This window comes from Bos taurus, chromosome 29 (genome assembly GCF_002263795.3).
Source record: "Bos taurus isolate L1 Dominette 01449 registration number 42190680 breed Hereford chromosome 29, ARS-UCD2.0, whole genome shotgun sequence".
Lineage (NCBI taxonomy): Eukaryota > Metazoa > Chordata > Mammalia > Artiodactyla > Bovidae > Bos > Bos taurus.
In genome coordinates, this window is record NC_037356.1 from 26,682,820 (window position 1) to 26,754,908 (window position 72,089).

The 72,089-nt window shown below is 38.5% G+C and overlaps 2 protein-coding genes and 3 pseudogenes across 2 annotated transcripts; 4 read left to right on the forward strand and 1 right to left on the reverse strand.

Moving 5' to 3' along the window:
- Nucleotides 1,847-2,779, reverse strand: OR10G4P (olfactory receptor family 10 subfamily G member 4, pseudogene; annotated as a pseudogene).
- On the forward strand, nucleotides 22,625-23,572 carry LOC781804 (olfactory receptor 10G4). Its single transcript, XM_059883077.1, is given in 3 exon segments — nucleotides 22,625-23,041; nucleotides 23,043-23,169; nucleotides 23,172-23,572. Coding segments are annotated over 3 exon segments (945 nt in total).
- A 10,890-nt stretch (nucleotides 23,573-34,462) lies between these two features.
- Nucleotides 34,463-35,398, forward strand: OR10G9E (olfactory receptor family 10 subfamily G member 9E). The gene has a single exon (NM_001390077.1). It carries the CDS (start codon nucleotides 34,463-34,465, stop codon nucleotides 35,396-35,398), a length of 936 nt encoding a protein of 311 aa, NP_001377006.1.
- On the forward strand, nucleotides 45,860-46,836 carry OR10N12P (olfactory receptor family 10 subfamily N member 12, pseudogene; annotated as a pseudogene).
- On the forward strand, nucleotides 56,628-57,555 carry OR10D13P (olfactory receptor family 10 subfamily D member 13, pseudogene; annotated as a pseudogene).

The following is a 72,089-nucleotide window of genomic DNA, read 5'->3' on the forward strand; positions in this document are numbered from 1 at the left end:
AGAATAATTTAATTCCATGTAATTTTAATGTTTCATGAACTTTATTGCAGTTAAATTACTTGAAAACTAGTAAATACAGAATATCAAATTTATTAAAACATTTGGAATAAATGCATTGTCAATAATGGTGTTAATCATGATACTAATTTATTATCAGTGATTTAAAGAAAACTACTTACATGCATCTTCACAAATACAGTATTTCTGAAGATGCATGAATCACTAGTCAATCACGAAAATAGTTCGTAAAAGCATTGAACTGAGAATCAGGCTATCTAGCTGGTGGTCCCAGGTTTGAATTTTAAAACTTTAATTAAGAAGCTATTGCATATTGGTACTGCTACTGTCCACAGAGTCACAAAAAGTCAGATGAGACTGAATGACCAATACTTTCACTTCTCAAAGCACTTTTACTTCTACTAACTCATTGAATCCTCCAAATAGTATTGCTAGAGAAGGTCTTTCACAGCTGAAAAACAGAGATACAAAGCATGACTATTTCTAACCTTATTTGAACCAATATTTGCTTTTGTTTACATGCAGTTATAGCACTTCACCCATTGCACGTAGAAGTCCACTTGTATGAGCTGTGTAGCTATGCACTGGGGGGTTTCTAAGGGTGTTTTGTCTTTACTAGGCCTGATTTTTCTAACTTGTGAAAGAAATATGTTGAAATCTCATGATGCCAAGTGATTTAATTACACATTAATTTTTCGACTTTCTTCTAAATAGGAAGCACCCTTGGCTCCAGCCTACAATGTAGGGTGTCCTTGTCCTAGAGCAGGTTGAGGTTTGGTGAATCTGAATTTCCAAGACTCTGAACTATTGAGAGAAGTTGAGAGAAATATTGAAGTATTGAGAGAAATATTGAGAGAACAGCATGACCTTCATCACCATCCACAGTGAAATGACCCAGCATAGGATGGTTGTGCTGAATATGAGCATCTGGTCCATTAATACAGGAATTTAAGGTCAGATTATGTGATGGAGACTGGAGGTGTCTGATGGTAGCTTCCTCCTGATCGCACTGACAAAACCTGAGAAACCTCAGGGCTCTATGAAGGTGGTGATGGTTCCAGTCTCTGAAAGGAGCCTCTCAGATCCATATCTTGGCCTGGCAGACCTACCTGGAGAGACAACAATCCTCTCAGATGTGTGGGACTCTTTCAGTGTGGGAGCACTGACCAGGGTCAAGAGGTCCTGGGAAGTGTGGGGTAGTTACCTTGGGACCTTCATGCAAACACACACACAGGTGTGCACACATGCACACACAGACACAGACACACAGACAGACAGACACACACACACACAGCCACACACACACACACAAACCTGAGGAGACAGGTGCACAGCTGTATTGATCAGTCAGTGACTCTGATAATTGTTGTTGTTCTTGAGCAGTATCCTCAATTTGTGTGCATAAGACATAAACAAAAAAGTATATTATCAACTTAGGTATATATAAATAGCTCACTATTCTGCATCCAAGATCCAAATTGAATATTCACTCTTTAAAAAGGTAAAAATCATGTTATATGTCAATTATATATGAATACAATTAGAGGACAAGGTAAAATAAACATGTTGCAGAGAAATTACTTCATAGATCAAAATTTAACATGTTTATCATAAATAAAAATTTTGTAATTTTTTCAATTTAAAAAATATCCTTGAAACAAATTTTCCTAAGAAGTTTGGATAAAGTTTAATACTGAGAACTATATACATAAAATATTTCACACTGATAAAATCATATATTGTACTATACTATATTGTATTTCTATGTTTCATTGTACTATTCTATTACTATATTTGTTAAGTGAGCGAGTGTACATTACAGAGATTATTAGCTCTGCAAATACACTATTTTGTCTTTAAGCTTCAACAGAGCTTTCTTCACGTCCTTGTTCCTCAGGGTCTAGACCACAGGGTTCAGAAGGGGTGTCATCACAGTGTAGAAAACAGCCACAATGCTGTCCATAGCCTCCTTGGAGCCTGGTCTCAGGTAAATGAAAACACAGGGAACAAAGAAGCAAAGAACCACAGTGCAGTGGGAGGCACAGGTCTGGAAGGCTCTCCATCTTCCCTCTGAGGTGCGGATCTTCAGGATGGAATGGACGATGGATACGTAGGACAGCACTATCAGGAGAAAGCAGCCTGAGGCCACCACCCCAGTGTTGACGAAGATCACCATCTCCACGGTGGACGTGTCTGCACAGGCCAGTTTGAGGATGGGGGGTGCATCACAGAAGTAATGCTGGATCTGGTTGGGTCCACAGAAGGGCTAACGGAACGTCAGTGTGGTCTGGACAGCAGAGTGAAGAGAGCCACTGAGCCACGTGGTTGTGGCCAGGATGGCGCAAGTCCTCCCACTCATCATGCTGGCATACCTGAGCGGGTAACTGATGGCCAGGAAGCGGTCATAGGACATGACGGTGTACAGGAAGCACTCGGTGCTGCCCAGGAAGTGGAAACAGTAGAGCTGGGCCACACAGCCAGGAAAGGAGACAGGACTGCCTTCTGGGGACACCAGGGTCATCAGCATTTTGGGCACAGTGACTGTGGAAAACCACATGTCAATGAAGGACAGGTTGGTTAGGAAGTAGTACATGGGGGTGTGCAGGTGGGGATCCACTGTGATCACCAGAAGGATGAGAAGGTTCCCCACCACAGTGAGGACATAGATCACCAGGAAGATTCCAAAGAGAAATGTGTCCAGCTCTGGTGCATGGGGAAGGCCCGTGAGGATGAACGTTGTCACTAGGCTCATATTTGTCATTTCTCCAGGCTTTTGATCTCTCTTCTCTCTATGGGAATATCAAGAGCATCCAACATTTAATTGAGAACTGAGAACCTATTCTCTATATAGAAATTGCATTATACATGGTAGATAATTCTAAAATTATACTCCACTTTATTACAAAACTTCTTTGTTTTTTCTTTTTTTTAAAATATAAATTTATTTATTTTAATTGGAGGGTAATTACTTTACAATAATTTTATTTTTAATTGGGTGTTAATTACAATGTTGTGATCGTTTCTGCATGAAATACCTGCATTATCATCCTCTGTGTCTCTCTCTCTTTCTCGCTCACACACACACAAATTGAGATATATATATACATATATATATATACATATGCAGATGAAAGTACAAGAAATCCATTGCATGTATTTATTAATGCATCATTGTTATTGTTGTTCAGTCACTAAGTCATGTCTGACTCTTTGTGACCCCATGAACTGCAGCACACGAAGCTTCCCTGTCCTTCACCATCTCCCAGAGTGTGCTCAAACTCATGCCCATTGAGTCAATGATGCTGTCCAACCATCTCATCTTCTGTCATCCCCTTCTCCTCCTGCCCTCAATCTTTGTCAGCATCAGGGTCTCTTCCAATGAGTTAGCTCTTTGCATCAGGTGGCCAAAGTATTGAGGCTTCAATTTCAGCATCACTCCTTCTAGTAAATATCACAAATTTAGTAGCATGCTGCTGCTGCTGCTGCTAAGTCGCTTCAGTTGTGTCCAACTCTGTGCAACCCCATAGACAGTAGCCCACCAGGCTCCCCCATCCCTGGGATTCCCCAGGCAAGAACACTGGAGTGGGTTGCCATTTCTTTCTCCAATGCATGAAAGTGAGAAGTGAAAGTGAAGTCACTCAGTCGTGTCCAACTCTTAGTGACCCCATGGACTGCAGCCTACCAGGCTCCTCTGTCCATGGGATTTTCCAGGCAAGAGTACTGGAGTGGGGTGCCATTGCCTTCTCCGTTTAGTAGCATAAAACAATTCAAATTTACTGTCTTACAGTTTTTTGAGTAAGTTCAGAGCAGGTTAAGAATCTAAACTCCATCCAGAATCCCTACAACCTCCCATATGACCCAGAAAATGGCAACACTCACAACACTGCTGGCCTCATGCTTGTCTTCTTTTAGATAGTTTTTCATGAGGCCCTGAGAACATAAACTTCATATGCGTTATCCCAACCACAGTCCCTGGGTAGGGACTGGTTTCTAATATAATGATACATATTACTATCTTAAATATATATGTATTCTTTAATGTTGGCTTTGTTAGCGATGACATTTCCCAGCACCGCCCCCATCTTCCACTCATCATAAATCCAGGTGATACTCCCAGAAGAGAAGATAATTCTGTTAAGTATTTGATTCTTATTTAAAGTTACTACCTGTTACAAGAAAGAGAGAGCCAACATAAGAGAAAAGAGCATATGCCAGCTTAAAGTCAAGAAAAGTTGGAATTGTGTACAATGGAAAGTGAGGCAGAAATGATGTTTGTAACAATGCAATACTGTTGAGGTCAGGGTATTATGAATTATTTTTTGAGGGAAGACTCACCAAGATAGGAGAATTGGGGATATCTACTCTTAGCAAAGCCTATACAAAATGGATCTGATCTGCAGACAATGTGATTTAAGCTACATTAAAGCTATATTTTTCATATAAGAGAATAAATAATGGAGTCACAGTTAACCCTATATATGTATAGACAGATATCAGAACTCAAAAAATGGAACAAATGTATCTCTAAAGTTTCTCCTGTACCAGGGGGATCCCATCATCAGGATAAATCACAATCAGGTTAGATAACGTATGAAAATTTTCATCAGGTGAATTGCAAGGTAGCCTGAGACCTGAGGCAGGAATATCATTGAGAGGTATGTGTTTGACTTGTCTGTCCATGCAATAGCAACTTAGTTGCTATTCATAGGTCCTTATTACTATTTCATACATACATCTATGTATTTATGTTGTGAACAATGCAGGGCTTAGTGGCACCAACTTCTCACTCAGCCCCTGCACAGTCAAAAATCCATATAAAACTTTGACTTCCCAGAAACTTAATGACCAATAATCTACCACTAACCTTCCCTTACTGATGGCATAGCAATAAATTAACAAATATTTTGTATGTTATATGTACCATATGCTATACTTGTATAATAAACTAAAGAAAAGAAAATGCTATAAAGAAAATTATAAGAAAATACCCTTATTGTACTGTATTTATGGATATTGCAAGTTTATGTCAACTGTTTACAAAGGGAATCACCTGTTTTAGCACTATTTTAATGTTGTCATTTAGGATGGAAGACACTGTAGGTGTTACTCATATCACTAATATTAGACATCAAAATGAAAAGATAAGTGAAAAAGAAATTCACATTTATTTACAGCTATAACAATTCATGCATTGATAATGAAGATGTAGTTAAATGATTGCCTTCAAGGTAGCCTAGTTCATACACTAATGAATGAATTGTTAGAAAACTCCTATGCGATACAGTATTACAGCTATATTCATTGTACAATATTAACAACATTGTTACTTAAAAAAAAACCATGTATCTGTGATGATAGGCTAATGTAGTTTCTTCCATTATGATGAAGAGAGGCATTCTGTATGGGAATGTAACTCTTTGAAAGTAAAGTTGTAAAATGGCACAAAAGCTAACACAATATTAGTTTTATGTTAAATGTCACTCATCTTTGCCTCTTTAAGGATATACTAGTATCTCCATATGTTTTACGTATTCATGACATACCTAACAGTTTCTTAATTTTTTTGATATTTCTAGGCTATGATTTCTAGGTGATTTTTTTCAAATTGTTGCAATCTCTAAGAACTTTCCAATATATTTATTCAAAAACTCTGTAAATGGATGAGTGTTCAAACTTGTTTTATTCAAGGTTCAACCATATGTGTGTGTGTGTGTGTATACATATATGAGAGAGACTTGATGACTACATTTAGATGGAAGTCTAACAATCCCCAAGTAACTTAACTCTGAATAAGTTTAAGAAGGGAAACAAGAGGAAATAAGAGAAATACACCTTTCTAAGAACTCACCTTCTAGTATGTGATTCATTTCAGTATAAAACTGATCTGTGCTTTTGGTTGTTGTTGTTTATACCAAAATCTTACTTCCTACATGCTATGTTGAGATACTTGTTTGCAGGTTACAACTAAAGGAACACACGCTCCTGCGATTGCTCAGTGAGAAAGAGTGCTTGATTTCTGTTCAAGAACCCCACTAGTTTAAATGCAGAGAATGGGAACTAACACAGCTGGATGGGTAGGAGATTATCTTGATTTAGTGTCTCAAGGGATAGGATTACTCTTGAGTCTTCAGGTTCCCTTGATAAGCAGAGGAACAACAGAAAGATTAATAAAAGGTTTTTAATAATCATGCATATTTCTCCTATGTGCTGGTTACTTGAATCATCTTGAGAAGAGTTCATGTCTTTCAGAAACTAATATTTATACCTAAGAAGAAAGAAGGATCCAGTTACCCCATCCCCTCAAAGGGGATGCAGGTAGACTTGTAACTGCTTTCTCTGAACTTAAAATGGTCCAGAAATTATAACTCTCATCACCTGCTGCCACTCTTCATCTCACTGTCTCTCTTCCACCATCTTCTTCAGGTGGCTTAAAACATCTACATTTCCAAAGATTTTTTATTATTTAAAATTTTAGAGAGACTTTTCCTATAGAAATACCTAAAGATAATTATTTCCAAGTTGATAACAATAATAAGATTCTATTGCTGACACATGTTTTATGGTGGCATGACAACTAAAAGCCAACAGAATATCCCTAAGGAGGAATGGGTGAACAAAATATGCTACATTATAAAATATCAAGCAGCTATATAAAAGATTGTAACAACAGCAGTTAACTTTGTAGGGTTTTCATGAGATATTTTCATGGGGGCATATATGATGCACATAGTGTAGATAACATTGTGCCATTTTTGTAAAGAAAACAATGACAGTTTATATATTATAAAAGTATTGATAAAGGAGCAGAAAATATAATTATTAAACTAATCTGGGGTTGAGGGGTGGGAGTGAAGGAAAACTAAAAAAAAATGCAAAAATAATAATATAGCATATATGATATAATGTAATTGTATTTAAATTATATACATTATCATATGCATAAGGAAACCAGAAAATATAAGAATTAGATATTGATTTACTGATTGAAGAGTGGCCCATAATATAATTTTTAAGTGAAAGAAAGAAGGGTAAACAAAATTTTATGTGTCAGCTAAAGCATACCATTATACTTTCTCATATACACTCACACGTAACAACCCAGAAAAGCCAAAGAACCAAACTTGTAAAAGGAATAGGAAACTGGTAGAATTATTACAAAATCATGCCAATGAATATCTGGTGAGGGTCCACTGCTATCTCCATGCAGTTTAGCCCCACAGAGGGTCACCACAAATGTAAACCTCCTAAAGCATGGCTGGCATGAAGTCAGTCCTGCTTTTCAAAACCAGATGTTGCCAGTGCTATCACTGCATCATCCAAATTCATTCTCCCTTATATGTGCTTGTTATTGTTGCTTGCTTCTGATCCAAAGTCAAGGTTGATAAATTCTGTTGTTCAAGGCTAGATCCCATACCCATGTTCTGTATTTGCTATGAAAGTGAAAGTCACTCAGTCATGTCCGACTCTTTGCTACCCTATGGACTATACAGCCCATGGAATTCTCCAGGCCAGAACACTTGAGTGGGTAGCCAGTCCATTCTCCAGGGGATCTTCCCAGCCCAGGGATCGAATCCAGGTCTCCCACATTGCAGGCAGATTCTTTACCAGCTGAGCAACCAGGGAAGCCCAGGAATACTGGAGTGGGGAGCCATTCCCTTCTACAGGGGATCTTCCCAACCCAGGAATCAAACCGGGGTCTCCTGCACTGCAGGCGGATTCTTTACCAGCTGAGCTACATGAATGGGAAACTATCTGGTATTTTGGCTTCTATAGCAGAAAGCAGTGCCACATACACAGAGAGTATAGAAGATACACAGCTAAAATATATGAATAAGCAAATACATCAATAACAGTCCATGACAGTTCACCACAAAGATCACATACAAGTTGTAAACATACTAACCCTTGGATTTATACACACACAATATCAGCACCTAAAACAATGCAAGTTAATTCCTCATGTCACTCCTCTCAGAGAAAATGTCATGCTAATATATCACCGTTTATTTCATACAGATCAAATCTGGAGTCTCAAAAAATGTATAGATGCATTTTGTCCATAAATCACAAAACGTGACACATGGATAAAATAATAAAGTTATCATGAACCTGTCTTATATGTGACAATGGAGTGAATGGAGGGGAGAAAATTAAAACACAAAAATAAATATACACTGAAACAATGCAGAAAACACATGGAGAAGGTTGGATACTGATTTCCCAAATGGTTAGGAGGTAACAGCTAATATTCATGACACTCTCTTCTTCAACATTTTATTATCAGGAAATTCAACATGCCAGTGTTGCCAAAAAGATGAATCAAACCATTATTTCTGCAACACACAAACATGTTTGAGCTCACTAAATTAGGTTACAGTCATTTGCTATTAATTTTTCCTTCTGGATATACTCAAATGCAGAGGCATCCCATGGAGTTACCTAGATTCACTGTCTGGATTGGGCTTCCCCAGTGGCTTAGTGGTAAAGAATTCCCCTCCATGCAGGAGATGCAGGAGATACAGGTTCAATCCCTAGGCCAGGAAGATCCCTTGGCAGAGGAATGGAAACCCATTCCAGTATGCTTGCCTGGAGAATTCTATGGACAGAAGTGCCTGGTGGGCTACAGTCCATAGGGTCGCAAAGAGTTGGAAATGACTGAAGCAACTGAGCACAGCACTGCACTGTCTGAGTAAGGAAGAGGGCAAAGTACAAAATTACTGCCTATGCATTAATACAGTATCAGCATGTTGTTCAGTAGAGGGATAAAAGCCAGTCATTCTACAATTTTGTGTTCATATGACAGGCCAGATAAGTCTTATTATACATTATGCCAAGAAAGTCTCTCCATATGAAAATAGGGAAGGCATGTTTTCCCTTCTATGTCAGGACCCCATTGAGATTATTTGAACTATTTATTTAGTGCTTCAAGAATAAAATGAAATAAAAGAAACTTGAGGATAAATAAGAAGTTTGTAGTTAACGTAAACACCCTGCTATATATAAAATAGATAAATAACAAGGGCATATTTTATAGAACAGTAACTATATTCAATATCTTATAATAACCTATAATGGAAAAGAATTTTAATCTATATATATGCATATATACATATATATGAGTACACATATATGTATATATGTAACTAAATCACATTTGTACACCTGAAACTACCAAAACATTGTGAATTAACTATACTTCAGTACAAAGTGGTTAACAAAAAGAAACAAGTAAATAATAAGAATAAACAAAACAAGTAAAAATAAATGAAAAATAAGATGAAAAATTCTGGCCTATCCTGACCTAGTTCCCCACAAATGTGGCCACAACCACCGATATTCAGCCCCAAAACCACTAATTTTTTTTTTTTTGGAGCATAATTACTTTTATTTTATTTTTTAATATAAATTTATTTATTTTAATTGGAGGCTAATTACTTTACAATATTGTATTGGTTTTGCCACACATCACAACCACGGGTGTACACGTGTTCCTCATCCTGAAGCCCCCTACCTCCTCCCTCCCCATACCATCCCTCTGGGTCATCCCAGTGCACCAGCCCTGAGCATCCTATATCATGCATTGAACCTGGACTGGAGATTCATTTCATATATAATAGTATACATGTTTCAATGCCATTCTCCCAAATCATCCCACCCCTTTGCCTCTCCCACAGAGTCCAAAGGACTGTTCTATACATTTGTGTCTCTTTTGCTGTCTTGCATACAGGGTTATCGTTACCATCTTTCTAAATTCCATATAATGCATTAGTATACTGTATTGGTGTTTTTCTTTCTGGCTTACTTCACTGTGTATAACAGGCTCCAGTTTCATTCACCTCATTAGAACTGATTCAAATGTATTCTTTTTAATGGCTGAGTAATACTCCATTGTGCGTATGTACCACAGCTTTCTTATCCATTCGTCTGCTGACATACATCTAGGTTGCTTCCATGTCCTGGCTATTATAAACAGTGCTGTGATGAACATTGGGGTACATGTGTCTCTTTCAAATCTGATTTCCTCAGTGTGTATGCCCAGCAGTGGGATTGCTGGGTCGTATGGCAGTTCTATTTCCAGTTTTTTTAAGGAATCTCCACACTGTTCTCCATAGTGGCTGGACTAGTTTGCATTCCCACCAACAGTGTAAGAGGGTTCCCTTTTCTCCACATCCTCTCCAGCATTTATTGCTTGTAGACTTTTGGATAGCAGCCATTCTGACTGGCATGAAATGGTACCTCATTGTGGGTTTGATTTGCATTTCTCTGGTAATGAGTGATGTTGAACATTTTTCATGTGTTTGTTAGCCATCTGTATGTCTTCTTTGGAGAAATGTCTATTTAGTTCTTTGGCCCATTTTTTGATTGGGTTGTTTATTTTTCTGGAATTGAGCTGCAGGAGTTGCTTGTATATGTTTGAGATTAGTTGTTTGTCAGTTGCTTCATTTGCTATTACTTTCTCCCATTCTGAAGGCTGTCTTTTCACCTTGCTTATAGTTTCCTTTGTTGTGCATAAGCTTTTAATTTTAATTAGGTCCCATTTGTTTATTTTTGCTTTTATTTCCAATATTCTGGGAGGTGGGTCATAGAGGTTCCTGCTGTGATGTATGCCGGAGAGTGTTTTGCCTATGTTCTGCTCTAGGAGTTTTATAGTTTCTGGTCTTATGTTTAGATCTTTAATCCATTTCGAGTTTATTTTTGGAATGGAGAAGGAAATGGCAACCCACTCCAGTACTATTGCCTGGAAAATTCCATGGATGGAGGAGCCTGGTAGGCTACAGTCCATGGGGTTGCAATGAGTTGGACACAACTGAGCGACTTCATTTTCTTTCTTTCTATAGTTCGTTTTGGAGAAGGAAATGGCAACCCACTGCAGTGTTCTTGCCTGGAGAATCCCATGGACAGAGGGCTGGTGGGCTACAGTCTATGGGCTTGCAAATAGTCGGACAGGACTAAGCAACTAACACACACACATGGTATTAGAAAGTGTTCTAGTTTCATTCTTTTACAAGTGGTTGACCAGTTTTCCCAGCACCACTTGTTAAAGAGATTGTCTTTAATCTATTGTATATTCTTGCCTCCTTTGTCAAAGATAAGGTGTCCATAGGTGCGTGGATTTATCTCTGGGCTTTCTATTTTGTTCCATTGATCTATATTTCTGTCTTTGTGCCAGTACCATACTGTCTTGATGACTGTGGCTTTGTAGTAGAGCCTGAAGTCAGGCAGGTTGATTCCTCCAGTTCCATTCTTCTTTCTCAAGATCGCTTTGGCTATTTGAGGGTTTTTGTATTTCCATACAAATTGTGAAATTATTTGTTCTAGCTCTGTGAAGAATACCGTTGGTAGCTTGATAGGGATTGCATTGAATCTGTAGATTGTTTTGGGTAGTATACTCATTTTCACTATATTGATTCTTCTGATCCATGAACATGGTATATTTCTCCATCTATTAGTGTCCTCTTTGATTTCTTTCACCAGTGTTTTATAGTTTTCTATATACAGGTCTTTAGTTTCTTTAGGTAGATATATTCCTAAGTATTTTATTCTTTCCGTTGCAATGGTGAATGAAATTGTTTCCTTAATTTCTCTTTCTATTTCCTCATTATTAGTGTATAGGAATGCAAGGGATTTCTGTGTGTTAATTTTATATCCTGCAACATTACTATATTCATTGATTAGCTCTAGCAATTTTCTTTAGGGTTTTCTATGTAGAGGATCATGTCATCTGCAAACAGTGAGCATTTTACTTCTTATTTTCCAATTTGGATTCCTTTTATTTCTTTTTCTGCTCTGATTGCTGTGGCCAAAACTTCCAAAACTATGTTGAGTAGTAGTGGTGAAAGTGGGCACCCTTGTCTTGTTCCTGACTTTAGGGAAAATGCTTTCAATTTTCCACCATTGAGGATAATGTTTGCTGAGGGTTTGTCATATATAGCTTTTATTATGTTGAGGTATGTTCCTTCTATTTCTGCTTTCTGGATAATTTTTATCATAAATGGATGTTGAATCTTGTCAAAGGCTTTCTGTGCATCTGTTGATATAATCATATGGCTTTTATTTTTCAATTTGTTAATGTGGTGTATTACACTGATTGATTTGCAGATATTGAAGAATCCTTGCATCCCTGGGATAAAGCCCACTTGGTCATGCTGTATGATCTTTTTAATGTGTTGTTGGATTCTGATTGCTAGAATTTTTTTTAAAGGATTTTTGCATCTATGTTCATCAGTGATATTGGCCTGTAGTTTTCTTTTTTTTTGTGTGGCATCTTTGTCAGGTGTTGGTATTAGGGTGATGGTGGCCTCATAGAATGAATTTGGAAGTTTACCTTCCTCTGTAATTTTCTGGAAGAGTTTGAGCAGGATAGGTGTTAGCTCTTCTCTAAATTTTTGGTAGAATTCAGCTGTGAAGCCATCTGGACCTGAGCTTCTGTTTGCTGGAAGATTTCTGATTACAATTTCAATTTCTGTGCTTGTGATGGGTCTGTTAAGATTTTCTATTTATCCTGGTTCAGTTTTGGAAAGTTGTACTTTTCTAAGAATTTGTCCATTTCTTCCAAGTTGTCCACTTTATTGACATATAATTGCTGATAGTAGTCTCTTGTGATCCTTTGTATTTCTGTGTTGTCTGTTGTGATCTCTCCATTTTCATTTCTAACTTTATTGATTTGATTTTTCTCCCTTTGTTTCTTGATGAGTCTGGCTAATGGTTTGTCAATTTTATTTATCCTCTCAAAGAACTAGCTTTTGCCTTTGTTGATTTTTGGTATAGTCTCTTTTGTTTCTTTTGCATTTATTTCTGCCCTAATTTTTAAGATTTCTTTCCTTCTACTAACCCTGGGGTTCTTCATTTCTTCCTTTTCTAGTTGCTTTAGGTGTAGAGTTAGGTTATTTATTTGACTTTTTTCTTGTTTCTTGAGGTATGCCTGTATTGCTATGAACCTTCCCTTAGCACTGCTTTTACAGTGTTCCACAGGTTTTGGGTTGTTGTGTTTTCATTTTCTTTCATCTCTATGCATACTTTGATTTCTTTTTTGATTTCTTCTGTGATTTATTGGTTATTCAGCAGCGTGTTGTTCAGCCTCCATATGTTGGAATTTTTAATAGTTTTTCTCCTGTAATTGAGATCTAATCTTACTGCACTGTGGTCAGAAAAGATGCTTGGAATGATTTCAATTTTTTTGAATTTACCAAGGCTAGATTTATGGCCCAGGATGTGCTCTATCCTGGAGAAGGTTCCGTTGCACTGAGAAAAAAGTGAAATTCATTGTTTTGGGGTGAAATGTCCTATAGCTATCAATTAGGTCTAACTGGTCTATTGTATCGTTTAAAGTTTGTGTTTCCTTGTTAATTTTCTGTTTCGTTGATCTATCCATAGGTATGAGTGGGGTATTACCCCTACTATTATTGTGTTATTGTTAATTTCCCCTTTCATACTTGTTAGCATTTGTCTTACATATTGCAGCGCTTCCGTGTTGGGTGCATATATATTTATAATTGTTGCATCTTCTTCTTGGATTGATTCTTTGATCATTATGTAGTGTTCTTCTTTGTGTCTTTTCACAGCCTTTGTTTTAAAGTCTACTTTATCTGATATGAGTATTGCTATTCCTGCTTTCTTTTGATCTCTATTTGCATGGAATATCTTTTTCCAGCCATTCACTTTCAGTCATATGTGTCCCTTGTTTTGAGGTGGGTTTCTTGTAGACAACATATGTAGGGGTCTTGTTTTTGTATCCATTCAGCCAGTCTTTGTCTTTTGGTTGGGGCATTCAACCCATTTACTTTTAAGGTAATTATTGATAAGTATGATCCTGTTGCCATTTACTTTATTTTTTTGGGTTCAAGTTTATACACCCTTTGTGTGTTTCCTGTCTAGAGAAGATCCTTTAGCATTTGTTGGAGAGTTGGTTTGGTGGTGCTGACTTCTCTCAGCTTTTGCTTGTCTGTAAAGCTTTTGATTTCTCCTTCATATTTGAATGAGATCCTTGCTGGGTACAGTAATCTGGGCTGTAGGTTATTTTCTTTCATCACTTTAGGTATGTCCTGCCATTCCATTCTGGCCTGAAGAGTTTCTATTGAAAGATCAGCTGTTATCCTTATGGGAATCCCCTTGTGTGTTATTTGTTGTTTTTCCCTTGCTGCTCTTAATATTTGTTCTTTGTGTTTGATCTTTGTTAATTTGATTAATATGTGTCTTGGGGTGTTTTGCCTTGGGTTTATCCTGTTTGGGACTCTCTGGGTTTCTTGGACTTGGGTGATTATTTCCTTTCCCATTTTAGGGAAGTTTTCAACTATTATCTCCTCAAGTATTTTCTCATGGTCTTTCTTTTTGTCTTCTTCTTCTGGGACTCCTATGATTCACATGCTGGGGCATTTAACATGGTCCAGAAGTCTCTGAAATTGTCCTCATTTCTTTTAATTCGTTTATCTTTTTTCCTCTCTGATTCATTTATTTCTACCTTTCTATCTTCTACCTCACTTATCCTATCTTCTGCCTCCGTTATTCTACTGTTGGTTCCCTCCAGAGTGTTTTTGATCTCATTTATTGCATTATTCATTATATATTGACTCTTTTTCATTTCTTCTAGGTCCTTGTTAAACTTTTCTTGCATCTTCTCAATCCTTATCTCCAGGCTATTTATCTGTAACTCCATTTTGTTTTCAAGATTTTGGATCATTTTCATTATCATTATTCGGAATTATTTATCAGGTAGATTCCCTATCTCTTCCTCTTTTGTTTGGTTTGGTGGACATTTATCCTGTTCCTTTACCTACTGGGTATTCCCTTGTCTCTTCATCTTGTTTATATTGCTGAGTTTGGGGTGGCCTTTCCGTATTCTGGCAGTTTGTGGAGTTCTCTTTATTGTGGAGTTTCCTCACTGTGGGTGGGGTTGTACAGGTGGCTTGTCAAGGTTTCCTGGTTAGGGAAGCTTGTGTCAGTGTTAGGGTGGGTGGAGCTGGGTTTCTTCTCTCTGGAGTGCAATGAAGTGTCCAGTAATGAGTTATGAGATGTCAATGGGGGTGGAGTGACTTTGGGCAGCCTGTATATTGAAGCTCAGGGCTATGTTCCTGTGTTGTTGGAGAATTTGCGTGGTATGTCTTGCTCTGGAACTTGTTTGCCCTTGTGTGGTGCTTGGTTTCAGTGTAGGAATGGAGGTGTTTGATGAGCTCCTTTGATCAATGTTTCCTGGAGTCAGGAGTTCTCTGGTGTTGTCAGGATTTGGACTTAAGCCCCCTGTCTCTGGTTTCAGTCTTATTCTTACAGTAGCTTCAAGACTTCTCCATTTATACAGCACCGATGCTTCTCAAGATCTATAGGCCCCTTCCTATGTAGTCAGTGCTAACTACAGGGTTTTAATCTATTGCACCTGTCACTTCCAGGGCGGTTCTCTCTGTTTGTTTTAGCTTCTGTTTGCTGGTCTCTTTAGTGTCTAATTTCCATCCTGACACAATGGGGCGGTGGTGAACACTTTTTTAGGCTCAGTTGTTCAGTCGTGCTGTGGGGAGGGAGAAACACTGCAAACAAATAACACTGGCATGTGCTCGCAGTGTCTCAGCCACATTTGGTTTGCCCCCGCTCACAGCGTGTGTGCTTTCCCTGTCTACACTGCTTAGGCTCTAGGTTGCTCTGGTGGGAATTGTGTGAGGCTGGCCCTGGGTTGTATGCACTCCCCAGGTCTAAGCCGCTCAGGTTCAGGTACTTAGGTACTCCTCAGAGGTGCAGACTTGGTTGGGCCTGCGTCGTGTGCCCTTCCCAGGTCCAAGCAGCTCAGGTGACCAGGTGTTTGGCGAGTGCAGTCACTGTGACTTATCGTCTCCCCCGTCCCTGCCGCTCCGTTTTCTGGGTGTACAACCGGCGTACCTTCTCAGGCAGATGTCAACCGTCCAGAATCCCAAGAAATCTTAGTTAGCAACGAAGCCTGCTTGCAGTTTGGTAGATGATGCCTCTCTGGGGCTGTGATCTCCCCCTTCTGGCTCTGGCTGCTCTCACCTTCCTGTCTCTGGCAGGGGATGGGCCGGTCCGCAGCTGGCTAGCTCTAGTCAGTCCTCTGTTCTGTGAGCAGGCCTGGTGGTGTCTTAAGTTAGGGTTTTTGCAGGGTGGCTATCCCACAGTCTGGTTTGCTATCTCAAGTTAGTTCCCTCAGATTGCCCTTGGGGCATTCAGGCCAGGTCCTTACTCTAAGCAATGCAGCCCCCGCCTCCCTGCCCAGCCCCTGCTTGTTAGTGGCAGATGCAGGCATCTATGCTGCTTCTCCACTGGGAGTTACCGTTGGGCACATAATCTATGGGTTTAAATTATTTATTTATTTTTCCTCCTGGTTATGTTGCCCTCTGTGGTTCCAAGGCTCGCCACATACTCGCCAGTGAAAGTGTTTCCTGGTGTTTGGAAACTTCTCTCTTTTTTAAGACTCCGAGAGATCTCCATTCCTATCTCTTTTGTCTCTCTTTTTATCTTTTATATTTTTTCCTACCTCCTTTTGAAGACAGTGGGCTCTTTTTCTCGGTGCCTGATGTCCTCTGCCAGCATTCAGAAGTGGTTTTGTGGAATTTATTCAGAGTATAAATGTTCTTTTGATGAATTTGTGGGGGAGAAAGTGGTCCCCGATCCTATTCCTCCACCATCTTAGGACCACCCCCATGTCCAGTTCTAACTGTTGCTTCTTGACTTGCATACAGGTTTCTTAGGAATGATGAAAGCTGAGTGAAACTTTCAACACACTGTGCTGTATTTTGATGCATTCTCTTGACACTCTCCTTGAAATAACTGAAATAACTTCTGTGGAGCCCTGAACTTGTTCTCAGAGACATTATTATGGTGTTGTTCCTCTGTTAACCTGAATTTTAAAATATTGTTTGTAGTAACATGATGTGTATGATTGATTCCTTGAAGCTGTTTTCTCTGAGTTTATTAGGACTTGAAAAGGATCCTAAATTATAGAAGTAAATAGTTAAATTATGAGAAGTAAATAGTTAACATAGAATCTGGCTCAACTCCCTAATGAATAGGGATAACTGAGAGTGGAAAAGCTGGCTTAAAACTCAACATTCAAGACACTAAGATCATGGCATCTGGTCCCATCACTTCATGGCACATAAAAGGGGAAAAATTGAGATGACCATTTATGGGTTCTGGGCAATTTTATGTTTAGAATAAACAGTTGTGAGTTTATCTGTATCACTGATAAGGAAATAGGGTAACTGAGTCCTTCTCTCCTCTTAGGCATAAGTACTAGCTCCAGAAAGTCATGAACTCCTCTCAGGAGTGTTCAGATAACAAACACATAGGGAAATATGTAGGTAATTATTAAAAATCCTTCATTAGTCCCTTTCTGTTTTTTTTTTTTTTTTTTTTTCTGTTCATCTAGGGAGCTTGAACACCCAAGAGTAATCCTATTCCCCGAGAAAGCAAATCAGGTTACATTCCACCTTTCTAGCTGCATGAGTTTCCAATCTCTGCCCTTAAGTTAATTGGGTCCTTGAACAGAAATGAACCACTCTTTCTCAACAAGCAATCACAGATACACCAGCTCTTTGAGTAGTAACTTGCAAATTAGTGCCTTGACATAGCATGCTGAGTGTTCATTCTTCAGGGTGAAGGGTAAACACAAATGAATTTTATAAATTTATATAGTTATATTTTTATAAATTTAAATATATTAAATTTAAATTATCAATATAGTTATATTTATAAATTTATAAAATATATATACATAATCATGCAGTGAAGTTGAGTTCTTAGAAAGGTAAATTTCTCTCATTTCCACTTGCTTTCCCTCTTAAGCTTTCACTGAGAGATAAGATATTGTTATCTAACATTGTTAGATAAGTTATTGTTAATCACTTGTGGTTATCAATTCTTGACTGTCTTTCACTTTCTGCCTGTTTCTATACTTATTCTTTCTCTCTGTATGTGTAATACATAACACAAACTGCAGATAAATACACACACACATATATGTATATACACACAACATATACATATCTGTATGTGTACAATTAGTAATAGGAACATACGAAAAGGGACAAAGTTGCTACAGCATAAACAGACAAGTCAAATCCTGTTATCTCTCACTGATAATGCCAGCCTTAGGTCTCAGGCTACCTTGCAATGCACAGGATGAAAAATTTCATACTTTATCTAATCTATGGGATTTATCCTGGTGATGGGATTCCACTGGTACAGTAGAAATTTTAGAGATATGTTTGTTTCATTTTTTTGGTTCTGATACCCACATATGATATTAGAGTAATTGTCACTGCTGTTTACTCTATCATTTGAAGAATATAGCTTTAATGTAGCTTCAGCCAGATTGTCTGGCGAGAGTATCCACCCTGTGTGGGCTTTATTAAGAACAGAGAACCTCATTTCTCTCACATTGGTGAATCTTTCCTTGAAAAATAGCAACAATCTTGAATTCAACAATATTTTGGATTAAACTAAAAACATCATTTCTGCCTCACTTTCCATTGTACACAATTTCAGCTTTTCTTGATATTCAGTTCAGTTCAGATCAGTCACTCAGTTGTGTTTGACTCTTTGCGACCCCACGTACTGCAGCATGTCAGGCTTCCCTGTCCATCACCAGCTCCCGAATCTTGTTCAAATTCATGTCATCAAGTCACTGATATAATCCGACCATTTCATCCTCTGTCATCACTTTCTCCTCCTGCCTTCAATTTTTCCCAGGATCAGGGTCCTTCCAATGAGTCAGTTCTTTGCATCAGGAGGCCAAAGTATTGGCGTTTCAGCTTCAGCATCAGTTAGGATAAATATTCAGGACCGATTTACTTTAGGATGGACTGGTGGGATCTCTTGCAGTCCAAAGGACTCTCAAGAGTCTTCTCCAACACCACAGTTTAAAAGCATCAGTTCTTTGGCACTCAGCTTTCTTTATAGTCCAAGTTTCACATCCATAAATGACTATTGGAAAAATCATAGCTTTGACTAAACGGGCTTTTGTTGGCAAAGTAATATCTCTGCTTTTTAATACGCTGTCTAGTTTGGTCATAGCTTTTCTTCCAAGGAGTCAGTGTCTTTTAATTTCATGGCTGAAGTCACCATCTGCAGTGATTGTGGAGCCCCAAAATATAAAGTCTGTCACTGTTTCCATTGCTTCCCTATCCATTTGCCATAAAGTGATGGGGCTGGATGTCATGATCTTAGTTTTTAAATGTTGAGGTTTAAGCCAGCTTTTTCCACTTTGTTCTTTCACTTTCATTAAGGGACTCTTTAGTTCTTTGCTTTCTGCTATAAGTGTGGTGTAATCTGCGTATATGAGGTTATTGATATTTTCCCCAGGAATATTGATTCTAGCTTGTACTTTGTCCAACCTGGCGTTTCACATGAATTACTCTGCATATAAGTTAAATAAGCGGATTGACAATATACAACCACGACATACTCCTTTCCCTCTTTGGAACCATTATGTTGTTTCATGTACAGTTTTAACCGTTGCTTCTTGACTGGCATACAGATTTCTCAGAAGGCAGGTAAGGTGGTCTGATATTCCCATCTCTTGAAGAATTTTCCATAATTTGTTGTTATCCACACAGTAAAAGGCTTTGGTGTAGTCATTAAAGCAGAAGATGTATTTCTGGAACGCTCTTGCTTTTTCCATGATCCAAAGGATGTTGGCAATTTGACTTCTCGTTCCTCTGCCTTTTCTAAATCCAGCTTGAAGGTCTGGAAGTTCACAATTCATGTAGTGCTGAAGCTAGGCTTGGAGAATTTTGAACATTATTTTGCTAGTGTGAAAGATGAGTGCAATTGTGCGGTAGTTTTAACATTCTTTGGCATTACCTTTCTTTGGAATTGGAACGAAAACTGACCTTTTCCAGTCCTGTAGCTACTGCTGAGTTTTCCAAATTTGCTGGCATATTGTGTGCAGCACTTTCACAGCATCATCTTTCAGGATTTGAAAGAGCCAAACTGAAATTCCATCAAGTCCTCTAGCTTTGTTTGTAGTGATACTTCCTAAGGCACACTTGACTTTGCATTCCAGAAGGTCTGACACTAGGTGAGTGATCATACCATCGTGGTTATCTGGGTCATGAAGATCTTTTTTGTACAGTTTGTGTATTTTTTGCCACCTCTTCTTAATATCCTCTGCTTCTGTTAGGTGCATGCCATTTCTGTCCTTTATTGTGCACATCTTTGTATGAAATGTTCCCTTGGTATCACTAATGTTCTTGAAGATATCTCTAGTCTTTCCCATTCTATTGTTTCCCTGTATTTCTTTGCATTGATCACTGAGGAAGGCTTTCTTATGTCTCCATGCTATTCTTTGGAACTCTGCATTTAAATGGGTATATCTTTCCTTTTTTTCTTTGCGTTTAGCTTCTCTTCTTTTCTCAGTTATTTGTAAGGCCTCTTCAGACAACAATTTTTCCTTTTTGCATTTCATTTTCTTAGGGATGTCATGATCATTGCCTGCTGTACAATGTCAGGAACCTCTTTCTATAGTTATTCAGGCCCTCTATCTGGTCTAACCCCTTGAATCTATTTGTCACTTCCACTGTATAATCATAAGGGATTTGATTTAGGTCATACCTGAATGGTCTAGCGGTTTTCCCTACTCCCTTAAATTTAAGTCTGAATTTGGCAATAAGGAGTTCATGATCTGAGCCACAGTCAGTTCCGTTTTGTTTTTGTTGACTGTATACAGCTTCTCCATCTTTGGCTGTAAAGAATATAATCAATGTGATTTCAGTATTGAGCATCTGGTGATGTCCACGTGTGGAGTCTTCTCTGTGTTGTTGGAAGAGGGTGTTTGTTATGACCAGTGTGTTCCCTTGGCAAAACTGTTAGCTGTTTCCCTGCTTCATTTTGTACTCCAAGGTCAAATTTGCCTGTTACTCCAGATATCTCTTGACTTCCTACTTTTACATTCCAGTCCCCTATAATGAATAGGACATCTTTTTTGGGTGTTAGTTCTAGAAGGTCTTGTAGGTCTTGATAGAACTGTTCAACTTCAGCTTCTTCACCCCTACTGGTTGGGGCATAGAGTTGGTACTGTGATATTGAATGGTTTGCCTTGGAAATGAACAGAGATCATTCTGTCGTTTTTGAGACTGCACACAAGTACTGCATTTCAGACTCTTTTGTTGACTATGATGGCTATTCCATTTCTTCTAAGGGATTCTTGCCCACAGTAGTAGATATAGTGATCATCTGAGTTAAATTCACCAATTCCAGTCCATTTAGTTCACTGATTCCTACAGTGTCGATGTTCATTCTTGCCATTGCCTATTTGACCACTTCCAATTGGCCTTGATCATGGACCTAACATTCCAGGTTCCTATTCAATATTGTTCTTTACAGCATAAGACTTTGCTTCCATCACCAGTCACATCCACAACTGGGTATTGTTTTTTGCTTTGGCTCCATCTCTTTATTCTTTCTGGTGTTATTTCTCCAATATTTCTTGATATTAAGTTAACATAGACCTTTTTCTCTTATTTTGATTCTTTCTTGTTACAGGTAGTAGATTTTACATAAGAGTCATATGCTTCATAGAATTGTCTTCTCTTTTGAGGTCATTGCCTGGATTTATGAGTATAAGGAATGGAAGATTGAGGGAGAATGTCATCTCTAACAAAGTTGATAAGAGAAAGTATTATATTTAAATGTTTAGGATAGAAATCTATATGTGAGAAACTAGCCGCTTCCCAGTGGATTGTGGTTGGGACAACACATATGAAGTTTATATTTTCAGAGCTTCCTAAGTGACTGCATAAAATAAGGCAAGTTTGAAGCTAGCTGTGTTGTGATGGTTCATATTTTCTGGATCACATGAGAGATTGTCAGGATTCTGTATGAAGTTTATAGACTCTTAATCTGCTCTGAGTTTATTTCCTATATAAATAATTAGTGGTAGTTAGTGAGACACCAGTACCAATACCAGTGATGAAATTTTCCTCAAAATTGTAGCTTTGAAATTGAGAAGTCTCTATAGCACAACGAGAATTTGTTTTCTCTCTCTGCTCCCTCTCTGTCTCTGTCTTTCTCTCCCTCCATAGCTATATCTATACATTTAAAACAACAAGGCAACAGCTCCAAATAATTTGATATCATTTACTGAGTACCTATGAATGTCATTACTTTACTAAGTAGTTGTCATTTATTATCTTACTTCACTCTGACATTGCCACTGAGGCAGGTGATCCTGAACTTCAGATGAGATGAGAGACCAACCTGAAACTTTGATTTCAACATTGTGAGACCTGGAGCATACAACAAGCTAACATGATCCAGAGAAAGTATAAAGTAGAAAATTTGGCTTGTTTTATGGTGCTGTTAGTAGTATTAATGATATATCAATAGAAACTTGTATTGTTTTCTCCCTTTTTCACATCTATCTGCGTGTGCCTGTGTGTGCGTGCGTGTGTGTGTGTGTGTGTGTGCGACACACAGAGAGAATGAAAGGGATATAAGAGAGAGAAGATGAAATCATTCTATCTCCTTTTTTCAAGGGAGGTTTGTGGTAAGCAAAGTTGAGCATGACTGTAGAATTACAGACCATGTATAATGAAGTTCTCTATTCTCAATAAAATGTTGGATGCTCTTGATGTACCCACACAGACAGAGAGACCAAAAGTGTGGAGATATGAGAAACATGAGCATAGTGACAACGTTCATCCTCATGGGCCTTCCCCATTCACCAGAGCTGGACACGCTCCTCTTTGGAATCTTCCTGGTGATCTATGCCCTCACTGTGGTGGGGAACCTTCTCATCCTGCTGGTGATCACAGTGGATCCCCGCCTGCACACCCCCATGTACTACTTCCTGAGCAACTTGTCCTTCATTGACATGTGGTTCTCCACGGTCACTGTGCCCAAAATGCTGATGACCCTGGTGTCCCCAGAAGGCAGTCCTGTCTCCTTTCCCAGCTGTGTGGCCCAGCTCTACTCCTTCCACTTCCTGGGCAGCACCGAGTGCTTCCTCTACACCGTCATGTCCTATGACCGCTTCCTGGCTGTCAGTTACCCGCTCAGGTACGCCAGCATGATGAGTGGGAGGACTGTGCGCTCTCCTGGCCACAACCACGTGGCTCAGTGGCTCTGTGCACTCTGCTGTCCAGACCACACTGACGTTCTGTTTGCCCTTCTGTGGACCCAACCAGATCCAGCATTACTTCTGCGATGCACCCCCATCCTCAAACTGGCCTGTGCAGACACCTCTGCCAACGAGTTGGTGATCTTTGTCAACATTGGGGTGGTGGCTTCAGGCTGCTTTCTCCTGATAGTGCTGTCCTACGTGTCCATCATCCACTGCATCCTGAAGATCCGCACCTCAGAAGGGAGATGGAGAGCCTTCCAGACCTGTGCCTCCCACTGCACTGTGGTCCTTTGCTTCTTTGTTCCCTGTGTTTTCATTTACCTGAGACCAGGCTCCAAGGAGGCTATGGACAGTATTGTGGCTGTTTTCTACACTGTGATGACGCCCCTTCTGAACCCTGTGGTCTACACCCTGAGGAACAAGGAAGTGAAGAAAGCTCTGTTGAAGCTTAAAGATAAAGTAGCATTCACAGAGCAAATAATCTCTGCAATGTAGACTTGCTCATTTAACAAATATAGTAATAGAATAGTATAATGAAACATAGAAATATAAGAGTGTATAGTACAATATATGATTCTATCAGTGCAAAATATTTTGTATATAAAGTTCTCAGTGTTAATCTTTATCCAAACTTCTTAGTCAGAAATATTTGTTCCAAGGATTTTTTTCAAATTGAAAAAATTACAAATATTTTATTTATGATAAACATGCTAAATTTTGATCTATGAAGTCTTTTCTCTGCAACATGTTTATTTTACCTTTTCTTTTAATTTTTTTCATATACAATTGGCATATAACATGATTTTTACCCTTTTAAAGAGTGAATATTCAACTTGGATCTTGGATGCAGAATAGTGAGCTATTTATACATACCTAAGTTGATAATATGCTTTTTTGCTTCTGTCTTATGCACACAAACTGGGACACTGCTTAAGAACAGCCAAAATTATCAGAGTCACTTACTGAGGCAGCTGTGCACCTGCTTCCTCAGTTCTTTTTGTGGCTGCATGTGTGTGTGTGTGTGTGTGTGTGTGTGTGTGCATGCCTGTGTGTGTGTTTGCATGAAGGTTCCAAGGTAACTGCCCTGCTTCCCAGGACATCTTGACCCTGGTCAGTGCTTACACACTGAAAGAGTCCCACACATCTGAGAGGATTGTTGTCTCTCCAGGTAGGTCTGCCAGGATAAGCTATGGATCTGAGAGGCTCCTTTCAGAGACTGAGGACCATCACCACCTTCACAGAGCCCTGAGGTTTCTCAGGTTTGGTCAGTGTGATCAGGAGGAAGCTACCATCAGACACCTCTAGTCGCCATCACATAATATGGCCTTAAATTCCTGTATTAATGGACCTGATGCTTATATTCAGCACAAACATTCTATGCTGGGTCATTTCACTATGGATGGTGATGAAGGTCATGCTGCTCAGAGAGCACATTCTCTCAATATTTCAGAGTCTTGGAAATTCAGATTCACCAAACCTCAATCTGCTCTAGGACAGGGACACCCTACATTGTAGGCTGGAGGCAAGGGTGCTTCCTATTTAGAAGAAAGTAGAAAAATCAATGTGTAATTAAATCACTTGGCATCATGGGATTTCAACATATTTCTTTCACAAATTAGAAAAATTAGGCCTAGTAAAGATAAAACACCCTAAAACCCCCCAGTGCATAGCTACACAGCTCATACAAGTGGACTTCTACGTGCAATGGGTGAAGTGTTATAACTGCATGTAGACAAAAGCAAATATTGGTTCAAATAAGAGAAATAGTTTTATGCTTTGTATATCTGTTTTTCAGCTGTGAAAGACTTTCTCTAGCAATACTGTTTGGAGGATTCAATGAGTTAGTAGAAGTAAAAGGGCTCTGAGAACTGAAAATGTTGGTCATTCAGTCCTGTCTGACTTTTTGTGACTCTGTGGACTCTAGTAGTACTGTACACAATAGTTTCTTAATTCAAGTTTTAAAATTCAAACCTGGGACCACCAGCTAGATAGCCTGATTCTCAGTTCAATGCTTTTACAAACTATTTTCGTGAATGACTAGTGATTCATGCATCTTCAAAAGTACAGTAATTTGAAGATGGCGTGAATGTAATTTTCTTTAAATAATGGATAATAAATTAGTATCATGATTAACACAATTATTGACAATGCAATTATTCCAAATGTTTTGATAAATTTAATGTTCACATATTTACTAGTTTTCAAGTGATTTAACTGCAGTAAAGTCCGTGAAACATTAAAATTATATGGAATTAAATTATTCTGGAACAATTCAGAGGCAAAAACATAAATGTTATTGAGCTTGGGGATATACCACATACCTTATTTATTCATTACTAGAGACTTTATTATTACCCAAACCCTATGCCATAGGTACTATTGATACATAATATGAGAAAACTGAAGATGATTAGGTTCCTTACTCAAATTCACAGTTAGTATGGAATGTGGTTAAGGCTTAATCCCAAATGGGTTGTGTTGAGTCATTCAGTCTTGTCTGACTCTTTGCGACCCCAGGGAGTGTAAGCTTCCAGGCTCCTCTGTCCATGGATTTTCCGGGCAAGAGTATTAGAGTGGGTTGCCATGTTTTTCTCCAAGAGATCTTCCCAACCGGGGATCAAACCCAGGTATCCCGCATTGCAGGCAGATGCTTTACCATCTGAGCCCCCAGGGAAGCCCTGCACATAAATACCCAAATATCCAGCACAAGAACCCATGGAGTGAAATTCTAGCTTGTATTGGTATAACAGAATTTCAGGAACATTTTAATTCTTTGAGGACTAAACATCAGTTAACAATAATAAGCACTGAAATAACAAAGAACTGAATTTTGTACAGTTATGTGTAGTTTATATATCAAATTTAAGCATTTTTTCAAAAGCTAATTTCCCCCCATATACTATGAAAAGCACTTTAGCTACCCTAATTCTGCCTGAATTAGATTCTAGGTGCTTTGTAACACTATATATTTTTGAGCTCCAAATTAAATTGTGGACTTCTCAAGGAAAAATGTTGTCTTTTCTTGTAGTAATCCACTTTCATAAATGTTGGTCTCATTTCTTTAAGATGCTCTCCCTGCTACAGACTCTTTCCACTTCCCAGTATGTTTATACTTTCTGAGGGACTCAACTTCTGATGCACACTCATAATTTCAGATATCACTCCTAAACAGGGGCCTTCTCTTTCTGTCCATGCTGTTTCTGCCTTCTTTGTTCAAGTCCCTAATAACTTTAGTTTGTCAGATATTTCTGTTAGTAGATAAAGCTATTACATCAAATTTCATGTGTTTAAACACTTTTCCCACGTATTCAACATTTGCTTCTTATGTGCTATGATTGTCCCAGAAAAATGTATGCTGAAGCTCAGAGGGTCTTCCCATAATCCTTCCTTATACCCTTCTTTTAAAACTGAAAGAATAGTAAGAGAGATAAATAGAGAAGGATGAGACAGAAGGGACAACATGAAAAAGCTCTGGAAAATAAAGTACAATAATGGACAATTGAAACACTTCATTAAAATTTTTTTACAATATCAAATATTAATTGGAACAGCATTATTTGTAAATATTTCATTATGTCATTACTATGCCCTAAGAGTTACAACTGCTGTTCTCAAAACAGGAAAATAAAAAGAGTAAAATAATTCACAACTGGTATTGCACTTAAGGAATGATGCTCTTGTTCAGTCGCTCAGTCATGTCTGTCTCTATTTGACCACATGGACTGCAGCACACCAGGCCTCCCTGTTCTTCACCATCTCCCAGAGCCCGCTCAAATTCATGTCCATTGAGTTGGTGATGCCATCCAACCATCTCGTCCTCTGTTATTCCCTTCTCTTCCTGCTTTCAATTTTTCTTAGTATCATGGTTTTCTCCAGTGAGTCAGTTCTTTGCATCAGGTGGCCAAAGTATTGGAGCTTCAGCTTCAGCATCAGTCCTTCCAATGAATATTCAGGGCTGATTTCCTTTAGGATTGACTGGCTTGATCTCCTTGCAGTCCAAGGGATTCTCAAGAGTCTCCTCCAACACCACAGTTCAAAAGCATCAATTCTTCGGTGCTCAGCTTTCTTTATAGTCCAACTCTCACATCCATACATGACTACTGGAAAAACCATAGCCTTGACTAGACAGACCGTTGTTGACAAAGTAATATCTCTGCTTTTTAATATGCTGTCTAGGTTGCTCATAGCTTTTCTTCCAAGGAGCAAGCGTCTTTTAATTTCACAGCTGCAGTTACCATCTGCAGTGATTTTGGAGCCCACTGTCACTGTTTCCATTGCTTCCCCATCTATTTGCCATGAAGTGATGTGACGAGATGCCATGATCTTAGTTTTTTGAATGTTGAGTTTTAAGCCAACTTTTTCACTCTCCTCTTTCACCTTCATCAAGAAGCTCTTTAGTTCCTCTTTGCTTTCTGCTGTAAGGGTGGTATCATCTGCATATCTGAGGTTATTGATATTTCTCCTGCCCCTGCTGCTGCTGGTAAGTCGCTTCAGTTGTGTCTGACTCTGTGTGACTCCAGAGACGGTAGCCCGCCAGGTTTTCCTGTCCCTGGGATTCTCCAGGCAAGAATGCTGGAGTGGCTTGCCATTTCCTTCTCCAATGCATGAAAGTGAAAAGTGAAAGTGAAGTCGCTCAGTCATGTCTGACTTCTAGCGACCCCATGGACTGCAGCCTACCAGGCTCCTCCGTCCATGGGATTTTCCAGGCAAGAGTACTGGAGTGGGTTGCCATTGCCTAGCAATCTGGATTCTAGTCTAGGCTTCATGCAGTCTGGCATTTCTCATGATGTACTCTGCATATAAGTTAAATAAGCAGAGTGACAATGTACAGCCTTGATGAACTCCTTTCCCAATTTTGAACCAGTCCATTTTTTCATGTCCAGTTCTAACTGTTGCTTCTTGACCTGCATACAGGTTTCTCAGGAATGATGAAAGCTGAGTGAAACTTTCAACACACTGTGCTGTATGTTGATGTATTCTCTTGAGACTCTCCGGAGAAGGCAATGGCAACCCACTCTGGTACTCTTGCCTGGAAAATCCCATGGATGGAGGAGCCTGGTAGGCTGCAGTCCATGGGGTCGCTAGAGTTGCTCACGACTGAGCGACTTCACTTTCACTTTTCACTTTCATGCACTGGAGAAGGAAATGGCAACCCACTCCAGTGTTCTTGCCTGGAGAATCCCAGGGACGGGGAAGCTTGGTGGGCTGCCCTCTATGGGGTCGCACAGAGTCGGACATGACTGAAGCGACTTAGCAGCAGCAGCAGCAGCAGCGACTTCACTTTCACTTTTAACTTTCATGCATTGGAGAAGGAAATGGCAACCCACTCCAGCGTTCTTGCCTGGAGAATCCCAGGGGCGGGGAAGCCTGGTGGGCTGCCGTCTATGGGGTCGCACAGAGTCGGACATGACTGAAGCAAATTAGTAGCAGCAGCAGCTTGAGACTCTCCTTGAAATAACTGAAATAACTTCTGTGGAGCCCTGAACCTATCCTCGGAGACATTATTATGGTGTTGTTCCTCTGTTACCCTGATATTTAAAAATAGTTTGTAATAACATAATGTGTATAATTGATTCCTTGAAGCCTTATTCTCTGCGTTTATTAGTACTTGAAAAGGATCCTAAATTATAAGAAGTAAATAGTTAACACAGAATCTGGCTCAACTCCATAATGAATAGGGATGACTTAGAGTGGAAAAGCTGGCTTAAAACTCAACATTCAAGACACTAAGATCATGGCATCTTGTCCCATCACTTCATGGCAAATAAAAGGGGAAAAAGTGAGATGACCATTTATGGGTTCTGGGCAATTTAATGCTTAGAATAAACAGTTGTGAGTTTTGTATCACTGATAAGGGTAAGTGAGTCCTTCTTTCCTTTTAGGCATAAGTACTAGCTCCAAAAAGTCATAAACTCTCAGGAGTGTTCAGATAACAAACACATAGGGAAATATGTAGGTAATTATTAAAAATCTTTCATTTGTCCCTTTCTGTTGTTTTTCTGTTCATCTAGGAAGCCTGAACACCCAAGAGTAATCCTATTCCCCGAGAAAGCAAATCAAGTTACATTCCACCTTTCTACCTACGTGAGTTTCCATTCTCTGCCCTTAAGTTAATTGGGTCCTTGAACAGAAATGAACCACTCTTTCTCAACAAGTAATCACAGATACATCAGCTCTTTGAGTAGTAACTTGCAAATAAGTGCTTCAACATAGCATGCTGAGTATTCAACATTCTTCAGGGTAAAGCGTAAACACAAATGAATTTTATATTGAAATAATCATGCAGTGAAGGTGAGTTCTTAGAAAGGTAACTTTCTCCCATTTCCACTTGCTTTCCCTCTTAAGCTTTCATTGACAGATAAGATATTGTTATCTAACATTGTTAGATAAGACATTGATAACCACTCGTGGTTATCAAGTCTTGACTGTCTCGCTTTCACTCTGTTTCTATTCTTTATCTTTCCCTCTGTATGTGTAATACACACACACAAATTGCACACACACACACACACACACATATACACATATATGTATATACACGCAACATATACATATCTTTATATGTGTGATTAGTAATAGGGACCTAGGAAAAGGGACAAAGTTGCTACAGCATAAACAGAAAAGTCAAACTGTTATCTCTCACTGATAACACCAGCTTTAGGTCTCAGGCTGCCTTGCAATTCACCTGATGAAAAATTTCATACTTTATCTGATCTATGTGATTTATCCTGGGATCCCACTGGTACAGTAGAAATTTTAGAGATACGTTTGTTTCATTTTTTGGTTCTGATACCCACATAGGATATTAGAGTAATTGTCACTGCTATTTACTCTTTCATTTGAAGAATATAGCTTTAATTTAGCTTAAGCCAGATTGTCTGGAGATAGTATCTATTCTGTGTGGGCTTTATTAAGAGAAGAGAGCCTCCTTTCTCTCACATTGGTGAATCTTTCCTTGAAAAATAGCAATAATCTTGAATTCAACAATATTTTGGATTAAACTAAAAACATCATTTCTGCCTCACTTTCCATTATACACAGTTCCAGCTTTTCTTGATATTCAGTTCAGTTCAGATCAGTCTCTGAGTTGTGTCTGACTCTTCGCGACCCACGTACTGCAGCATGCCAGGCTTCCCTGTCCATCACCAAACCCCGAAGCTTGCTCAACCTCATGTCCATTGAGTTGGTGATGCCATACAACCATTTTATCCTCTGTCATCCCTTTCTCCTCCTGCCTTCAATCTTTCCCAGGATCAGGGTCTTTTCCATTGAGTCACTTCTTCACATCAGAGTATTGGAGTTTCAGCTTCAGAATCAGTCCTTTCAATGAATATTCAGGGCTGCTTTCCTTTAGGATGGACTGGTGGGATCTCCTTGCTGTCCAAGGGACTCTCAAGAGTCTTCTCCAACACTACAATTCAAAAGCATCAATTCTTCGACACTCAACTTTCTTTTTAGTTCAACTCTCACATCCATACATGACTACTGGGAAAACCATAGCTTTAATTAGATGGACCTTTGTTGGCAAAGTAATGTCTCTGTTTTTTAATAGCTTTTCTTCCAAGGAGCAAGTTCTTTTAGTTTCACAGCTGCCGTCAGCATCTGCAGTGATTTTGGAGCCCAAGAAAATAGTCTGTCACTGTTTCCATTGCTTCCCCATCTATTTGCCATGAAGTGATGGGACCGGATGTCATGATCTTAATTTTTGAATGTTGAGTTTTAAGCTAACTTTTTCATTCTCTGCATTCACTTCTATCAAGTGGCTCTTTAGTTCTTCTGCACTTTCTGCCATAAGGGTGGTGTCATCTTTGTATCTGAGGTTATTGATATTTTTCTCAGCAATCTTGATTTCAGCTTGTGCTTTGTCCAGCCTATCATTTCAGATGATATATTCTGCATGTAAGTTAAATAATAAGGTTGAAACTATGACGTACTCCTTTCCCTATTTGGAACCAGTCTGTTGTTCCATGTTCAGTTCTAACAGTTGCTTCTTGACCTGCATACAGATTTCTCGGGAGGCAGGTTAGGTGGTCTGGTATTCCCATCTCTTTCAGAATTTTCCATAGTTTATTGTGATCCACACAATCAAAGGCTTTGGCATGGTCAATAAAGCAGAAGTAGAAGTTTTTCTGGAACTCTCTTGCTTTTTCAATGACCCAACGGATGTTGGTAATTTGATCTCTGGTTCCTTTGCCTTTTCTAAATTCAGCTTGAACATCTGGAAGTTCACGGTTCACGTACTGCTGAAGCTTGGCTTGGAGAATTTTGAGCATTACTTTGCTTGCATGTGAGATGAGTGCAATTGTGTGGTAGTTTGAGCATTCTTTGGCATTGCCTTTCTTTGGGATTGGAATGAAAACTGACCTTTTCCAGTCCTGTGGCCACTGCTGAGTTTTCCAAATTTGCTGGCATATTGAGTGCAGCACTTTCACAGCATCATCTTTCAGGATTTGAAACAGCTCAACTGGAATTCCATCACCTCCTCTAGCTTTGTTCGTAATGATGCTTCCTAAAGCCCACTTGACTTCACTTTCTAGGATGTCTGGCTCTAGGTCAGTGATCACACCATTGTGATTACCTTGGTCATGAAGATCTTTTTTGTACAGTTCTTCTGTGTATTCTTGCCACCTCTTCTTAATATCTTCTGCTTCTGTTAGGTCCATACCATTTCTGTCCTTTATCGAGCCCGTCTTTGCATGAAATGTTCCCTTGGTATCTCTAATTTTCTTGAAGAGATCTGTAGTCTTTCTCATCCTATTGTTTCCCTCTATTTTTTTGCATTGATCACCAAGGAAGGCTTTCTTATGTCTCCATGCTATTCTTTGGAACTCTGCATTTAAATGGGCAATGGCACCCCACTCCAGTACTCTTGCCTGGAAAATCCCATGGGTGGAGGAGCCTGGTAGGCTGCAGTCCATGGGGTCGCTAAGAGTCAGACACGACTGAGCGACTTCACTTTCACTTTTCACTTTCATGCATTGGAGGAGGAAATGGCAACCCACTCCAGTGTTCTTGCCTGGAGAATCCCAGGGATGGCAGGGCCTGGTGGGCTGCCGTCTATGGGGTCGCACAGAGTCGGACACGACTGAAGTGACTTAGTAGCAGCAGCAGCAGCATCTTTCCTTTTCTCCTTTGCCTTTAGCTTCTCTTCTTTTCTCAACTATTCGTAAGGCCTCCTCAGACAACAATTTTGCCTCTCTGTGTTTCTTTTTCTTGGGAATGGTCATGATCACTGCTTCCTGTACAATGTCAGGAACCTCCATCCGTAGTTCTTCAGGTGCTCTGTCTATCAGATCTAATCCCTTGAATCTATTTGTCACTTCCACTGTATAATTGTAAGGGATTTGATTTAGGTCATACCTGAATTGTCTAGTGGTTTTCCATACTTCCTTCAATTTAAAAGTCTGAATTCTGCAATAAGAAGTTCATGATCTGAGCCACAGTCAGCTCCCCATCTTGTTTTTGCTGATTGTATAGCACTTCTTCATCTTTGGCTGCAAAGAATGTAATCAATGTGATTTCCTTATTGAGCATCTGGTGATGTCCATGTGTAGAGTCTTCTTTTGTGTTGTTGGAAGAGGGAGTTTGCTATGACCAATGCATTCCCTTGGCAAAACTCTGTTAGCCGTTTCTCTGCTTCATTTTGTACTCCAAGGCCAAATTTGCCTGTTACTCCAGGAATCTCTTGACTTCCTACTTTTGCGTGCCAGTCTCCTATAATGAATAGGACATCTTTATTGGGTGTTAGTTCTAGAAGGTCTTGTAGGTTTTGATAGAACTGTTCAAATTCAGCTTCTTCAGCATTAATATTGAATGGTTTGCCTTGGAAATGAACAGAGATCATTCTGTCATTTTTGAGACTGTACCCACGTACTGCATTTCAGATTCTTTTGTTGACTGTGATGTCTACTTCATTTCTTCTAAAGGATTCTTGCCCACAGTAGTAGATATAATGGTCATCTGAGTTAAATTTGCTGATTCCAGTCCATTTTAGTTCACTGATTCCTAAAATGTTGATGTTCACTCTTGCCATCTCCTGTTAGACCACTTCCAATTTGCCTTCATTCATGGACCTAAGATTCAAGGTTCCTATGCAATATTTTTCTTTACAGCATCAGACTTTACTTGCATCACCAGTCACATCCACAACTGGGTGTTGTTCTCATTTTGGCTCCTTCTCTTCTTTCTTTCTTGTGTTATTTGTCCAATATTTCTTGATATTAAGTTAACATAGATCCTTTTCTTTTGTTCTTCCTTGTTACAGGTAGTTGGTTTTACACAAGAATCATATGCTTCATAGAGTTAATTGTCTTCTCTTTTGAGGTCATTTCATGGATTTATGAGTATAAGGAATGGAAGATGGGGGGAGAATATCATCTCTAACAAAGCTGATAAGAGAAAATATTATGTTTAAACCTTTAGGATAGAAATATGTATGTGAGAAACCAGCCGCTTCCCAGTGGATTGTGGTTGGGACAACACGTATGAAGTTTATATTTTCAGTGCCTTATCAATGACTGTGTAAAAGAAGACAAGTTTGAGGCTAGCAGTGTTGTGATTGTTGATATTTTCTGGATCACATGAGAGGTTGTCAGGATTCTGTATGAAGTTTATAGTTTCTTAACCTGCTCTAAGATTATTTCCTATGTAAACAATTAGTGGTGGTTAGTGAGACACCAGTACCAATACCAGTGATGAAATTTTCCTCAAAATTGTAGCTTTGAAATTGAGAAGTCTCTATAGCACAATGAGAATTTATTTTCTCTCTCTACTCCCTCTCTGTCTCTGTCTTTTTCTCCCTCCATAGCTATAGCTATACATTTAAAAAGCAAGGCAACAGCTTCATATAATTTGGTATCATTTAATGAATACCTGTGAATGTCATTACTTTACTAAGTAGTTGTCATTTATTATCTTACTTCACTCTGACATTGTCACTGAGCCAGGCAATCCTGAACTTCAGATGAGATGAGAGACCAACCTGAAACTTCGATTTAAACATTGTGAGACCTGGAGCATACAACAAGCTAACATGATCCAGAGAAAGTATAAAATAGAAAATTTGACTTGTTTTATGGTGCTAAGTTAGTGTTCATGATATATCAATAGAAATCTGTGTGGTTTTCTCCCTTTTTCACATCTATCTGTGTGTGCCTGTGTGTGTGTGTGGGTGTGGGTGTGTGTGACAGAGAGAGAGAGAGAAAGCAAGAGGGATATAAGAGACAGAAGATGAAATCATTCTATCTCCTTTTTCAAGGGAGGTTTGTGGTAAGCAAAATTGAGTATGACTTGTATAATGCAGTTCTCAGGTCTCAATAAAATGTTGGATGCTCTTGATGTTCCCATAGAGAGAGAGAGAGAGAGAGAGACCAAAAGTGTGGAGAAATGACAAACATGAGCCTAGTGACAACGTTCATCCTCACAGGCCTTCCCCATTCACCAGAGCTGGACACGCTCCTCTTTGGAATCTTCCTGGTGATCTATGCCCTCACTGTGGTGGGGAACCTTCTCATCTTGCTGGTGATCACAGTGGATCCCCACCTGCACACCCCCATGTACTACTTCCTGAGCAACCTGTCCTTCATTGACATGTGGTTCTCCACGGTCACTGTGCCCAAAATGCTGATGACCCTCGTGTCCCCAGAAGGCAGTCCTATCTCCTTTCCCGGCTGTGTGGCCCAGCTCTACTCCTTCCACTTCCTGGGCAGCACCGAGTGCTTCCTCTACACCGTCATGTCCTATGACCGTTTCCTGGCCATCAGTTACCCGCTCAGGTATGCCAGCGTGATGAGTGGGAGGACGTGTGCCCTCCTGGCCACAACCACGTGGCTCAGTGGCTCTGTGCACTCTGCTGTCCAGACCACACTGACGTTCCGTTTGCCCTTCTGTGGACCCAACCAGATCCAGCATTACTTCTGCGATGCACCACCCATCCTCAAACTGACCTGTGCAGACACCTCTGCCAACGAGGTGGTGATCTTTGTCAACATTGGGGTGGTGGCCTTGGGCTGTTTTTTCCTGATAGTGCTGTCCTACGTATCCATCATCCATTCCATCCTGAAGATCCACACCTCAGAAGGGAGATGGAGAGCCTTCCAGACCTGTGCCTCCCACTGCACTGTGGTCCTTTGCTTCTTTGTTCCCTGTGTTTTCATTTACCTGAGACCAGGCTCCAAGGAGGCTATGGACAGGATTGTGGCTGTTTTCTACACTGTGATGACGCCCCTTCTGACTCCTGTGGTCTATACCCTGAGGAACAAGGAAGTAAAGAAAGCTCTGTTGACACTTAAAGATAAAGTAGCATATTCACAGAGCAAATAATCTCTGTAATGAAGATACACTCATTTAACAGAGTTAGTAATATAATTTAGTGATCAATAAGAAATGTATTACAGTTATATTTCTCGGTGTTTAACTTTATCTAAACCTGCTACTCAGGAATATTTGTTTAATGAATGTTTCTGAGGAATTTTATTATAAAAACTATATTATATTTTTAAACATGATTTTCCAGTTTATTAATTTAGTAAAACAAAAACATATTTTTTCTTTTTTAAAAAAATTTTTAAAATTTAAATTTATTTATTTTAATTGGAGGTTAATTACTTTACAATATGTCAGCAGATGAATGGATAAGAAAGCTGTGGTACATATACACAATGAAGTATTACTCAGCCATTAAAATAATACATTTGAATCAGTTCTAATGAGGTGGATGAAACTGGAGCTTATTATACAGAGTGAAGTAAGCCAGAAAGAAAAACACCAATACAGTATACTAATGCATATATATGGAATTTAGAAAGATGGTCAACAATAACCCTGTATGCGAGACAGCAAAAGAGACACAGATGTATAGAACAGTATTTTGAAAACATATATTTTCTTAAACTGCATAGCTCCTTATAATATAATTTGGTTTAATCTTTTTTTTTAATTGAAGAATTACAATTTTTGTTTTAGGGTATAGTTGATCTAAAATGTGTTAGTTTCAGGTGTACAGCATAGTGATTCAGTCATACATATACATGTATTCATTCTTTTTCAGATTCTTTTCCCACTTAGGTTATTAAAGAATATTGAATAGAGTTCCCTGGGCTATATAGTAGGTCCTTGTTGGTTATCTATTTCATATATAGTAGTGTGTGTATGTGTGTTTGTGCTAAACTCAGGGTCTTCCCGCTCCCCCTTCTTCCCCACCATGTTTCTCCTTGGTAACCATACGTTTGTTTTTGAAATCTGAGTCTGTTTCTGTTTTGTAAATAAGAACTTTTATATCATTTTAGAAATTAGATTTTACAAGTGAGTCATATCATTTGATATTTATCTTTTTTTGACTTACTTCACTTAGTATGAGAATCTCTGGTCCCATCCATGTTGTTACAAATGGCATTATTTCACTTTTCTTAATGGTTGAGTAATATTCCATTGTATATATGTACCACATCATCTTATTAAAAAATTAATTAATTTTTTAAATGGAAGGATAATTGCTTTACAGAATTTTGTTTTCTGTCAAACATCAATAAGACTCAGCCATAGGTACACCCATGTCCCTTCCCTCTCAAACCTCCCTCCCATCTCCCTCCCCATCTCACCCTTCTAGATTGTCTCAGAGGCCCTGTTTGAGTTCTCTGAGTGACATTTGGGTTACTTCCATGTATTGGCTGTTATAAATTGTGTTACAGCAAACATTTGTGTGCATGTATCTTTTCAAATTAGGGTTTTCTCCAGATATAGGCCCAGGAATGAGATTGCTGGATCATATGGTAGCTCTATTTTTAGTTTCTTAAGGAACCTACATACTGTTGTCCATACTGGCTGCACAAATTTTCATTCACACCAACCGTGTAGGGGTTCCCTTTTCTTTACACCCTCTCCAGCATTTGTTGTTTGTAGATTTTTTGATGATGGTCATTCTGACTGGTGTGAGGTGATATCTCAATGTAGATATGTTTTGATTTGTATTTCTCTAATTATTAGTGATATTGAGCATCTTTGCATGTACTTTGTGGCCATCTGTATGTCTTCTTTGGAGGAATGTGTATTTAGATCTTCTGCCCACTTTTTGATTGAGTTGTTTGGGCTTTTTTTTTGACATAGAGGTGCATGAGCTGTTTGCATATTTTGGAGATTAAACCCTTTTCAACTGCTTCATTTACACACTCCCCCCCCCCCCATTCTGGGGGTTGTATTTTCTTTTTGTTTATGGATAACTTTGCTGTGAAAAATCTTCTAAGTTTAATTAGGTCCCTTTTTTATTCTGCATTATTTTAGCAGGTGGATCAAAAAAGATCTTGCTGTAATTTATGTCAAAGTGTCTTCTGACTACTTTTTCCTCTATTGTTTTATAGTATTACTCTTATTATTTAAAATTCACAGTTATGTTTTAGATAAATTAAAAATAAGAAAAATAATATTTTACTAATATTTGTTCTTCTCTGATGCTTTTTTAAAATGTCAGTTCAAGCATCTGACCTAGATTATTTTTCTTTTGCCTAAAGAACTACTTTTAATATTTTTTGCAAGGCAGGCCTCGGGTAACAGATTCTTTTAGATTTTGTTTATCTGAAATGTCATAATTTTACCTCAATTTGAAGGATAACATTATTGGATTTAAAATTCTAAGCTGGTGATTTTTGTATTTCAACACTTTAAATTTTTTACTCCACTCTTTTTTGATTGCCCAGTTTCCAATGAGAGTTCCTCTGTAATTCTTTTTTTTTTCCCCATTCAGATTCTTTTTTTAATATAAATTTATTTATTTTAATTGGAGGCTAATTACTTTACAATATTATATTGGTTTTGCTCTGTTCCCTGTAGGTAAAATATCCTTTGTTCTTGGTTTCTTTCAAGATTTTCTTTTTGTTGTTGTTTTGTTTTGTTGGCATATACTTGATGTACTATGTTATTTTCAGGTGTGCAACATAGTAATTTAATATTTAGTTACATTAAGAACTGATCACCATGGTAAATGTGGTAACTATCTGTCTCCATGCAATGTTATTATAATATTATTGACCATTTTCCTGATGCTGTATATTTCCATGACTTTTTTATTTTGCAACTGGACATTTGTATTTCCTAATTCCCTTTACCTATTTCTCTCTTCCCCCAACACCATCCCCTTTGGCAACTACCCACTTGTTCTCTGTATTTGTGAGTCTGGTTTTGTTTTATCTGTTTTTAGAGATCACAAGTTGGTGAGATCATACAGTATCTGCCTTTCTCTTTCGGACTCATTTCACCTAGATCCATTTATATCATAAGTGGAAAACTTTATTTTATTTTTTTATGGCTGAGCAATATTCCGTTGTGACATATATATATGTTTCCCAGGTGGCTCTAGTGGTAAAGAACTTGCCTGCCAGTGCAGGAGACATAAGAGATGTAAGTTCAATTCCTGGGTCAGGATGATCCCCTAGAGGAAGGCATGGCAACCCACTCCAGTATTCTTGCCTGGAAAATCCCATGGACAGAGAAGCCTGGTGGGCTACAGTCCATGGATTTGTAAAGAGTCAGGCATGACTGAAGCAATTTAGCACACATACACACCAATATTTATCCATTCATCTGTCAATGGACACTCTGTCACAATCTTTTTCATATTTAAAAATTCTTAAGTTTCATGTTTTACATTAATATCTACAACTCATTCTGTGACAGTTTTTGTTAATGTGAGGTACAGATTGAGTCTCTATTTTGTTTGTGTGTTTGTTTTTGATATGAATATCTAAGTATTCCTATCGCATTGCAAAGCCCATCATTTCTTCATTAAATTGCTTTTGTATTTTTGTCAAAATTATTGTTCTGATAAATGCAGATCTATTTCTGGACTCTGTACCTCATATCACTGAGCTTTGTATTCCTTGGATTATTTCTTTTTTTACTGTTGAGTGGAGGTGGTTTAGGTCTTTATCAAATAGATGATTTGCACATTTCTCTCATTCTGCGTGCTGTTCTCTTACCTTCTCCATGTCTTTTGGAGGCACTCCTTATATTGAGCAGTGGAAACCTGCTGTGAAGAACCTGGCACTTTCTAACAAATAAGGAAACCCTCTGGATTAAGTATAGAATTTCACTGACTTTTTCTTTAATTTTATCCAAAACTTAACCATAGTTTTGATAGTTGTATTTTTATTACAATGTTCCAGTGTATTTTTATTACAATGTTTCAGTAGCCCATTGGGTAGCTAAAGATCACTGAAAATGTTTAAGTTAGAAAGGGGCAGATGTATGCTTTCAGAACATATTCTTCAGCTATCTATAATGGCCAAATAAGAGGGAGTATATGGGAAAAGCTAGAAGTATAACTGGCATCATTACATTTCAGCATATAGTTCAATAAAAACCTAAAAAACTTTGAACTTGCGTGATGGCTGAGGGAAAAGGATGGAAGTCTGTGTGTCTGTTGACCCTAATGCTGAGCATGTGAGAAATGTGAGAAACATTTGGAAGGCTTTCACCAGAGAACAATGTAACTTACAGAGTTATTTATAGAGTGCCTACTGTGTACTCTGCAGTATTCACAGCACTACAAGAGAAGTGGCAAACAAGACAGAAGAAATGTTAGTCTTTATAGAGCTTACAGTGTATAGGGGACACAGGAGTTAAACAGAAAAGTGTCTGGTGAGTGTTATGATGGGGGACTTGAGGAAAGTTTTGAGAGCATATATGTCAACTGACATTGTTGATTATATACTACATGCAATGTACTGTTCTATTTTATGTGTTTTTTCCATTTAATCATCAAGACAACCCAATGAAGGAGATGCTATTATTATCATCACTGTTTTAGAAATTATAAACCTGAGGCATGGAGAGTTTAAGTGCCACGTCCAAGTTAGTAAGCATGGGATAGGACTGAAACTCATACCCTCTAATTAAATAGGCTCCACTCTTTCCTGTGATGAGAAGGACTTGATGACCTCGGTTAATGAAATAATACATTTAAGGACCCAGTTGGAAAGTATTGATTAGAATCAGGGTGCAAGCAGTCACAGGAGAAGGGTTTCTGTGTGTTTACTTACAATATTTTTATTGGTAACCTTCTCATTCTATTTCTTTCTCACCATGGGGAAGGGAATTTGAGTTTTCTTTCAAGTATTTTTCAATTTTTAAAATATGTCCTCTTTATTTCATACCACTTTCACAATTTCCTTTTCCTATTCCTAGTTAAGAATAGCATTAAGAAATATATTCATTTCTCTTTTTAATTGTTGTTATGAGCTTTGGCTTTTTTTTTTCCTACTTGGAAAAGATGAATGATTCTGCTAATGATGAATAAAGTAACACTAATGGGAATTTAAAGTCTGTTTAAGTGTGTACTTTTCTTACAGCCTTCATTGTACAGAAATCCTCATGACAGTTTCCAGTTAATTTTCAGTGAGAATTGTTCTGTATGTAGGTGTATTTTTGATGTGTTTGTAGGGGTTGTGAGCTCCAAGTCATCGTACTCTGTCATGATGATTTCTCTTCCTGACCTTTATGTGTTTTTAAAACTTGAAAGCCTATAAGTAAATAAGTGCCCAAGATATTAATTAAGAATAAATACACACACATGCATGCTAAGTGGCTTCAGTTGTGTCCAACTCTTTGAGACCCTATGAACTGTAGCCCACCAGGCTCTTCTGTCCATGGGATTCTCCAGGCAAGGATACTGGAGTGGGTTGCTATGCTCTCCTCCAGGAGATCTTCCTTACCCAGGGATCTAACCAGCTTCTCTTCTGTCTCCTGCATTATTAGCAGGTGGGTTCCTTACCACCAGTGCCAGCTGGGAAGCCCCAAGAATAAATACATATGTATCCCAATTTCTGTGTACTGTTAGGCCTTTTGATTGTTATCTGTTATGTTGTTGCTGTTTAGTCACTAAATCTGTTGTCTACTATGTGTGTGTGTGTGTGTGTGTGTGTGTGTGTGCGCGCGCGCACGCGCATGTTCAGTTGTGTTAATTTTTTTGCTACCCCATGGACTATAGCCTGCCAGGCTACTTCGTGCGTGGAATTTTCTAGGCAAGAATATTGGAGTGGGAAAGTGCCCTTCTCCAGGGGATCTTCCCAACACAGGGATCGAACCCATGTTTCTCACATCTCTTGCATTGGTAGGCCGATTCTTACCACTAGTGCCACCTGGGAAGCCATGCTGTTGTAGTTATTGTTCAAAACAGAGTCATAAAGAGATGTGAAAGGAGATGGGCAGGGTAAAGCTCAAGGTCTTACTCTCTGAAGACTAGGAAAGGTATACCTTGCTGATCCAGAGGGTCAAACTTGGAGAGAAAACTAGGAACCAGATTCTGATGTTTTAGTATCAACTTGGCTCTGTCCCCAGAATTAAGTCTGTGAGATTTAGACTAAAAAAATTTGTGGCTCAATTCCTACCTCTCCTACTCAACGTTGTGTAATCTTGGGAAAAATTACTCTCTCTGATGACCATGTCATCATTTATAAAGTGGACTAAAAATAGCTACCCTGTGTGGATGTTGTAAGAAGTGAATAAAATAAGATTTTAAAAGACCTTTCCACAAGTGGACTCTCTTTAAATGTTAGTTCCATTTTCCCTTCCTTGGATTGGCTTGTTGAATCCTGAGAACCTGGAAAATCTTATTTAGATTCCATAGGAAACAATCCATTATTATGAAAAACATTCTGATATTCCTTATTTATTTTTTGGTAACTATATACCTATTATTTTCTTTTGTTTTGTTTCATTTTGGTTTGGTTTTTCACCATCTCTCTCACTATAGTTACAGTGAAAGTGTTAGTTGTTCAGTAGTGTTGAACTCTGCGACCCCATGGACTGTAGCCCATCAAGCTCCTCTGTCCATGGAACTCTCCAGGCAAGAATACTGGAGTGAGTAGCCATTCCCTTCTCCAGAGGATCTTCCCAATCCAGGAATCAAACCCAGATCTCCTGCATGGCAGATTCTTTACTGTCTGAGCCACCAGGGAAGCCCCACACTATAATTACTAGTTGATAAAAGAAATGAAATCAGACTGACTAAAATGAAAAAAACAAAACAATGAAAAAACTCAAATTAAGAAGAGAAGGGGTAAAAGAACTAAAAAAGATTCTAACAATGAATACCAGTCTATGTTCCATCCAATTTCAATACAAATAATTAAGTAGTATGTGCCAGGAAGTTTACAAGTGTTGTCTCATTTAATCTCCAGTGTCCCTATGAAATAACTCCAATTTATGAAGGACTATATTATGGTTCAGAGAAGAGCACTGGCTTGCTCAAGGACTTACAATTAACAAGAAACAGACTTGTTCTTCACACCAGAAACTTCCAAGGTGAATGATCTTTTCATTATGTTACAATTTCTTCTACAACCATAAAAAGTAAGGGAATAGGTAGAGACTCAAAAAATGACAGAGAAGGAAGTCAAATCTGTGAGGTCTATGAAGAACAAAAAGGGTTCTTGAAAGTCTACCCAGAGTAGAAAATTAGGGTGGCCATGGGGGATCCACAACTTCCTTGATTTTGCTTGAAGATTGTCTTGATTACCGTGTAGTCTTTTCTCAGTCATGAGCTCTCTCAACATCCAGCATTTGATTGCTCCCTGTGCTCAAGGGCTCCTGCTCCCTGAGTCCTGGGATATATCATGGATGGGGCTCCAGAGGGAGTAAGAGATCATTTAAAACTCTACGAATGTAGGAGATCTTATTTCTGCTAACTCTGAAGAAATCACCCTAGATGATGGGCGAGCCATCAGACATATACTATCCTCTCTCTGTGTAATCTTGAGTGGAAAAGACCATTTGGGGTCTACACTTGCTGCTGCTGCTGCTAAGTCGCTTCAGTCGTGTCCGACTCTGTGCGACCCCATAGACGGCAGCCCACCAGGCTCCCCCGTCCCTGGGATTCTCCAGGCAAGAACACTGGAGTGGGTTGCCATTTCCTTCTCCAATGCATGAAAGTGAAAAGTGAAAGTGAAGTCGCTCAGTCATGTCTGACTCTTAGCAACCCCATGGACTGTGGCCCACCAAGCTCCTCTGTCCCTGGGATTTTCCAGGCAAGAGTGCTGGAGTGGGGTGCCAACACAAATCCATTTCCGTTGCACCCAGGGAAGAGAGATGTTCAGAATGGTAAGTCCCACAAGTCTATAGAAGAAACTGAACTTAAAGGTAAGAAAAACAACATTTGTTTTCCTTAACTGAGCCATGTAACTGTCCAGAGCATTTTCCCATCTTCTTTTATTTTTACTTTTACTCCACTATGGACTCCTGACTAGCATTGTTGGAAGCAATCATGACTAAGAGCTTCCTTCCCATTTTGTGCAATGACTAGAGTCCTTTCCTCCATTCACCCCACAAAAGAGCATGCAGAAATACATTCATCTATTATTTCTTTTGTTGTTCCTTAATCATTAATTCAGCACCTGTCACTTTTAAAGAACCACACACTTGCTTAAGAATAAAAATTAGTTGCATATTCTCCCTGACAATGGAGAAAATTCTAAGACATGGAGAAAATAATAATTTTCATGATAAATGGTATGCAAAAGACATTCTCCTGACCTCTTCCAAATCATATGACGAATGTATATATTTTTTATTAAATGGCTCCCTTTTCTTCTCCTTTTCCTAAAATGTAGTATTTCTCAAAGTTTGGTCTCTCATTCCTTCTTTGTCCATAATTTACCCTGTTTCTCCTGGTGACTTCGTTCAGGCTTAAGATACTAACTCTGATCCTCACACAGGTAACTCCTTCCCAAATTCTTTAGCATGGATATCTCTATAGAAAATACAATTATAACAAACCATATACAGCATCTTACTGTGTATCAAAATCTTTCCTGAGCATCATGACATTTAATCTTTACAGCAATTCTGGGAGGTAAATATTATCTCAGTTAATCAGAAAAAAGATATTCAGTGGGTACCCTCTATTTATCCAGCACAATTATAAGAATATACCATATCTTCAAGGGGCACAGTTATATCAGAACATGTCAAAATAAAGATCTGTAGGACACACATGAGGGAAAGGAGACTATTCGATGGTTGAACAGACATGTTCCTATTTTACCCCTCTTATTCTGCCTTAGTTATTAATAACGCTTTCTTTGACTCTCAAAAGTGTCCTGCTTGGAATAATATATTTAACTGATTGGTTAAGGTTGAGCCTACTGGTGCAGGGAATACTTTCTGCTTATATAAAGATGAGAAATTGAGATTCCAAGATTATAAACAACTTGAGTACATGGAGAGCATTATCTTACCATTTTCCAGGTTTTTTTAGAAGACATAATTATCAATCAATAACAATTAATAATATTACTTATAAAAGAAGATCAGAGAAGTTGACCAGGAATTATAATTAGAAATTCAAACCATTATAATTGGACATTTAAAAATATATTTTGCATCTCAAAAAAAGCAAATTATAATGGTAAAAAGTGTAAGTTAAAAAGACATCTCTCTTCTTTTTTAAAGTTAATTTATTGGAGTATAGTTGCTTTACAATATCGTGCTAGTTTCTACACTGCAAGAAAGTTAATTAGCTATACATATACATAAGTCTCTTCTTTTTTTTGGATTTATTTCCCATTTAGGTCACCAAGGAGCACTGAGTAGAGTTCCCTGTACTATACAGTAGGTTTTCATTAGTTATCTATTTTATGCATAGTATCGTGGCATCTCTTCTTGAGAAATTCAGGAGCTCAACCATTGTAGCAGACAGCTGACTGTCTCTCTACTGGCCCTTTCATGTTCTCGACATGATGAGTTTTTCCTTTAAAATAAAACAAGTATACTCTTAAAAACAAAACACAGAATGATGGCTACCAGGGTTAGGGGACAACAGGAAATGAGAAATTGCTGATGAATAGGTAGAAAGTTTCACAAATGCTGTAAAACATTATGTTCATAGTTAATATTATCTTGTACACTTAAAAATCTGTTTAGAGAGTAGATCTCATGTGAAGTTTTATTACCACAATAAAATTAAAATTAGAATTTAAAATAATCAGAAGACACAGAAAAGTCTGCAGAATTGAAATACTTTGGATTTCAAAATTTCAGTAGTTAGCAAACATCAAATGTTCCAAAAATTCATCTTTATATATGATAACTTCACTATCACTATCAAAACCTATCACCTACATAGTCTCTAAACATCTACTAATCTCTAAACAAACTAAACACCAGAATAATAATCAAATTTGTCACTGTTAATTTCTTTTCAGGCAAATAACCTTCAGTTCAGTTCAGTCACTCAGTTGTGTCTGACTCTTTGAGACTCCATGCTCAGACTAAGAAATATATCCAGTTAGAATGATATCATATACCCAAATCTTACTACTCTTTAAACTGTATCACAGTCCATTCTTCTCAACATAGATGTGGGTGCCCAAATTGATCTTTGATGAATATTTAGGGTGTATGAACACATATTTGAGCAACTGTAGCTTTGTAATAGAGTCAGGAGGGTGAGGCTTCAACATGTTTTCAGATTGATCTTAAATTTGGGACATTTTTGTTGTTGTATAGTTGGTTGTGGACTTAATTCAAACTATGCTCATCTGCTCAGTATTGATGCCTATGTTCTCATAGTACATCCAGTATTTTACTTTGCTAAAGCTTCATATTGCTTTGAACCCCTATTCATAAAAGAATGTGATATCTTGAGATACAAAGGCACACATCTGCTTTACTAGCCCCTAAATATTACTCCCAGAATTTCTGGTTCTTAATTTCAACCTCATGTTTATGTGTAAACAAAGATCAGTGATGATGAATGTATCGGTATTGCATCTGCCACAATCAGCCTCCACAGTCATGGTTTCTGGTCTTTTGTCTCACCTAGACCTTCCTCCCAGGAACATGAGGAACCACACAGAGCTGAATGAGTTCATCCTACTGGGAATACCTCAGACAGAGGGAATGAAGACTGTGCTCCTTGGCATCTTCTCGTTAATTTACCCCTTGACCCTGCTTGGAAATTTGCTCATCCTTCTAGCAGTTGTCTCCTCCTCGACCTTCACACTCCCATGTACTTCTTCTTGGGACTCCTCTCGATTTTGGACATGCTGTTCCCCTCTGTTCTCTGTCCCAAGATGCTAGTCTATTTTTCTGGCCAGAACCGAGCCATTTCTTATAAGGGATGTGCTGTTCAGCTCTTCTTCTATCATTTCCTGGGTTCTACAGAAGGCTGCTTCTATTCTGTGATGGCTTATGATCGTTTTGTTGCCATCTGTCACCCACTGAGGTATAAGCTCATCATGAGACCTGGAGTCTGTGTTGGTTTGGTCTTGGCAGCCTGGTTGGTGGGTTGTCTTCAGGCCACTATCCTGACATCCTTTACCTTTCAGCTACCCTACTGTGGCCCTAATCAGGTGGACCACTTCTTCTGTGACATTCCTGTTATCTTACCCCTGGCTTGTGCTGACAGCTCCTTTGCCCAGGGTGTAGCTTCCACTAGTGTTGGCTTTCTGGCTTTAATGCTTTGGTTGAGTGTTTGTGTCTCCTACACACGCATTGGGATTGCCATTTTGAGGATCCGTTCGGCAGAGGGCAGGCAGAAAGCTTTCTCTACCTGCAGTGCCCACCTCACTGCCATTCTCTGTGCCTTTGGACCTATAATCATTGTCTATCTGCAGCCGACACCCAACCCCTTGCTAGATGCCATGGTGCAACTATTAAATAATACTGTCTCACCCATGCTGAACTCGTTAATCTATTCCTTAAGGAACAAAGAAGTGAAAAGTTCCCTAAAAAGGATTTTCCACAATGTAGTATTTACTGTTCTGCACTAAATTAAGGGTTTTATAATGGATTTTAAAATGTATTGACTCTTAATATCACTCACCTACTCAATCAAATGAGTAATTAGATAAATAATCAAATAATATCAAGGGAAAATGCTTTCTCTAAAGCATTAAGTCTGCCTAATAAGATTTTCTATTTTTGTGCATAATTATAAACCCTGAGGCCCCATAAGTAACTTCATAATTCATGCTATTCTCAGTGCACTAATCCTGGAGAAGGAATCCAAGGGAAATTGCAAGAAGCTTGAGACAGATTTCTTATAATAGACAGCAAATTTTGCCTGATTGAAAATAGTGAAGATCTATGGCAATACAAAAGTTATCCTTCAATAGCCATCTCTGTGCCAAATTAGTTTTTCTTACTTCACTTAGAATGTAATCATTCCTCGGTTCTCCCTATATGCATTTCAGTTCGTCCATGTTGCTAACAGTAGCATTAATCGTAATTGCTAGACCATGATCTGTGATGAATATTCCATAGATACCATCTCATGTAATCTTCATATCCCCCCATAAAGGAGTTTCAATTTCAAAAAAAAGAACTTTGAGGATTAGAAGCTTCAAATAATGGAGCCAAGTTTGCACATTAAGTGGCAAACCAGACCTCACATTCAGATCTTGTTAATTAAATAGCTCTTACTCTTAATCCCGCTACAACATGATTACCCTGAAGGACCTGTTTGGCAATTTATTCAAACTCACGACCTCTTTCCGGAGCTCATGATACACAGAGAGCTTTCAATAAATAACTAGTAAAATATGCATGGACATAGGTCATGTTTATATGTTGACTTTATTATTATCTCCATTAATTCTGTGCCATGACTCATTGTATCCCTCTGTACATGGTGGCAATGAGATCTAGAAATAAGTATTTTGCCATTCATAACACATTTAATTACAGTAAAGCCAGGTATAGCCCAAGCCCTCTTAACTCCTATTGTCATTTTTTTTCCTGCTCTACCATACAGACAACATCCCAGATTACTCTTTAGTGTGAAAGGGTTGGGAAAGCCTTCCTGTTCAGTGTTGTTTGAAGAGATGTCCTGATCACTGGGTTCAGTGACCAGTTCTTGTTCTCCCACCAAGACATTTTCCAAGTTGGCTTCCAGTGATACTCAAGTTGGTCATTATTTCTAAATTTTCTCCAGAAATCAGGGGGAAAGAGAGAGCAGTATTTACTGCCCTTAGCTTTTATGACATTTTATTAATTTGTAGTTATTTTGTATTCCATTTTTATTCCCCAAAGTTTCCATTCTACCTGAAACCATTAAAAACAAAACAAAAAATACAACCCTGAATTAAATACACTGTTGCCTTTACAAAAGGCATGAGACAAAAAGGATAAAATGAAGCCCATTTAAACGTAGACAATGGTTTGATGTGCAGTGTGAGAATTCCAAGGCCCTTCCTAACCTGACCAGTAAAATCTAACATCACAATAAAAATTCCTATGCTTTGGGAATGTATCCTAGACAATATGTTGCATTTAAGCAATTCTACTATAGTTTGATGTCCTATTAATGCTGGATATTGGTGGAAACCCCACATGCTATGATATCTGATAAAGCCTGGATATGGATTGTGGACAGATACTTATAGATTTTTTTTCTATGCAATGGAAAATTCCATCATGTTTGTCTTATTCACTGTTATACCCACAGGATGTGGCCCAGTGATCTACTAGGAACTGTGGGTGGGTTTGTTGCATGAATAAATGGATACCGCTTAGACTTTCAAATTAAATGTAATTACCTATTCATTTACATAAAACAGAAACATGAGTGAAATAATTAGGATAGGTAAAAATCACATTCACTAATTTAAATATATATTCTCATTAAAGTTGAAGATGTATGAAAGCTGAATATGAATGAACTCCAACCACTTGCCTCCTTCTAATAATTACTACTTAGCACTGAAAAAATCAAAGCTGTTTAAATCTTTCCTATATGTGAAGTTTTAGTACAGCACCCAATATAAAATTTTATTTAAATAATGTGTACACACACATGCACACACTGCTTTTTAATATTGTACTCCATCAACAGTAACAACAAACAAATATCTTGATTAAAAAGGAGATCAAGGACTTAAACAGACATTTCTCCAAAAAAGACACACAAATGGCCAATAAGCATATGAAAAGATGCTCAATCTCTACCGCTAGAGAAATTCAAATCAAATTCATGAGAAATCACCTCACACCCATTAGAATGGCTCTTACTGGAAAAAAAAAGAGGAAAAGATAAGAAATGTGAAGAAGCTGGAACCATTGTTCATTATTGGTGGGGATATAAAGTGGTGCAGCCACTATGGAAAGCAGTATGCTGGTTCCTCAAAAAATTTAAAAATAAAATTGCCCTGTGATTTAGCAATTATCCTTCTGAATTATGTCCAAAAGGGTCTTAAATAGATATTTGTAGCATGCTCCTCATCATGGCATTATTCACAATAGGCAGGAGGTGGAAGCAATTCAGGTGTCCATTAATGATGAATAGATAATCAAAATGTGGTACATACATACAGGCAATAGTACTCCCATCTTTACAAGGAAGAAAATCCCATCTTTACATGGAAGAAACTTGAAGAGATTATGTTAAGTGAAATAAGCAGTCACAAAATAAGACAGATACTATGTGATTTCTGTATGATTTAAGTATATGAGGTTTATAGAGTTGTCAAAATATAGAAAAGGAAGGTAGAATCACCATTCTACCTTGCCAGGGTTGCCAGGGGTGGGGAAAGGGAAAAAAAGCTGTAAAGTTTGGTTGCACAACAGCATAATATACTTAGCACTACTGAACTGTACACTGAAAATGGTTGACAGTAAAATTTGTGCTTTATGTCTTTTAGCACAGTTTAAAAATTAGGCTGCTTATTTAGTTTTCACATATCCTGTGATTTTTGAGTTTGCTGCTGCTGCTAAGTCGCTTGTCGTGTCCGACTCTGTGCGACCCCAGAGACGGCAGCCCACCAGGCTCCACGGTCCCTGGGATTCTCCAGGCAAGAACACTGGAGTGGGGTGCCATTTCCTTCTCCAATGCATGAAAATGAAAAGTGAAAGTGAAGTCACTCAGTCCTGTCTGACTCTTTGCTACTCCATGGACTGCAGCCCACCAGGCTCCTCTGTCCACAGGACTTTCCAGGCAAGAGTACTGGAGTGAGGTGCCATTGCCTTCTCCATTTGAGTTTTCTAGTTCTCCCCTTTTCTTGTAACTCCATCTGCAGTTCAGTCAGTTCAGTTCAGTTGCTCAGTTGCGTCTGACTCTTTGCGACCCCATGGGCTGCAGCACGCCAGGCTCCTCTGTCCATGGGATTCTTGAGGCAAGAATACTGGAATGGGTTGTCATTCCCTTCTCCAGGGGATCTTGCTGACCCAGGGATCGAACCTGGTCTCCTGCATTGCAGGCATATTCTATATTGTCTGAGCCACCAGGGAAGCCCGTGTGCTTCTGTTACCTTCATAATTTTACAATGACTTTATAACACTTAAAAAAAAATAAGCCTTTTTTTTTTAAAGAGACATGTAAATATGCAATTATTGAGGCAGGATATCTGAACAGAAAGTTTTGAGGAAAAAATCCAGAGCAATTACTTCACAGAGAAACAGGAACCATTTTTTTCCCCTAAAACCACGGTGTACTATATATTATATTGTTTATAGATTATGCCTAATTTGTAAAAACAGGTTCTGATCCCAAAGACTGGGGTTCTACTGTTCTCATTCTCATACTGTTACTCTCCTTTGTTGGTTCTGATCTTCTCGGTGTTCCCAGGAGACACTTGTGTGGAGGCTTTTCCTGATAATTAGAATCCAAGTCTAGTTCTCAGGGTAATTTCAGGTACAGAAACTTAAATGCAAAAAAATTCTACTCTGATGTCAACTGGTTAGGCTAAAGGAGGATATTAATCCACATACATTCCCAGTAGCATTTCTCTGACTTAGTTACTATCTTTTCTCCTTTTTCCCTGACCAAGTATCTCAAACTTCTACAGTCCAAGGACTTTCCTTATTTGTTTTTCTCAATGTATTTGAGCTCCTCCAGCCACCCTCCCCATGATAGTTGGTGTTATCTCTTCACATGCCCTCTTCCCAATAATACACTCAAATACAAGGCTACTAAAAACCCTCTTAGATTTTTCAAACTTCCTAATATAGAGACCACAATATAGAAAGTGACCAATCCAGCTCTGGGTAATCATTTCTTACGTGGGGCTCTCAAGCTTTATCTCGGGCTTTCCTGATGGCTCAGTTGGTAAAGAATCCACCTGTAATGCAGGAGACCCAGGTTTGATCCTTTGATCCTTAGGAAGATCCCCTGAAGAAGGAAATGGCAACCCATTCCAGTGTTCTTGCCTGGAGAATCTCATTGACAGAGGAGCCAGGTGGGCTACAGTCCATGGTGTCACAAAGAGTGGGACATGATTGAGCAACTAACACACACACACATCTGTCTACCTACCTATGTGTGCTTATTTTGACAAGTCATAAGAAAAATTATTAATCAGAAAGTTAATATTAAAAAGGAATTATGCAAAACTACATATAGGGTATGATTGTAAGTAGTTAAAAATATAACTGTGTTTATAGTGATTGGAAAGAGCATATTAAATACAGTCAAGGAAAGATACTGGTATTTTTCTCACTCTTGAATATTTATCAGATAGTTAATAAAGTTGTAATGCTACATTTACAATAAATCTATAATATGTTATGAAATAATGAGATGTGTAATGGGAAACGGGTGTTAAGATAGACAGGAGGACCTCTAATTACTCCCTTTGGTGATTCACAATTCTTAAGTCTAAGATTGGGCCACAGGGGATAGTGTCTTAATAGAAACTCTCCAGTTTGAAAATATCATAAATCCAGCATTTCATGACCAGACTACATGACAGGGCTGAGTGTGGAAACTTTGTATCTTGGACTCAAGAGCACAAGGTGCTGAACCTTGTCTCTATGTCATGGCATCTTACGTCAATATGGACTTTGGGCTTTAGAAATATATTCTTGCCTAAAACTTGACAAAAACCCCTCTGCCCATGTTAGGTGTGTTTTCCATTAGCTGGTGTTTGTCTAAAACTTTACCTCCTTCTATTCAACTCTTATTCTGCTTACACTATGCTTCTCCCTTTTCTCTCTCTCTGTCTTGCTTTTAACTCTATTTGTCCTGATCATTTTCCCTGTTCAAACAACTTAAGAAGGAGAATTATGGAAGTTATGAAAATTCTTATATATTGCTGAGTCCTGTGATTCATTGGGAAGTCAGCACTGAGAAGGACGTGAAGCGGGGCAGACTTAGAGATAAGTGTGCTCATGCAGTAGGAGAATGGTTTGTATGAGGAAGGTGGATGAGATTGAAGCAGATTGGTTCTTTGTTTATGAATTCCCTTTTGCGGTTAGTATAAAAAATAAAAACTATCCCCGCTCCTAACATCTACTCTTTTAATCAATATCAATCTACTACTCTTATCAATATGAGAACTTCCTTTAGCAGGCGTATGTACTTTCATTGTCATTGAACCCTGAAGGTTAAAATGCAAATTTCTTTGAATGTGGTGATAGCGAAAGTCACAAAATTTATAAAATGCTAATAATATAAAATTTTAGAATTCAGAGTTGGAAGAAAATATCTAGTTTAGTCTCCTTTGCAGCAAAATAATTCCTTCTTCTGTTTCCCTAAGGGTAAAATTTTCTGCTTGAAAATCTTCTGTTATTATCTGTTCTTAGAAATTTTTTTTCCTGGTATGTCAGGTTCTTTCCTGAGAATAGGTTTGGATGGAGATAAGGCATTGAGTGCTAACTGCAGAGGAGGAAAGAGAATTTTGAAATTGAATCTAAGGTAATTTGTGAAATCTACACTTTTGCTGATCACATGTTTGGAACAAACACCTTTGTGAATTTGTTGAGCTAGAAACAAAAAAAGTTCAGGTAAATGGAGAATTTATGCACTTCTAGCCTACAAAATATCTTTTAATTCTGCCAGATATTTACATAATCCTCTGCTGAAGGTCTCATGGAAAGAACATTTTTCCTGACCTGTGTGTTTTTCTTTGATATTTTTAAAAAAGCTTTATTTTTTTAGATGAGTTTTTGGTTTACAGTACAGATTTCTCATATACCGTAGGCCCATACACATGTACAGCCTGTCCCATATCCAAACATCCCCATCAGAGGCACACTTGTTATAAACGATAAATCTACCCTGATACGTCATAATTACCTGAAATCCATAGTTTACTTTGGGGTCCACTTTCAGTTTTGTCCATTCAATGGATTTGAACAAATATGTAATAGCATCTACCTACCATTCCATACAGTGTATTTTCACTGACCTAAAAGTCCTTTGTGCTCCACCTATCCATCCCCTGCCAACCAGTAATCTTTTTACTGTCTCCAGAATGTCATATGGTTGGAATGATAAAGGTTGTAGCTCTTTCAGATAGACTTCTTTCACTTAGTAACACAGCCTTATTATTCCTCCATGTCTTTGCATAGGTTGATGGCTCATTTCTTCATAGCACTTAATGATGTTCCATTGTCTGGATTTACCATAGTTTATCCATTCCCCTACTGAAGGACATCTTGGCTGCTTCCAAGTTTTGGCAATTGTGAATAAAGTTTATATAAACATCAATGTGCAGAGTTTTGTGTTAATATATATTTTCAACTCCTTTGCTTAAATATCAAGGACCATGGCTGCTAGATCATGGTAAGAATACCTTGAGATCCATAACAAACTGCCAAACTGTCTTACAAAGTGACTGTGCCATTTGCATGTCTACCAGAAATGAGAGCTCCTGTTACTTCACATTCTCACTAGTATTTGGTATTGTCAGTGTTTTAGATTTTGGGCATTCTAGGTTTGTAGTGTTATCTCTTTGTTTTAATTTGTATTTCCCTGAAAATCCCATGTGCAGAGGAGCCTGGTAGGCTGCAGCCCATGGGGTCACGAAGAGTCAGACATGACTGAGGGACTTCACTTTCTCTTTTCACTTTCATTCCCTGGAGAAGGAAAATGCAACCCACTCCAGTGTTCTTGCCTGGAGAATCCCAGGGACGGGGGAGCCTGGTGGGCTGCCGTCTATGGGGTCGCACAGAGTCGGACACGACTGAAGTGAACTTAGCAGCAGCAGATGACATAATGTGGAACATCCTTTTATGTCCTTATTTTCCAGGTTTATATTTATCTTCTTTGGTGAGGTATCTATTAAGGTCTTTGGGCTAATTTTTAATTGGGTTGTTGGTTTTCTTATTACTGAATTTTTAAGAGTTCTTCATAACATTAGTCATTGTCAGATGTCTTTTACAAAATATTTTCTCTCATTCTGTAGCTTATTTTCTCATTCTCTTAGCTGTGTTTTTGGCAAAACAAGTTTTTTTTTTTTTTTAATTTTAATGAAGTTCAGTGTATCAGTTATTTCTCTTATGAATTGTGCCTTTGGTTGCTATATCTAAAAACTCATTGCTGTATCCAAGATCGTTTAGATTTTCTCCTAAATTATCATCTATGTGTTCAGTAGTTTTCGCATTTCACATTCAGGTTTGTTATTCATTTGAAGTTAATTTTTGTGGAGGGTGTAAGGTCTATGTCTAGATACATTTTGTGTGTGTGTGTGTGTGTGTGTGTGTGTATGTGTGTGAGAGAGAGAGAGAGAGAGAGAGAGAGAGACAGAGATGTCCTGTTCCGGAATCATTAGTTTTAAAAAGACCATCTTTTCTCATTGTATTGCATTGCCTTTGCTCTTTTGTCAAAGATCAGTTGACTATGTTTACTCTACTTTTTTTCAAATCTTGCGGATCCCTTTTCAAGTCCATTTCTAATTATATCTTCATCACACCTTCAATGCTTTTGTTTTAACTACATTACCATTGTCTTATATGCATGAGGACATAATATTGGACATATTGGACATTTACTACTAAGTGCCAAGCATTGGGCAAGGAATTTTATTTTTGTTATCTCATTCAATCCTCACAAAGACTTTATGAGGCAGACAATATGATTATCCACTGTTCTTCTGTAAGAGTTGAGGCTCAGAGAGGTTAAGTGAGTTTCTTATGGCCCAGAGTAGAAAATGATATAGTCAGGGTCAGAGTTAGAAACCAGTTTTCTATTAGGTTAAGTTTTTTAGGGATAACACTTTATTTTATTCATCTTTATATTTCTAGCAGGTGGATAGAAAATTAATGTTTGTGAGATTAAATTGATTGTTGAGGCTTAAACTCAATGTGTAAAGTATATTTGGGGCTGGAAAGGAGTTTTTATGCTTTCCTGTTTGTATTTTTGCCAGAATCACAATCTACTCAAACATTTTGTACAGGACAAGCTTTATACAGGGCCCTGGCTCTATAGATTGATTTCAAGGTTATTCTGAACAGCTCCTATTTTCTCTACTTCTTCATTCTTTGCCATAAATTCTACTTATTGAGCTTTTTTTCCTGTATGGCTATAAGCCTTTATTCTTATAAAATTGAAACAATGTAGGAAATGGTAAGAGATTAGCAATTTATAAATTAATATTAATACATATATCAGATTATTTCCTATGAGAAAATATTGATCACAAACAGAGAAAAATCAGTTATATCCAAGTGACAACATGTGGACGGCTAACATAAAATTTGATTCAAAGGAACAAAAGAAGATATTGGGCCTTCAGAAAAAATAATTGAGGATCTTTAGGCTTATATGACTGACATGAATTAATGAAGTTAAAAAATTATAATGTAATTGAAATTTACATGAATGAGATCTGTGGTATAGAAATAAAGTCTTCCTGAGGAGGCATATATTTCTGGTGGGATGCAATAGCTATTTCTATTACTTACACGAGGCTCTTCTAGACTCAGTGTAATTCCTGTGTGTGTGTGTGTGTGTGAGCATGTTATAAATATGAATTGTATATCTTTTCTTGAATGTAAATGCTAAACAGTGGAAAACACTATCACTGTAAGTAAAAATAAATAGGTAAGTGAATATCATTTCTGTTTAGGTTCACATTTTTATATGCATATACTTGGATAGTTGGTCTATCGCTTTGCTGTGCTTAGTCGCTCAGTTGTGTCTGACTCTTTGTGACCCCAAGGACTGTAGCCCACCAAGATCCTCTTTCCTTGGGATTCTCTAGGCAAGAATACTGGAGTTGGTTGCCCCACAATTATCCAGGGGATCTTCCCAACCCAGGGATCAAACCCAAGTCTCCCACATTGCAGGCTGATTCTTTACCAGCTGAGCCACCTGGGAAGCTCAAGAATACTGGAGTGGGTAGCCTATCCCTTCTCCAGGGGATTTTCCTGACCTAGGAATCAAACCAGGGCCTCCTGATTTGCAGGCAAATTCTTTACCAGCCACCAGAGAAGCCCAGTTGGTCTATTAAGCAACTAATTATGACTTGGCTTATAATACAAAACGAGTTTGCCATCTGATGCCAAATTTTCCTTGGAGAAGATGCTTCTGTAATATACCAGTTTGTGTGATGATAAACTGGATTGGGAGAAACTACCTAAAACCTATAATAAGAGTTGATTACTGCGAGGTTTGTCAACTATAAATTATTCTATGTAATTTTGCACGTGAAAAATACTGAGGCCAAATGCAATACATTACTTAGCTGCAGGTCCGGATTTATTACTGGTTTCCTTTTCCTCTTTGACATTTTTTTGCTCACAGTCACTGTTTGAGAAATAAGTTTACTAGGAAGATATTTTCTCAGTTATTTGTAGTCTTATATCATGAATGCTTTGCTTTTCCAGGACTGCCTGGTGCATAGACATGCAGAACTATACTTCTGTGTCAGAGTTCATATCGTTGGGAATTCCTAACACTGGAGGGCTGGAGAACTTGCTATTCATCCTGTTTTTGATGTTCTATTTCTTCACTTTACTGGGAAACCTGCTCATCTTCCTCACCATTCTGGTTTCTTCCAACCTCCACACCCCCATGTATTTTTTCCTGTCAGTGTTTGACGTATTTTTCCCTTCAGTGAGTTCCCCCAAAATGATACTACCTAATGGGACAAAGCTGAACCATCTCTTACCAGGGCTGTGCCTCCCAGCTGTTCTTTTACCACTTTCTGGGTAGTACCAAGTGCTTCCTCTACACTGTGATGGCCTATGACTGCTTTGTGGCTATTTGTCACTCTTTGTGATACATGGTTATCAAGAACCCCAGAGTGTGTACCAGCTTGACAGTGGGTTCTTGGCTGGGTAGCTGCCTACATGGAAATATCCTCACATTTCTTGTGTTTAAGTTACTTTACTGTGGCCCCGATGAGTTGGACAATTTCTTCTGTGACATCCCAGTGGTGCTAGCCCTGGCCTGTGCAGACGCCTCTCTAGCTCAGATGGTAAGCTTCACTAACATGGATTTTGTGACTCTTACATGCCTTATCCTTATCCTTACTTCCTATGGTTGCATTGTCCTTTCCATTTTCAAAATCAAATCTTCTGAAGGCAGGCGCCGAGCTTTTTCAACCTGCAGTGCCCACCTGATTTCAATCATCTTGTTCTATAGGCCTGTGATGCTCGTCTATCTTCGGCCTGCTTCCATCCCCTGGCTAGATTCTGTTATCCAAGTGTTAAATAATATTGTTGTCCCTTCCCTTAATCCTTTGATTTATACCTTGAGAAACAAGGATGTGAAGCTGGCTCTGAGGAAAGCATTAACTCAAGTGGTCCACGTTCTGGGGCATAAGGTATGGTGGCAGTTTCCTTTCTGAAATTCTTTGAGGAGTTGCTTCAGATACACTACTTGTACAATAGGATTGATGCTGAAATAGTGAGCTGGGTGAAGATGCTATGTGACATCTCTTGGGAGTCCTGTCATGTGGTCAGGGATTGGTGGACTGAGCCATGATGTACTGCTTCAAGGACACTTTTCAGATTAACTCAGCCTTTCTCTGTTTTAATTTGCCAAAACAGTGTATCTTTTCTGCTTTACACAGTCTGTTCTCGTGGGAACTGTGTTTTCATTGATTACCATAAAGAAACAAGGTTCTGGAGAACATGGACTGGCTTCCTTCCTTCTTTCCCCAAATATATGCCATACTCTATTTTCTTACAATCTCTTTTTGGCCATTTAATAAAACCAGGTCAACAAGGTATGAAATTTTAAAGTAGAATTGCACAGTTTGGTAAATTTAAGTTTAAACTTGGTTTATAACTTCTATGGCTTTAATCATGTCTTCTCAGTACAAAACAATCCCATTTGAAGCTTTATGCTTTTGGCCATCAGAGAAATTTGGCATTAAAATTCTACTCATATGTCATAAGTGAGAAGTTGGCCATTAATCTATTCTTATAAAACGGGAGACTGGATTTCTGTAAATTGGCAGAGGAAAGTCTCTCTGAGTCAGCATTCTCTATTCATTATAGGTTTGGTCCATTTCCTGAAAATCTAATAGATCTGTAATTAGTTAAAATTGAAGCACTAACAATGTAACTTACTTTTTTTGAATCTTTCAACATTAAAATTTTTTAATTTTTTAATATAAATTTATTTATTTTAATTGGAGGTTAATTACTTTACAATATTGTATTGGTTTTAATCAAATGAGCTTTAGGTTTATTATCTATTTAGATTTATCCAAACACCTAGAATAAGAGCTAACACTTAAAATAGTCCAATGTATATGATATACTTTACATGTATTGACTAATTTCTCACAAAATCCTAAGACATAGATATATATGCATACATATCCTCCTTTCATAGGTAAAGCAACTAAGGCCAGCAAAATTTTTCCTCCCAGACAGTCTGAATCTAGAACTGAATGGTTACTGGCTTATAAAAAGTACTGAAGAATCATAAATTCTATATAATTATAGCTATCCTTACCATCTTGCTTTCTGAATATTATTTGCTGTTCTATTTTTCATATACAGACAAAAAAGAACACACATTTCGTGACTCCATTTGTAAAAAAATATCCCAAAAGGGCAAATTCATAGAGACAGAAAGTAGATTAATGGTTGCCTAGAGCTTGGAGTAAGGATGGGAATGATTGTAAATGGACATTTTTTTTCCTTTTAGTATGAGGGAAATATTTTAAAATTAGATTGTGATTATAGTTGTACAACTTTATAAATACATATTCTTTGTAAATATATTCTTATTGAGTTGTACACATAAAATATGTATTTTATGACATACAAATTTTATCTCAATAAACTTATTAAAATACTAAAAAATCAATACTAGTCAAAAAGCTTTAAGGTTTTATGATTACCTGATTTAACATCTTTATTTTGAAAACAAAGCTAATGAATAAGAAAGTGAGTAGTAATATATGACTATAACATATTTACTTTTTAAATTAAGACTCAGATAATTTATTCCACTTTGTTAGAAGTGACCAAAAGCTTTAAATGCAGACAGACTGATATTCAAATCTAAGTTCTGTGATTGACTTTTGGAGTTAACTTTGGCAATTATTTAAACTTTTTCAGCGTTATTTTATCTTTAAAAAGAAAATAATATCTACTCATAGAGTTGATGATGCCAGAATGAAATAAAGGGGCCTTGAAGAGTTTGGTTAAAAAAAAAAAATAGGAGATTCTCAGTAAAACTTAATTATAATTTCAAAACCACGGAGAAATAAGACTCTTCTGAATTCATTAGCATGAAAAAAAAGACAATAATGATTAGAAAGCTGTAAATCCTTAAACCATTTTAGTGCATTTTGTATTATCCCAAAAGAGTCCGACACGACTGAGCGACTTCACTCACTCACTCAAAGTGATTTTAGCTATAACAAATTTTCTATTAGAAAAGTTTATTGGCATATAGTTGCTTTACAAAGTTGTGTGAGTTTCTGCTTTACAACAAAATGAACCACCTATATATACATGTATATCCCCTCTCTCTTGAGACTCCTTCCCACTCCCATCCCACCCCTCCAGGTCATCACAGAGCACTGAGCTGAGCTCCCTGTGCTGTACAGCACTTTCCTACTTGTTATCTGTTTGACACATGGTAGTGTGTATATGTCAGTCCTAATCTCCCAGTTTGTCCTCCCTTTCCTACTGACCCCAACTCATGTCTGCAAGACTGTTTTCTAGACCCGCGTCTCTATTCCTGCCCTGCAAATAAGTTCAACAGGAACATTTTTCTAGATTTCATATATATGCATTCAGTTCAGTTCAGTTCAGTGGCTCAGTCCTGTCCGACTCTTTGAGACCCCATGAATCGCAGCACGCCTGGCCTCCCTGTCCATCACCAACTCCCGCAGTTCACCCAAACACACGTCCATCAAGTCGGTGATGCCATCCAGCCATCTCATCCTCTGTCGTCCCCCTTTCCTCCTGCCCCCAATCCCTCCAAGCATCAGAGACGTTTCCAATGAGTTAACTCTTCGCATGAGGTGGCCAAGTACTGGAGTTTCAGCTTTAGCATCATTCCTTCCAAAGAACACCCAGGACTGATTTCCTTTAGAATGGATTGGTTGGATCTCCTTGCAGTCCATGGGACTCTCAAGAGTCTTCTCCAACACCACAGTTCAAAAGCATCAATTCTTCAGTGCTCAGCTTTCTTCACAGTCCAACTCTCATATCCATATATGACCAGTGGAAAAACCATAGCCTTGACTAGATGGACCTTTGTTGGCAAAGTAATGTCTCTGCTTTTCAATATGCTATCTAGGTTGGTCAAAACTTTCCTTTCAAGGAGTAAGCGCCTTTTAATTTTATAGCTGCAATCACCATCTGCAGTGATTTTGGAGCCCCCAAAATAAAGTCTGACACTGTTTCCACCGTTTCCCCATCTATTTCCCATGAAGTGATGGGACCAGATGCCATGATCTTCGTTTTCTGAATGTTGAGCTTTAAGCCAACTTTTTCACTCTCCTCTTTCACTTTCATCAAGTATATGATATTTGTTTTTATCTTTCTGGCTTACTTCACTCTGTATGCCAGACTCTAGGGGTTTCCAGGTGGCACTAGTGGTAAAGAACCTGCCTGCCAATGCAGGAGACATAAGAGACATGAGTTTGATCCCTGGGTCAGGAAGATCCCCTGGAGAAGGAAATGGCAACCCACTCCAGTACTCTTGCCTGGAAAATGCCATGGACAGAGGAACCTGGCAGGCTACAGTCCATGGGGTTGCCAAGAATCAGGCACAACTGAAACTACTTAGCCCAGCACAGGTTCATCCACAACACTAAGAGTGACCCAGTTTTATTGTTCTGTGGCTGAGTATAGTCCATATATGTATGTACTACCTCTTCCAACATGCTTGTTTCATTGAGCAGCCAGTAAAAATAACATGCTCACAGCCCTACCTAATTTTATCTTTTTATGCTCTGATTCTTTCTCTACACAGCAGTCAGCAGACTGATTCTTAAAATGTTAAGTTGAATCAAGTCACGGTAGTTAAAGCATGCTGAGAGAAACACAAGTAGTGATCTTTAACAGGAATAAAGAAATGAAAAAATGAACAAATGGATTTTAGAAAAGGATGTTAATTCAGGAAGATGAAAAACTGATATTGGGAGACTATACAGAAATTATGAAAAAAAGCAGTTTTCTTTTTTTTTTAATTTTATTTTATTTTTAAACTTTACAGTATTGTATTGGTTTTGCCAAATATCAAAATGAATCTGCCACAGGTATACATGTGTTTCCTATCCTGAACCCTCCTCCCTCCTCCCTCCCCATACCATCCCTCTGGGTCATCCCAGTGCACCAGCCCCAAGCATCCAGTATCGTGCATCGAACCTGGACTGGCGACTCTTTTCATATATGATATTATACCTATTTCAATGCCATTCTCCCAAATCATCCCACTCCCTCCCTCTCTCACAGAGTCCATAAGACTGTTCTATACATCAGTGTCTCTTTTGCTGTCTCGTATACAGGGTTATTGTTACCATCTTTCTAAATTCCATATATATGTGTTAGTATACTGTATTGGTGTTTTTCTTTCTGGCTTACTTCACTCTGTATAATAGGCTTCAGTTTCATCCACCTCATTAGAATTGATTCAAATGTATTCTTTTTAATGGCTGAGTAATACTCCATTGTGTATATGCACCACTGCTTTCTTATCCATTTATCTGCTGATGGACATCTAGGTTGCTTCCATGTCCTGGCTATTATAAACAGTGCTGCTATGAACATTGGGGTACGTGTGTCTCTTTCAATTCTGGTTTCCTCAGTGTGTATGCCCAGCAGTGGGATTGCTAGATCATAAAGCAGTTCTATTTCCAGTTTTTTAAGGAATCTCCACACTGTTCTCCATAGTGGCTGTACTCGTTTGCATTCCCACCAACAGTGTAAGAGAATTCCCTTTTCTCCACACCCTCTCCAGCACTTATTGCTTGTAGACTTTTGGATCACAGCCATTCTGACTGGCGTGAAATGGTACCTCATTGTGGTTTTGATTTGCATTTCTCTGATAATGAGTGATGTTGAGCATCTTTTCACGTGTTTGTTAGCCATCTGTATGTCTTCTTTGGAGAAATGTCTATTTAGTTCTTTGGCCCATTTTTTGATTGGGTCGTTTATTTTTCTGGAATTGAGCTGTAGGAGTTGCTTGTATATATTTGAGATTAGTTGTTTGTCAGTTGCTTCATTTGCTATTATTTTCTCCCATTCTGAAGGCTGTCTTTTCACCTTGCTTATAGTTTCCTTTGTTGTGCAGAAGTTTTTAAGTTTAATTAGGTCCCATTTGTTTATTTTTGCTTTTATTTCCAATATTCTGGGAGGTGGGTCATAGAGGATCCTGCTGTGATGTATGTTGGAGAGTGTTTTGCCTATGTTCTCCTCTAGGAGTTTTATAGTTTCTGGTCTTACATTGAGATCTTTAATCCATTTTGAGTTTATTTTTGTGTATGGTGTTAGAAAGTGTTCTAGTTTCATTCTTTTACAAGTGGTTGACCAGTTTTCCCAGCACCACTTGTTAAAGAGATTGTTTTTAAATCCATTGTATATTCTTGCCTCCTTTGTCAAAGATAAGGTGTCCATAGGTGCGTGGATTTATCTCTGGGCTTTCTATTTTGTTCCATTGATCTATATTTCTGTCTTTGTGCCAGTACCATACTGTCTTGATAACTGTGGCTTTGTAGTAGAGCCTGAAGCCAGGTAGGTTGATTCCTCCAGTTCCATTCTTCTTTCTCAAGATCGCTTTGGCTATTCGAGGTTTTTTGTATTTCCATACAAATTGTCAAATTATTTGTTCTAGCTCTGTGAAGAATATCGTTGGTAGCTTGATAGGGATTGCATTGAATCTATAAATTGCTTTGGGTAGTATACTCATTTTCACTATATTGATTCTCCTAAACCACGAACATGGTATATTTCTCCATCTCTTTGATTTCTTTCACCAGCGTTTTATAGTTTTCTATATATAGGTCTTTAGTTTCTTTAGGTAGATATATTCCTAAGTATTTTATTCTTTCCATTGCAATGGTGAATGGAATTGTTTCCTTAATTTCTCTTTCTGTTTTCTCATTATTAGAGTATAAGAATGCAAGGGATTTCTGTGTGTTGATTTTATATCCTGCAACTTTACTATAATCATTGATTAGTTCTAGTAATTTTCTGGTGGAGTCTTTAGGGTTTTCTATGTAGAGGATCATGTCATCTGCAAACAGTGAGCGTTTTACTTCTTCTTTTCCAATTTGGATTCCTTTTATTTCTTTTTCTGCTCTGATTGCTGTGGCCAAAACTTCCAAAACTATGTTGAATAGTAATGGTGAAAGTGGGCACCCTTGTCTTGTTCCTGACTTTAGAGGAAATGCTTTCAATTTTTCACCATTGAGGATAATGTTTGCTGTGGGTTTGTCATATATAGCTGTTATTATGTTGAGTTATGTTCCTTCTATTCCTGCTCTGGAGATTTCTTTTTTTTTTTATCATAAATGGATGTTGAATTTTGTCAAAGGCTTTCTCTGCATCTATTGAGATAATCATATGGTTTTTATTTTTTAATTTGTTAATGTGGTGTATTACATTGATTGACTTGCAGATATTGAAGAATCCTTGCATCCCTGGGATAAAGCCGACTTGGTCATGATGTATGATCTTTTTAATGTGTTGTTGGATTTTGATTGCTAGAATTTTTTTAAAGGATTTTGGCATCTATGTTCATCAGTGATATTGGCCTGTAGTTTTCTTTTTTTGTGAGATCTTTGTCAGGTTTTGGTATTAGGGTGATGGTGGCCTCATAGAATGAGTTTGGAAGTTCACCTTCCTCTACAATTTTCTGGAAGAGTTTGAGTAGGATACGTGTTAGCTCTTCTCTAAATTTTTGGTAGAATTCAGCTGTGAAGCCGTCTGGACCTGGGCTTTTGTTTGCTGGAAGATTTTTGATTACAGTTTCAGTTTCCGTGCTTGTGATGGGTCTGTTAAGATTTTCAATTTCTTCCTGGTCGAGTTTTGGAAAGTTGTACTTCTCTAAGAATTTGTCCATTTCTTCCACGTTGTCCATTTTATTGGCATATAATTGTTGGTAGTAGTCTCTTATGATCCTTTGTATTTCTGTGTTGTCTGTTGTGATCTCTCCATTTTCATTTCTAATTTTATTGATTTGATTTTTCTCCTTTTGTTTCTTGAGGAGTCTGGCTAATGATTTGTCAATTTTATTTATCCTTTCAAAGAACTATCTTTTGGCTTTGCTGATTTTTGCTATGGTCTCTTTTGTTTCTTTTGCATTTATTTCTGCCCTAATTTTTAAGATTTCTTTCCTTCTACTAACCCTAGGTTTCTTCATTTCTTCCTTTTCTAGTTGCTTTAGGTGTAGGGTTAGGTTATTTATTTGACTTTTTTCTTGTTTCTTGAGGTATGCCTGTATTGCTATGAACTTTCCCCTTAAGACTGCTTTTACCGTATCCCATAGCTTTTGGGTTGTTGTGTTTTCATTTTCATTCAATTCTATGCAAATTTTGATTTCTTTTTTGATTTCTTCTGTGATTTGTTGGTTATTCAGCAAGGTGTTGTTCAGCCTCCATATGCTGTAATTTTTAATAGTTTTTCTCCTGTCAGAACAGATCAGTCACTCAGTCGTGTCTGACTCTTTGCAACCCCATGAATCGCAGCATGCCAGGCCTCCCTGTCCATCACCAACTCCTGGAGTTCATTCAGACTCACGTCCATCGAGTCAGTGATGCCATCCAGCCATCTCATCCTCTGTTGTCCCCTTCTCCTCCTGCCCATAATCCCTCCCAGCATCAGAGTCTTTTCCAATGAGTCAACTCTTCACATGAGGTGGCCGAAGTACTGGAGTTTCAGCTTTAGCATCATTCCTTCCAAAGAAATCCCAGGGCTGATCTCCTTCAGAATGGACTGGTTGGATCTTCTTGCAGTCCAAGGGACTCTCAAGAGTCTGTGCAACACCACAGTTCAAAAGCATCAATTCTTCGGCATTCAGCCCTCTTTACAGTCCAACTTTCACATCCATACATGACCACAGGAAAAACCACAGCCTTGACTAGACGAACCTTTGTTGGCAAAGTAATGTCTCTGCTTTTGAATATGCCATATAGGTTGGTCATAACTTCCCTTCCACGGAGTAAGCATCTTTTAATTTCATGGCTGCAGTCACCATCTGTAGTGATTTTGGAGCCCAGAAAAATAAAGTCTGACACTGTTTCCACTGTTTCCCCATCTATTTCCCATGAAGTGGTGGGACCGGATGCCATGATCTTCGTTTTCTGAATGTTGAGCTTTAAGCCAACCTTTCACTCTCCACTTTCACTTTCATCAAGAGGCTTTTGAGTTCCTCTTCACTTTCTGCCATAAGGGTGGTGTCATCTGCATATATGAGGTCATTGATATTTTTCCCGGCAATCTTGATTCCAGTTTGTGTTTCTTCCAGTCCAGCGTTTCTCATGATGTACTCTGCATAGAAGTTAAATAAGCAGGGTGACAATATACAGCCTTGACGTACTCCTTTTCTTATTTGGAACCAGTCTGTTGTTCCATTTCCAGTTCTAACTTTTGCTTCTTGACCTGCATATAGGTTTCTCAGGAGACAGGTCAGGTGTTCTGGTATTCCCATCTCTTTCAGAATTTTCCACAGTTTATTGTGATCCACACAGTCAAAGGCTTTGGCATAGTCAATAAAGCAGAAATAGATGTTTTTCTGGAACTCTTGCTTTTTCCATTATCCAGCGGATGTTGGCAATTTGATCTCTGGTTCCTCTGCCTTTTCTAAAACCAGCTTGAACATCAGGAGGTTCACGGTTCACATACTGCTGAAGCCTGGCTTGGAGAATTTTGAGCATTACTTTACTAGCGTGTGAGATGAGTGCAATTGTGCAGTAGTTTGAGCATTCTTTGGCATTGCCTTTCTTTGGGATTGGAATGAAAACTGACCTTTTGCAGTCCTGTGGCCACTGCTGAGTTTTCCGAATTTGCTAGCATATTGAGTGTAGCACTTTCACGGCATCATCTTTCAGGATTTGAAACAGCTCAACTGGAATTCCATCACCTCCACTTGCTTTGTTCGTAGTGATGCTTTCTAAGGCCCACTTGACTTCACATTCCAGGATGTCTGGCTCTAGGTCAGTGACCACACCATTGTGATTATCTGGGTCGTGAAGATCTTTTTTGTACAGTTCAACTGTGTATTCTTGCCATCTCTTCTTAATATCTTCTATTTCTGTTAGGTCCATACCATTTCTGTCCTTTATCGAGCTCATCTTTGCATGAAATGTTGCTTTGGTATCTCTGATTTTCTTGAAGAGATCCCTAGTCTTTCCCATTCTGTTGTTTTCCTCTATTTCTTTGCATTGATCGCTGAGGAAGGCTTTCTTATCTCTTCTTCCTATTCTTTGGAACTCTGCATTCAGATGTTTATATCTTTCCTTTTCGCTTGTCTTCTTTTCACAGCTATTTGTAAGGCCTCCCCAGACAGCCATTTTGCTTTTTTGCATTTCTTTTCTATGGGAATGGTCTTGATCCCTGTCTCTTGCACAATGTCATGAACCTCATTCCATAGTTCATCAGGCACTCTATCTGTCAGATCTAGGCCCTTAAATCTATTTCTCCTTTCCACTGTATAATCATAAGGGATTTGATTTAGGTCATACCTGAATGGTCTAGTGGTTTTCCCTACTTTCTTCAATTTAAGTCTGAATTTGGCAATAAGGAGTTCATGATCTGAGCCACAGTCAGCTCCTGGTCTTGTTTTTGTTGACTGTATAGAGCTTCTCCATCTTTGGCTGCAAAGAATATAATCAATCTGATTTCAGTGTTGACCATCTGGTGATGTCCATGTATAGAGTCTTCTCTTGTGTTGTTGGAAGAGGGTGTTTGTTATGACCAGTGCATTTTCTTGGCAAAACTCTATTAGTCTTTGCTCTGCTTCATTCCGTATTCCAAGGCCAAATTTACCTGTTACTCCAGGTGTTTCTTGACTTCCTACTTTTGCATTCCAGTCCCCTATAATGAAAAGGACATCTTTTTTGGGTGTTAGTTCTAAAAGGTCTTGTAGGTCTTCATAGAACCATTCAACTTCAGCTTCTTCAGCATTTCTCCTGTAATTGAGATCTAATCTTACTGCATTGCGGTCAGAAAAGATGCTTGGAATGATTTCAATTGTTTTGAATTTACCAAGGATAGATTTATGGCCCAGGATGTGATCTATCCTGGAGAAGGTTCCATGTGCACTTGAGAAAAAGGTGAAATTCATTTTTTTGGGATGAAATGTCCTATAGATATCAATTAGGTCTAACTGGTCTATTGTTTCATTTAAAGTTTGTGTTTCCTTGTTAATTTTCTGTTTAGTTGATCTATCCATAGGTGTGAGTGGGGTATTAAAGTCTCCCACTATTATTGTGTTATTGTTGATTTCTCCTTTCATACTTGTTAGCATTTGTCTTACATATTGCAGTGCTCCCGTGTTGGGTGTATATATATTTATAATTGTTATATCTTCTTCTTGGATTGATCCTTTGATCATTATGTAGTGACTGTCTTTGTCTCTTTTCACAGCCTTTGTTTTAAAGTGTATTTTATCTGATATGAGTATTGCTACTCCTGCTGTTTTTTGGTCCCTATTTGCATGGAAAATCTTTTTCCAGCCCTTCACTTTCAGTCTGTATGTGTCCCTTGTTTTGAGGTGGGTCTCTTGTAGACAGCATATATAGGGGTCTTGTTTTTGTATCCATTCAGCCAGTCTTTGTCTTTTGTTTGGGGCATTCAACCCATTTACATTTAAGGTAATTATTGATAAGTATGATCCCGTTTCCATTTACTTTATTGTTTTGGGTTCAAATTTATACACCCTTTTTGTGTTTCCTGTCTAGAGAATATCCTTTAGTATTTGTTGGAGAGCTGGTTTGGTGGTGCTGAATTCTCTCAGCTTTTGCTTGTCTGTAAAGCTTTTGATTTGGGCTGTGGGTTATTTTCTTTCATCATTTTAAGTATGTCTTGCCATTCCCTCCTGGCTTGAAGAGTTTCTATTGAAAGATCAGCTGTTATCCTTATGGGAATTCCCTTGTGTGTTATTTGTTGTTTTTCCCTTGCTGCTTTTAATATTTGTTCTTTGTGTTTGATCTTTGTTAATTTGATTAATATGTGTCTTGGGGTGTTTTGCCTTGGGTTTATCCTGTTTGGGACTCTCTGGGTTTCTTGGACTTGGGTGATTATTTCCTATCCCATTTTAGGGAAGTTTTCAACTATTATCTCCTCAAGTATTTTTTCATGGTCTTTCTTTTTGTCTTCCTCTTCTGGGACCCCTGTTTCAAATGTTGTAGTGTTTAATATTGTCCTGGAGGTCTCTGAGATTGTCCTTATTTCTTTTAATTCGTTTTTCTTTTATCCTCTCTGATTCATTTATTTCTACCATTCTATCTTCTAATTCACTAATCCTATCTTCTGCCTCTGTTATTCTGCTATTTGTTGCCTCAAGAATGTTTTTTATTTCATTTATTGCATTATTCATTTTATATTGACTCTCTTTTATTTCTTCTAGGTCCTTGTTAAACCTTGCTTGCAACTTCTGAATCCTTGTCTCCAGGCTATTTATCTGTGATTCCATTTTGATTTCAAGATTTTGAATCAATTTCACTATCATTATTCGAAATTATTTATCAGGTAGATTCCCTATCTCTTCCTCTTTTGTTTGGTTTGGTAGGCATTTATCCTGTTCCTTTACCTGCTGGGTATTCCTCTGTCTCTTCATCTTGTTTAAATTGCTGAGTTTGGGGTGTCCTTTCTGTATTCTGGCAGTTGGTGGAGTTCTCTTTATTGTGGCATTTCCTCGCTGTGTGTGGGTTTGTACAGGTGGCTTGTCAAGGTTTCCTGGTTAGGGAAGCTTGTGTCGGTGTTCTGGTGGGTGGAGCTGGATTTCTTTTCTCTGGAGTGTATTAAAGTGTCCAGTAATGAGTGATGAGATGTCTATGGTTTTGGAGTGACTTTGGGCAGCCTGTATCTTGGAGCTCAGGACTGTGTTCCTCTGTTGCTGGAGAATTTGCTTGGTATGTCTTGCCCTGGAACTTGTTGGCCCTTGTGTGGCGCTTGGTTTCAGTGTAGGTATGGAGGCGTTTGATGAGCTCCTGTCAATTACTGTTCCCTGGAGTCAGGAGTTGCCTGGAGTCAGGGTTTGGACTTAAGCCTCCTGCTTCCAGTTATCGGTCTTATTTTTACAGTAGTTTCAAAACTTCTCCTTCTATACAGCACCATTGATAAAACATCTACGTTAAACATGAAAAGTTTCTCCACCGTGAGGGTCACCCAGAGAGGTTCACAGCATTACATGGAGAAGAGAAGAGGGAGGAGGGAGTTAGAGATGACCCGAATGAGATGAGATGGAATCAATAGAGGAGAGAGTGGACTATTCCAGTAATCACTTCCTTATGTGCACTCCACAACTGGACTGCTCAGAGATGTTCATGGAGTTATACAGAGAAGAGAAGAAGGAGGAAGGATACAGAGGTGGCCAGGAGGATAAAAGAGGGGAATGAAAAGGAGGGAGACAGATCCAGCCAGTAATCAGTTCCCTAAGTGTTCTCCACCATCTGGAACACACAGAAATTCACAGAGTTGGGTAGAGTAGAGAGGGGTTAGGGAGGAGACACAGGAGACCTGGTGGAGGAAAAGGAGAGTCCAAAGGGAGAGAGAGCAGTCAAGCCAGTAATCTCGCTCCCTAGTGAAAAATGGGTACTGAAGATTGGGTTCTTAAAGGTACAAAATTGGTAACAAATACATAAAAGCAAAAATTAAAAATCTAGAGTAGAGTTTGGAATTTCAAAAATACGATGTTAAAGAAAAGAAGTAGGAAAAGAAAGAGAGAAAACAAACAAACAAAAACAAACAAAGTCGCAAAAATTATAAAGAAAATATAGGTACAAAGTTGATAACAAATACCAAAAAGCAAAAGTTAAAAATCTAGAATAGAGTTTTGAATTTCAAAAATACAATGTTAAAAAAAGGAAGAAGAAAAAGAAAGAGAGAAAACAAACAAACAAAAACAAACAAAGTCGCAAGAATTATAAAGAAAATATAGGTACAAAATTGATAAAAAAAATACCAAAAAGCATAAATTAAAAATCTAGAGTAGAGTTTGGAATTTCAGATATACAATGTTATATAAAAGAAGATGAGAAAGAAAGAGAGAGAGAAAAAAAGTCACAAAAATTATAAAAAAAAAATAAGTACAAAATTGATAACAAATACCAAAAAGCTAAAATTAAAAATCTAGAGTAGAGATTGGAATTTCAGAAATACAATGTTAAAGAAAAGAAAAAAAAAAAAAGGTCACAAAAATTATAAAAAATATATATATGAAATTTGCTTTAAAAAAATAGGGTCTTCTTTTGGCAAAGTAATAGTAGGTTATAAAAGTGAAAATTAAAGGAATAATAGAGGACTTAAACATTTTTTAAAAATTAAAAAGAAAGAAAGAAAGAAAGAATGGTCGTAAAAATATATCTAGGACTTTCTCTTGTTTTGTTGTGGGTATTGTGGGGTCAGTTCATTTTCGGCTAGTTCCTTGGTCCGACTTATATTTATCAAGATCTATAGGCCCCTTCCTATGTAGTCGGTACTAACCACAGGGTTTTAATCTATTGCCTGTAGCTTCCACGGCGGTTCCCTCTGTTATAGCTTCTTCTGTTTGCTGGTCTCTTCCGTGTCTGGTTTCCACCCTGACACAAAGGGGATGGTGGTGGACACTTTTTTTTTTTTTTTTAGGCTCACTTGTTCAGTTGCACTGTGGGGAGGGAGGGACGCTGCAAACAAATAGCACTGGTGTGTGCTCGCAGTGCCTCAGCCACACTGGATCTGCCCCCGCTCATGGCGCGTGTAGCCTCCCTTCTCACACTGCTCAGGCTCTAGGTTGCTCTGCCAGGAACCTTTCTGTGGCCGGCCCTGGGCTGCTTGCACCTCCCAGGTCCAAGCCGCTCAGGTTCAGGCACTCGGGTAGTCCTCAGAGGCACAGACTTGGTTGGGCCTGCGTTTTGTGCCCTTCCCAGGTCTGAGCAGCTCAGGTGATGAGGTGTTTGGCGAGCGCGATCGCTGCGACTTTTGGCTAGTTCCTTGGTCCGACTTATATTTCTCAAGATCTATAGGCCCCTTCCTATGTAGTCCATAGTAACCACAGGGTTTTAATCTCTGAGGCGTTTCCCTCTGTTATAACTTCTGTTTGCTGGTCTCTTCAGGGTCTGGTTTCCACCCTGACACAAAGGGGACGGTGGAGGACACTTTTTTTTTTTTTAGGCTCACTTGTTCAGTCACTCTGTGGGGATGGAGGGAGGGATGCTGCAAACAAATAACACTGGTGTGCGCTCGCAGTGCCTCAGCCACACTGGGTCTGCCCCCGCTCACGGCGCGTGTAGCCTCTCTGCTCACACTGCTCGGGCTCTAGGTTGTTCCACCGGGAACAATCCGAGGCTGGCCCTGGGCTGCATGTACCTCTCAGGTCCAAGCCGCTCAGGTTCAGGCACTCGGGTAGCCCTCAGAGGCGCAGACTCAGTTGGGCCTGCGTTTTGTGCTCTTCCCAGGTCCGAGCAGCTCAGGTGATGAGGTGTTAGGCGAGCACCAATGCTGCGACTTATCGCCTCCCCGCCACTCGGTTATCTGGGTGTAAAACTGGCGCACCTTCTCAGGCAGATGTTGACCGTCCAGACCCCCAAGAAGTTTTAGTTAGCAAAGAAGCCTGCTTACAGTTTTATAGATAATGTCTCTCTGGGGCTGCGATTGCCCCCTTCCGGCTCTGGCTGCCTGTCACCGGAGGGGGAAGGTCTGCAGCTGGCTATCTCTGTTCAGTCCTTTGTTCTGTGCGCGGGCCTGGTGG

Bases quoted from the DNA above. Each gene is read 5' to 3' on its own strand.
- OR10G9E (NM_001390077.1), top strand. From the start codon at position 34,463: ATGACAAACATGAGCCTAGTGACAACGTTCATCCTCACAGGCCTTCCC.